Genomic DNA, 71090 nt, shown 5'->3' with positions numbered 1-71090 from the left:
CACCCTGCAGCAATACAAAGCAGCAGGAAGTCATTACTCTTGGATAGTAATTGAGATATAAGAAGGAAGGAGAAATTGTGACAAGTCTCCCGACTCCAAGACACAGCCAGGACCAGAAATAGTCTCCACAACAAGGGCAAAAACCATCTGTCTGTCGGGCATATCATAATCTACTTCACTCTCCAAAGCTACGGGATGAGATTTGGTTTCCAAACTACCATCTGGGCTGGCCAGTACCCATTTTCCCAGCTACATAGTACAGTTATGATTAGTGAGTTCAGTGCCAGGCACAGCTGTCATTCCCGGATGGGCTTCATGTCCAAACATACTTGGAATTCACTTCAGAGCTACCTTCACACATACAACTTTCAGATTCACTCTTTACAAATATTTCTGCCTGCTGATCTTAACCTGGATCTGACTCCTATAAGATGCTGAGCAAACAGAAGCTGAACTGCAGCAGTTTGAGCCAGCAGCGCTCAGTGACTGACAGCACTGTCATGGCTACAGCAACGATGATGGAAAACAAATTTGAAGCTAAACAAATCTGGTTGTAGCAAATTTATTCACAAATACCAGGGAAATCTGTGCAGAAAATGGAGCACTTCTGGTTTTATTGCAATGATGGGAGGTGGTGTGAAGTCTTTCAAAATTAAGGGGATACTGCTCATTATTTCTATTTGTTTGTGTTCTGCTCTACATGTATTTTGTACTTTTGGCCTTCCCAATTCATGCACCTGCATATTGTGCCATATAACAGTAGCTGATATAATTAGGAATATTATTAGCTATGCAGTTGGCTGTAACACTGGGCTCTCAGGTTGAGTTCTTCGAAGGCTACAGAGATCTTATCAGTCTAACTAGTAGCTGGATCATTAAAGGTCTCCCTTTTTCTCATGTGTTTGTTGAGCATTATGGGAAGCAGCTTGGACAGTGCTGCACAGCTCCTCCTGCTTCCAGTGCACACTGCTTCCACAAGCTGTGCTTTGCAGTAGCAGGTGGTGTTTGGGTACATCTCCAAGGACAGTTTTGTGCAGCTGCTTGCATAGAATGATAACAACCAACTTGGCAGTTAATATGGTGCTGCTGTCTGTTAGCTGTAATAATCCTTAGCACAGTGCTTCCCTTGGATTCATCTCTGAGGGTTTTTACCATGGGGAGAACTTTGTCAGCTGCATGTTACAAATTCGAAAAGCGAGGCCCAGAAAGGATTTTTTTCCCCTCTCTTTTTGAATGACACCAATGCCAGAACTTCAAAACACATTTTCAGGCCTCTCTGTCTCTGGCTGACTCCTGACTCCAGGGCAGTCAACACAAACTCCCACGAATATTCATGGCCTGGATTCCACCTTCTTGAATATTGTCTCTGCTCCCCTTAGTATGTAGTATTTGTTCCCTTCTTTCATGAGCTTCTGCTGTGGTGACACCTCATTATAATATATGACTCACTTTATATTCAAAGTTTTCCTCCTTCCTACAGAGGACGAAGTTTTCCTCGACAAAAAGCTGCTCCCCCCATCATTTGCAGGCTGAAAGTTGAATCATGAAATTTTACACCTCTTGAAGAAGTCAATCTCAGAGAGTTTTACAGGTCCATCTGTGTGTACGTGTTCGCAATGCTCTGCCGTAGGCACTGTGGTGTATTGCACCTTTTAAAAAGTGTTGCCACACGTCTGTGCTTTGGCAGGATGAGTGTGTGAAGCCCCCAGGCCACTCTTGCTGACACAAAACGGGTATTTATAGACCACCTCCTACAGCTTCTGGGTATGTTCGAAAGCAATAAAGCTCTCTCATTGCATTCACTGGTTCGTGTAGGAGTGAATATGTGTTTGTAGGATAGTCAGGCTCTTTTTATATACTATGCAGATAGGTATTAGGTACTGTACCAACCAGGAGAGTTTCCTGCTGCACAGGGCTTGCAAAAATAACAGCACAATCAGGCAAAGGGGGCTCAGTCTCCAGCAGGCAAGTGAAACCAGCCCTTGCTTAACAGGGAATTCAGAAGATACTGGCAGGGGAAATTACCAGCCAGATCGTCAGCACTGCCCAGCTAGGCTTAAACATAAGGGCAATGATTTTAGCTATTTAAAGCTCATGTTTTCCAGGTTCTTTTTCTCTGCCTCAAGTAGTATATGTGTACAAAGTCTTGGGTGCAAATGAAGCCTGGAGACTTCTGTAAACAAAACCTGAAATTCCCTAAACAAAGCCTCAGACTCTTGAAAAGCAACTTCAGAGAGCACCTCTCTGCCACACTGATTGGTTCTGCAGACCCAAGCCCTTGGAAAAAGGAAGCAGATGGGCGAAGGATGATCACATGTGGCATTTCTGTGAAAAGCTTGCTGGCAGCCACTTGCACTTCTTGGCTAGGAACCCAGGGGTTGTGGCAAGGACTTACCACAGAAAGCTTCTTGAAACTTGTGGGTCAGCTTCTCTATAACACTGTAGCTCTCCACGTAGTCCACGTGGTCATCCAGGGGCTCGCTAGCGATTTGCCGCAGGGTGTGCATGTCCACCCGGCCAACCCCGATGGCAAAGATCTCGATGCCAGCTGCTCTGGCCCTTGCTGACACATCCTGCACTCCATCCTGGGGACGTCCGTCGGTCACGACAATCGCCACCTGCACAGAGAGGGGCAGAGACCAGGTGTGTGTGTGAAATGGGCTCAGCATCACTACTGCTTGTGGAACAGCCTGGATTAGTAAAGAAGGGTTCACATTTCTGAAATTAAAGAAAAAAGGAAATAGCGCCTCCTCCCCCTCTTCCTGTTCTTCCTGAGATCACACAAGCCATTCTTTTCATGTGCAGTTTGTTTCTTCCTGAGCTGGAAAGGTTAAACTGCCGTGGACCTGACTATTTTAATTAAGGGACATCTGGCGCATCTTGGCCCTAAGGAAACCAAAGTAATGGTTACATTCTTCATAAGCAAACTAATGCTCAAGCCAAACTCTAACTATTTTCATGAACCCCCAGCTGACACTAAGGGCACCTCTGGGACTTTTGTAGCATCTTTGTCCATCTAGGAATCTCAGGAGTATGGTAAACTAAGGAGGTTAAGGCTTTTCCCCATTTTATGGTTGGAGAAACTGAAGCAGAAAGAGGGGAAGTGATCTGTGTAAGGTCACACCATGTGTCGGTGCCAGGCATGATTTCTGATTTCCCATTCCACCACAAAAAGCAGTGTTGAAATCCTACCCCTACTAACATCAGCATTAAAATGACAGCTGATATAAGTGGGAACTGGATGTCACCATGGATGGTGACACCCTAAACCAGTGGAAAGCCTCCAAGAGTCCTGCTCCTGTTGCTAGATTGCCTGTTCTCCTCTTTATTCTTCTTCTGATAAGCGACGTTGTCACAGAACCTTCATTTCCATTCTTTGGCAATTCATCTGCTCCTGCCACTTTTCCTTACAATTGTTTTATTGTGACACCGCTGTCAAGTCCCAAGCAACTAATTGGGATGTAATGCAGTATGGAGAAACATAATGAGCAATAAAAAAAAAAAAAAAGAGAGAGGGAGAGAGATAAACAGAGAGAAAAGTCTGTCTAGCAGCACCAATGGGTTTGAGCGAACTATCGTCAGGTCACCAAGGTGGTATTTGCTGTTGTCCTCTAGGCCATATATGCTCTCTGTCTTTCTGAAGATGAAATCAGGAGACCCATCAGCTGCTCAGCTGGGACAGCATGATGGCTGTTTTGCACCCTTGCGTGGGAGAAGAGTCATCTTTGTAAGGTCAGGAGGGGGGTTCCCTGCCCCCTGTTCCCACGGGGCCCTGGCCACGTTGCTGTGGTTCCTTGCCCTCTGCCCACTCGTCTGCAGAGGGATGGCTGAGCGCTGCACTCATCTGCCCCAGTGCATTTGCCATGCTAAAGTAACCTGCTGCCCATTCAGAGCTTTCCTTCTGTACAAAAGATGGGTGAACCTGGAAAAATGCAGAACTTTCAGTCTGGGGAAGGGCTGCAAGCTCAGGTGTTCATCCGCTCTTCCTAAGGGCTACAAGATAAAAAAAAATCATGGACAGCAGGATTCTGCAATTGAATGCTTCTAAGAGAATAAATAAATAAAACACATGGAAGTATTTCTCCTTTGCTCATGACCAAAATAAGAAAGGAGTCACCTGTGGCAGCTGTCAGTGCTCATACAGGGGAATGAACGTGGCAAACACAGACTGACCGAGAGGAACAATTTTTGCTATTTCAGGAGCAGCAGCCGTGCAGTCGTGCTTTCTGCCAGGAGAGAGAGCCCTTGGCTTAGCAGCGGGCTGAGCAGCTCTGAGATGGGGCTGCCAGCAAAAGCCTGTCAGAAACAAGATGTACCACCAAGTCGCAGCTGCGAGGAGCTCTGCCCTGTGAACAGGTCTCGGTCAGCAGCTGTGTATTTTTCTTGCAGTGTTTGGCACAGGACAGAGGTGTTCCGTGTCCTCCTGGCAATTCCCTGTCTAAGTAAAGTGATTCTCCGCGTTTAATCAGTTCCTTGGGTTCTTCACATCAGGGTGGAACCTCCACATAGGCCTGAGCCCCAGATACAACCCAGGAGATGTCCGGCAGCAGCATCCACATCTGGATCTGGTGGGAAAGATTTTCGTAACGGATCCGTGTGAAAATCTACAGTGCAATCAATATCCATGCTGCTTTCTGGCCTGCTGTTGGAATTTGGAAAGAACAGAATTTGGAGGCACAAAGAGTCTGGCACTGGGAATTTAGCAGCAAGCCTATGGCTAAAGTGACTGTAACAGGAGTCAGACCCAGCACCAGCCAGCCAGGGAGAGACTTTCTGGGAGCGTGGACAGGACCAGGTGCTTACAGAAAGAGTGTGAGAAATAGAAACAAATTTAAAGTGATTTTGCTATTGTATATATTTATATATATCTCTTGATAATCAGGAAATCCTGATTTTTCTCAGGATTCCCCCTCTAGACCTTTGCCCTCTCTGCCAGCTTCAGGCAGAGAGTTCAGGCAAGAAAAAAAATCACATCCTTTTGTTTTAAACCTACCTCCAAATGATTTTCAGTCACAGGATCTCTGTAATTCTCTGTGTTATGACCTTGTCTCATTTAAAAAAACTGGAAGTCCTGATATGTGCCTTGTTTGGAAAAGAGCACGGCGGGTCAGAAGCAAGGAGCAACCACCACGCCTGCAGCAGAGGTTGTGCTGGGCTCAGCTGGTGGCCGTGTGGGAAGAAATAAGAAAGGGTGAACTCTCTTTTCTGTCCCAAATAGCTCAACAGGATCTCCAGTTTTTCCCTAGGGAAACTCAGAAACTTTTGCTTTTTGAGGTCAAATTTTTATTCATTTTAACACCACCTTTCTTTTTTTTTTTCTTTCTGTGAATTCCTGACTTTCTGGATCCAGAATCTCTGTCTTGTGTTACTTCTCTCATATAGAAATCCCCCATGTTGTCATGACACAATTTATTCTCGGTTAACTAAGACACTGGAGTGTTCACGGGCATCCCTAGATATTCATATTTCAGGGCAGCCGTGTGTAGGCAATCCAGCAGCTAATGAGGGAGCTATGTCTCATTACGCAGTGTATTACATGAATGTTGTAACAGCAGTGAAAGGGGAATTGGGAAGAAAGCTGAATAAGCCCCTGATTTTCTCATCAATTTGACAACCTATTTGTTGTTCTTCCTAAAGAAAGATAAAAGTAATTGGGCACCCCTGTAGTTTTGATAGAGGTATAAAGAGAGTTTACTCTGAGCTCTTGCAGAAACAAATAGTGCTTTTCCCCATCCTGCAGTGACATTTGCTGCACAGAGCACAGCAAGACTAAATGATCTTGTGATGCGTTGGCCAGCCCCACGTGGCTGAAAATCCTAACGCCAATTTTCACAAGGTCTTGCTGGATTTCTGCCGTGTGAAGGAACAAGGATTGTGCCCAGCATTTCTGGAAGCTTCCCCTCCCTAAATTACTGCGTGCTCTATTCATCATCCTGGCAGATGATGGGGCCATCCTGAGAAGCAAGAAGGTCAAAGAAGGGAAAGAGTTTGCTGGACTTCCTTTGTCATGCTTTCCGACACCTTGGTCTGGAAGTACTGACCAAGAATTAATGGAGAAAAAAAATAAGCTTGAAGTAAATGGCCTTTTTGTCTGTCAATACTCAACAACTGAAATGTTTCAGTGGTCTGGCATTCAAACTGTTGGGATTTTTTTTTTTGTGGAAGGCGAAACATTTTCTCTGTTCTTGTTTAACTTTTTTTTTTTTTTTTTTTGCATTTCAATCATATTAAGAATTTCTGAAAAGCAGAAATAGATATTATCACCCAGATAGTTTTGTTGTTGTTGTGGTTCAGTTGCCTAGTTTTGTGCTAAACAATACCCAGAAAAGAAGAACATTTCCCATAACATTTTTCTTCTGGACAGAAAGTCACTGTTCGTATATGGCCATGGATGGTCCTTCTTAGAGGAGACCTGCAGCCCCCCTCTGCTCACATTTTCCCAGCACAGGGTGCTTTGGCCAAGCTGGGCTCTCGGCGAGGTGGCAAGAGGGCTCTGCTGGGGAGCTACCACCTTCCCTTCACCTCTCCTGGAATGGTTTCGCTGGAGGAAAACATCTCTTGCATGCAACATGAAACAGCTCTTCAGTTAAGTGGTCCATGGAGAAAGTGGGCAGCCCCGAGCTCACTGAGAAGTGAGTCTTTTCCAAAGCCTGCAAGCGGTGGGAGTGGGCAGCCTGTACCACTGCTGCCTTGCCGTGTGGCTGGTGGCACGCTTGCTGCCGCTGGGGAAGTGGGGAAATGCAAAACACACCTTGGCAGCTGCAGGAAGTTGTTTGTACCTCCAAAAAACAGCAGATTTGAGTGAAAGGCCGATTCCACACTTGATTTCTTTGAAGTAGTTGAATGAGAACAATTAGTCTTGCACCTACAGGATTTTAAAGCTCTTTACTAAAAATTAATGACAATAGAATATTAATAATGCCTTGCCATATTGCAATGATTTCTTTCAGTGAACCTCAAACCACTTGACAAGCAAAAAACATTACTCCTTTTGAATAAAAAGCCATCAGGCCCCTGAGCTGCCCTGTGAGAGCTGGGTTATTGGATTTTGCAGTCGGTGACTCCTAAGCTCAGGGAGTGATGTGATCGTGATGGCTGGTCAGATGAATTTTGCTGAGGCTGATTGCCAATGAAACTTAGGGAAAGCTTCTCAAAGTGTAATTTTCTCAGGTTATCGCTCTTGGTTTTCTTCCTGTTGTATGAAGCCAGATTTAGACTAAAATACAGATAATTTCCCCACTGTGTGCCCCATAATGAAAGACAATATGAGGATGGATTCATTCACATTTGCAAGTTGCCTGTGGTTCAACAGGGTGAAGGAGCACACAAGAAAATTAATTGGGTCATCTTTTGGGGTGATGGTCTCATTTTTCACGGGTGTCTTGTGAATTCCAGTCCAGTAAAGCTTTCAGGATGCTGCTTTTTGGAGTTGACAGATCATTATAGGTGCCTGCTTTACACTTTTCAGTACTATTTTTGACTTGCCATCCCTGGGCATCTTTCCATGTACTGCTCTGCCTTCCCTAGAGCATTACCAGCAGTAAGGGAAATGGAAAGCATCCGACGTTCCAAAAATGTTGTAATCAGGAGAAAAATCCCAAGCTTCCTCGCTCCAACAGCTGGGCTGCTGTCCAGCTGGTGGAAAGCTCTCTCTGCTTGCTAAAGCCTTTGCTTATTTTTCTGGTCTGGTCCTATAGCAGAGAGCCAGCGGAGCTGGCACAGGACAAAAAGGCCTAGGAGGTTCATTTACGATGTTTAGATAAAACATATATTGCAAATAATATGTATTTTCCACATGCTCAGAAGAGAGTTTTCCTGATGACTGTCACTGGGATGAGGTCTGGTTGCCTTCAGGGCCAAATCTGGAGGGGGTGAGTGAGCTATCTGTAGAGCATTTTTTTTAAAGGGTGAGCTTCCTGAGCAGGGAAACTGTGTCAGGAGCAGTGATGGAGCCAGGCGTGGAATTAATCTGATCTTATACCACAGCCTTAAACGCTAAATAGTCATTAAAGCCAGTGTACAAGAAGGAAACACCCAGAAAGGAAAACATAGCCATTAGCCAGCCTACGAAGAACTGTGAGAGCAGTGGAGGATACAGAAACAGCACCTTGCATTATATATGCAGCTGAAAGGGCCCATTTCAAAGGAAACTTTCAGAAGGTTGTCTCACTTTTCACCATGGTGGATTCTGAAGCATTTTTATTACAGTGCATTGGGGAAGATGACTGATAATCTTAGTACGTTCAGGCCTAGGAAACCTGGCTGAAATGAGCATTTCACGGCGGCATGTTTTGGAAGCCAGGAGCCATGTCCCACAGCACAGACACTCCAGTCAGGGAGGAGAGCTGGTGAAGCCGGATTAAATTTACTGCAGCAACTTCTGGCCAACTCTGCGCCCCACGCAATCAAAGCATTTAACATCTCAGGGGTGTCTCAGTGTCGTCCCACACAATCACCTTTCCTCCTCTCTGATTTTTCCAACCATTCCAGAGTGAGCCCCGTGAAAGAAGGAGCTTCCAAGCAAAGGATAATCTCCTTACCTTATTAATATTGGGAGACCTCAGCCTGGCCCCTTCTGAGTCACTAAAAGCCCGGCTGATGGCAAACTGGATGGCCAGGCCAGTCATAGTCCCAGTGGAGAGCGGCTCTATCCGCTGCACCGCCTGCAGGAGCCCGGCTTTGGTTTGGTGTGTCTTGAGGGAGAACTCGCTCTTGACGGCGCTGGCGTAATTGATCACACCCACCCGCGTGGAGTTGGGGCCCACGTCCAGTCCCTCGATCACCCGGGACACGAAGACTTTGACTTTCTCGAACTCCTGTGGGCGCACGCTTCGAGAGCTGTCGATGACGAACACCAAGTCGGTGGGTTTGGTTCGACACAGGGTGCCTGGAAAGGATGAGGAGGGAGGAGAAAAATAAAAGAAAAAGAAGAGAAAAATCTACCAAGAGGGGAAAAAAAAAAAAAAAAAGTCGTCTTACAGCTGAGGACCTGCAAGCTGCAATCTTTTCTTTCCTTTTCTTAGAGAGGCCCACTGAGACCTGTTTAACCTAATGTTTCTAAATGTTCTTTTCCCTTTCACAGAAAAATGTCTGGAAGAACAACACATTTACCGGTTGACAACATGTACTTCTACAGCAGTGAGCTGATGAGATACCAGCTCTGCGCTTGTGGGAACAGGTTGCCCACTTGTAACACCGGGCTGCCGCTAATGTCGACACGAAACTTAATTCACTCACAGCAGCACGGAGGGAGGAGGAAAGCTGTGAGCTGGAGCCCGTTATACGCGCTTCTGCATCAAAGAAAGTCTCAAAAGAAGTTACCGCGTTTCGGACATGTATAAGCAAGCCACATGGACGTTAATTAATGAGCTTGCGCCTTTGTCATGCTTGACCAGAAGCAGGCATTAAACTCGGCAGTTCGGTTTCAGTGGTGAAGCAAGAGTCCCAGATTAACTAACGAGCATTACACAATCCAGTCTCATGTTTTTCAGCTAGTGGCACTAATAAGGAAATTCTGTAACACAGCAAAGACCAGCACGGTTTTGTTTCTTTGAGCTGGTGAGGGAGAACACAGCAGAGATGTAGAACCACATCATTGATAGTTAATCTCTACAAGCCCATAGTAAGGCATGAGTGTCCACTGTAAAAAATAAATGGATAAACAGGAAACATTAGCAATGCAAACAGCTGACTAATATTTTTCTTTTTTAATTTCTCACTTTCATGCTTTTTTCCATCTTAATGTTCAGCTGTGGCAACGCATAAAAAGGACTGATATTTTTTATGAATTTCTGAATGAATTGCCCCATTTTCCCCACCAGACCTATAACATTCTGATATTATTATTTTTTTTCCTATCATTTAGCCTGTCTCTGCAGGGATATCAAGTGCTCTGCTAATATTTGATTTCCATAGAGAGGGATGATATAGGTTATACCATAAAGGAGGTTTCTGTGGGCAGATTTTTAAATGTGAGCTTTTGGGCCAACAAATCTGTTCCAAATTATGGCATAAATATTATAGCTGGTCCTCAGTGTGAAATCTAATGTGGCTTTCAGTCTTTAAGACACATGAAAATAAATACCCTGTGATATATCTATAAAGAATATAATCAGGTTAGTTTCCTGAGAGACACTAATGCTGAATCTGCTTCTGGCTCCCAGAAAAGGTCCCTCTAAATGATGCTGTCTGTAGTAGAGAAGCAGGCAGCGGTTACTTCGTCAGATGCTCTAGTCTTGACTAAAATGCAATAGAACTTTTTCCTATACGTGTGACTTTTGCTTTGCCATAATAATTCATTGCAGAGGAAGGAAAAACTCAGATGGCAGTCCATTTTCTACAGTACTGCAAATCCCTTTACCTGGGGTTGGTTATGCCCATTTTACAGGAGATAAATGAAGATACAGAGAAAGGCTCAAGGTCCTGCAATCAGCTCCTCCAGAAATAAACTACAGATTCCCCTTTGCCACTGTAGCTAATGCATCACATCCATTTTTAGGGACAAACCAAGGAACAAAATTAATTTTTCCCTTAGGAACAATTGGATCCTATAGAAGTTTTGAAGTATATTTTCTTTTAGCATAGGAGCTCTGTGATTTTGCTCTAAATAACATTTTAAACCTCTTTTTATGGGAGTGAAGTATATTTCAGGGAAATGAAGAGAAAAAAGAAGTTATAAGACATCAGGAGCTTTGGGATTTCAGCCTGTCTGGTCACAGCTGCTGTGCACATCTGGCTCTGCAGGACAGGCCTGCGTTATCTCCAGGAGGTGACAGTCAGGCACGCTTGTTCCGAGTGACATCTTGACTCAACATAGTTTATTTTAAAGCAGAATTAAACCAGAAGTAAAATCCTCCTCTAGTTTTAAAAATGTCCACACTTGAAGTTATTCAGGATTAGCTGAAGTTCATGCACTGATTTAGCAGAAAATCTCTCTTAGGGCACCTTTCCCCTATTGATTAAGAGAACACGACTCTCGCCTAGTAATTCAGAATGAAAAGATGTTTATTTTAGAAATAGTGATGGCTCACAGTAGGGCTGGGCTGAATGGCTGCTCTGTTCAGTTTTCTGACTTCAGTAGTGCTTAGTGGTTCCACAGCAAAGATAACTCTCCCTTTCCAAGTTAGTAAGAAAAATCTGGTCAGTATATCAGAAAACTCCCCTGCATAAGCCACAGCCTGCCCCTGGCAGAGATATTTCCTCGGTACCAGGCCTCCAGCCCTTCCCTTCTGAGTCCAGCACTTGCTGACACGAATCGTGAGCGAGGATTTAGAGACACTGGAGCTGCACCCTGCAACCTCAAAGAGCCGGCGGCTCCTCTCCCACCTGGCTGCTTTACACCCCACTTGAAATACAAACAGAGACGGGTTTTGCTCAAGGACGGCTGAAGTAAAACCTAGGGAAGGCCCGGCCTCAGGATCCTGGCCCAGACCTTCCTGCTCGGTGAGGTTAACCAGAGCTGGGGGGGTCTGGCCAAGTCCTCCGCGAGCTCCTGGCCAAGCCAGCCCTCTGCAGAGCTGCACCGAGGAGAAGATGTTTCGGGGGGCATGGGGGAGCCTCCTCCAGCCCGAAGCAGCGAGCCCCAAAGCTGCTGCAGTGCCGGGGCTAGGGCTGACCTGATGCCACCTCTGCACAGCATCCCACTTTTACTCTAAAGCAATGAAAGAGGCAGAAGGAAACGCATCTCCAGGTTTTACTGCCTTGGGAAAACACCTGAGAAAGCTCCTCTGCTTCCCGGACTGATGTTGGGTATTGCTTCATCCTTCTCCTTGCCAACAAACCCGTCCCAACCCTAGGCAGCTGGTGACCAGCAGCTGGGGACAGACCCCCCCGCTTCCCCAGGAGCTGCTCAGCTCCCACTTACCTCTGGGCTGCGGAGGTGCCCCCCAAACTCCATAGCTCTGGAGGAGAAGCAGCAAAGAGAGCAGCACGGCGGAGAAAATCCTGTCCATGGCTGCGGAGGAGCCGGAGGCTGGATGCGGAGTGGCAAGCAGGAGCCTTGGCCCGGAGGTATTAACCTGCCCTTCCTCGGGGAGGCATGGGGCCAGCCCCTGACACGTGTGAAGTGCCGGGGGGGCACCGAGGGGCAAGCGAGAAGGACTGGGAGAAAATATTGCACGAAGGTGGGGAGGAGGTGGACATCCAGCCCTGCCGGCCCCCAGCCCCTCCACAATGGCTCCATTGCTCGGCGAAGGGGATGGGAGGCTATAAAGGGACCCGCAAGGGCACGGTATGTGGGGAATCTGGGACCGTAACAGTGGGACCAGTGAAACCAGCCCTGGGGAACTGGGGTTAGCCTGTCAATCACCAGCTCCCGTCTGCATTTTCTGGGCTTTGCCACTGTAAGCAAACGCCCTGCGGTGTGTCAGGCTCGTGTCCTTCCTGCGGCAGAGCCTGGGGAGGGGGCGGCGGAGGGAAGGGGGATGCAGGGAAGGGGGATGCAGGGAAGGGGGATGCAGTCACACAAATCATCGCTCAGTCCCCATGCTGGCCAAGAGCAGGGCTGGAAACCAGCCTGCGGGACCGGGGGCTTTGCTTCCCTGCCTTAATTTGTGGGTTAAAGCCCTGTCGAGGGAAGGGGGAGAGGAAGAGGAGAGTGAGACTTGAGCAGGCACAGGCAAAATGCAGGATGGAGAACAAATTTCTTCCTGCGGGGAACAGTCAGTTCTCTATGAGGCTGTGCCCCTGTGCCGGAGAGCAGGGGGAGAGAGAGGGAGAAAGAAGTCAGTAGTCTAAACTAGATAAATAGACAAGGAACTCAGGATAGACAGGCAGATTATAAGTTTGATTTATTTTTAACAGCGGAGCGTTCAGGTCCGTACACACGAGGGAGATACAGCTCCTGCCACAAGAAGCCAATAATCTGAATCAACAAATAAGACCGATGATGCTGCAAGTGAGCAGAAATCCAATGTCTTCTTTATGGAAGAACAGCAGGGAGATTTTGTACTAGAGTAAGATGAATTTAATGATGGATCCATCACAAAGCAGTGCATCTATTTTCATTTTATTAACTGCAGTATTACACTGCTGTCAGCTGATTAAAGCCCTTCCACTGTGATGGATTAGTCTTTGCTCACCTTTCAGCTGCACCCTTGGAGCACTCATCCATTGCATCTGCATTGTGTTAGTGCAGTGCCATGGCAAACTACCTGTAATTCAAAGGATGGTTTCCCTTCCCTTATTCACAGTCTCTCTATACTCCAAAAGTGCTTCAGCAGAGACTGAGACTTCCCGGAGAGAAGGGCTCTTTGATTAGGAAAGAAAAGGACCTGCCCTTAGTGCAGTTGCCAGACTATTCTTAACTCTTCCAACATTAAAAGTGTTAATTAAAATATTAAAACATGGCTGTGTTTTCATGCAAAATCAGCACGGATTTGACCCACTGCTATCCCAGATACACACAAACACAGCCAGGGACATGCTTTCCAGCCTCTCTGGAGCTGGCTGGAAATTTTTAGCCTGGAGGAGCAAATGCTTCACCTGAACTTTTTCTTGCTCCCATTTCACATCTTTCTGTCACTGAGGTCCGGAGCCACCTTCCCTTTTCCAAGCTTGGTGGCATCTTGTTTCATTTGGTTCCTACTTCGGAGGAACCCCTGGGATTAAAAGGGCTACTGTGTAGGACGTGAAAATTGCAAAATATGAGCATGGATTAATATAGAAAACACATGCAGACCTTCACATATACATGTGCATGTACAAAGAGCCCTGCATAAAACCTTAACGTATGAATGCTTATATATCATATATGTATATATATGAAAATACATGCAATACATACATTATTGCATGTGTGTGCTTATTATATATATACACTTGTATGTGACATATATGCAGACGTAAGTCTCCTCCATTCATGCTTTTTGTGGATGTGTTTATACACACACGGGTGCAAGTAGGCATAAATCCTACGCACTGATATCACTTGTGTGATCATATGCACACAGCCACATTTGTCCCTCAAATATACAAAACAGATAGAGGTACACGCACACATTTACGATTAGTAGGGAACAAAGTGAAAAAAAAGCGTAAAATCCTGGAGATTTTGCCTCCAGCCGTCTGTGATGGGGTTTTGCCCGTTGCTCTGCCATGCATACAAGGCCCTATTGGTGCAGACAGTACTTGCTTGCAATGAATGGGGATCATTCAGAGCCCTCCATAAATGAAGTCTCTATGGCTGTTCTTGCTGAGGAAAATATAAAGTTTCTCTGTGTCATTTTGCTGCTAATTAGCAAAGAAAGATAAATACATTTCAGGTGAATATTTTCACTAGCAGAGGTTGGGGCACACAAGCAACATTAAAGCTTCGAAAACAAGGCGAGAGGCAAAGGTGTGCTGGATACTATAGGTCTGCATTTATACCTCTGCAAAAGCAGTGTTTATTTTTAAAATATGAAACATAATTTTTCCCCAGGCCTCTGAAAATGAAAACACTGGGTTCAATATTTCAACAGGAAAATATGCATTTAAAGCTCTTCCCGAGCCCGCTTGCAACGTAAACAGACGAGCCATTAACGGCTCACGCCGGCCCCAGCGTGGGCCTGCCCTTCTGCAGAGCTGCTGTTGGAGGCTCCTCGTGTCCCCGCGCGAGGAAACGCCGCTCTCCCCACACCTCCTGCATGTCCGAGTCCCTCGGCTGAAGGAGCACTTGTTGTACAGCCCAGCTCCCCGCTTCTCTTCCTCTGCTGGAGAATCCCGGGCCTGGCTCGCTCCTGCCAAAATCAAGTGCTTCAGCCTGGTGTCAAACCGTGTAGCCAGGAAGATTTTTTTCCCCCCCCCATGGTCCCGTTGTGTTATTATCTGAGCGCAGATGGAAGAGGAAGGGCACGTAGGTGCTTTGTGTCATGGCAAGGAAGGGGACAGGGAAAGGCAACGCCTGTACCCACGTGGATTTTCTGGCTTGGGTTCGCAGCATGTTCCCTTGCTCTTCTGTGCTCAGATTACGGCCCTGCTAGGACTATTCTCAGGCTGGAGGTGACGAATGTCATTTTTGGAGAAATCTCCAATACGTGACATCTCCCTACAGGACTGATCTGCTGTGCTCCACCAGCAGCGGCTGGGCGGAGGGGCTGGAGGTGCTGGGGCTGTCTCGTGGCCGCCGGAGTGAGGCTGTGCTCGCTGATGCCCGTCAGGACTCGGATGTGGTGAGCTGGCTGCAGAACCTGGGTGTCGTGGCACGGATGAGACACGCTTAGCGACACGACAGTGTGAAGCTCACTGTCAGTGCTTGAACCACGGGGAGACTTCAGCTGGAAAATAAAATTGGAAGTGCTTAGCCGGGTGGAGAGCTTTGCACTGCCGTAACAAGTGACACAGCCAAGCTATAGCCAAGGCTTCTGCTTGCACAGATGAGACTGATTTAAAATCAATGCCTTTCCAGAGGCAGTCAGGGACAGCAGGAAAAAATTAGGAGGTACAGCTTGTCTTCCCCAGTGTGACAGATCAGGAAAGGCAGCATCATCCTCTGCACCCAAGCAGGAGATAGGTTTTCCTTCAGCGCCTGGAAACTCTGCATGATGCTCCAGCACACTGCAAACTCATTTGTGGTTTGCTCCTTGTGCTGTGCTCTCCTCCCCATCTTCCCTTGTTTTTCTAACTTCTTTTCCTGTTTCCTAAAATTCCAGTCCTATGCTACCCTGCTTCTTGGTGCCTTCATTCTTTCTCTATCAATATGCGCATAACATTTCACAGGAGTGTAGATCGGATGGAAAAAGCCAAGAAAAATGACATTTTAGTTCTGATAATGCAGAAACACTTTGTTTTGATTTGGCATTTTACTTTTCCAATTTCTTTTGTTCAAGTTCTCTTGTAAAATGGTATTTTAGTTTTATATTTACATGTTTCCAATAAATACACCATTAACACATTTAGTATGGTAGTATAAATGTCACGCTGCAATGAATGGAAATGACAAAATCAAAATGAATCAGTCCCTAAGTCACTTCCATGTAAATGACCCAGCAGAAGGGGGTGGTTTTCTGTGCGAAAAAGGAAATCAGACCTCTGGGATGTCAGGACATTTCCAAACTTCCGCTAGGGTTCAGACAGAAGGCATTTAAAATGTTGGATTTTCCTTAAAAAGAAAGCACGGTGTTTGTAGCCCTGGGCTGTAAATACTTCCTAGAGGGAATCTGGCGATGTGGCTAAGTCACGCCAGTTGGCCATGGAGGCAGCGGAGCAAGGAGAGCACTTGGGAAGAGACAAGCAGCCAAATCCTGAGTAGTTTACTGTTGAGTTTTATTTCACTCTAAACAAACGTGGTGGTTGTAGTAAACACAGCTTTCTTGCCCGCCAGCCACCAGAAAACTCCTACGTTTAGCAAAATACTCAGTAATTTTTCTGTCTTTTTCAGGTTTCCTTTGATGTTCCCATGTGAGTGTTTCTGAGATGGATTCACAGCCTCCATTTTTCAAATGCTCAGAGAAACAGTGACAAAAGCTGCCATTTAGTTAAAGCTCCGGTTCCCATGTTTTATCCCCACAGTGTTTCTGTATGAGTTACGGGGGGTGGAGGAGTCCCTCCCAGTCTGCTTCATTATCAGAAAAGTTATTTACTGCACCACCCCTGTACTGCAGAAGTGATATTTACAGCAGTGGGATCAGTATAAAGTATAAAACAAATGATGTAAAGGGTGAAAGACTTTGGAGAAACGAATGGCTTTAAATACAGCCCTTTTGACAACTCAGGATCAAAAGAACCACTGTTTATCCTTTAAGCTGCAAATGGCTGGCAAACATCCTTGTGCTCCGATGCTGTAAATAGTAAATGCTGTTTATGGCTAGTCAATGTTTATGTTTTATGGGTCACATTTATTTCAGAGGGATTGTTTTCATTTGCCATGTTAACCTTGCCCACATCCCCCTGAGGCCAACATTACCTCCTGGGCGCTATTCCTGGCTCTCTTGCTGACCACCACCTGCAGAGCTTTGGGCAGATCCCTTCGCGCCGTGACTTTTCCACCTGGGCAGTGCCACCAATCCTAGCCTGGCCCAGAAGGCTCTATCTGCCCCTCTAAACTGCTTGAATGAAGCAGCAGGATGAAGATGAAGGTCACTCTGTGGGCAGCTTTTCTTCTCCAAGGTGAATGAGCCAACGTAGCAGCTGGATCAAACCAAACCTTACAATTGGACCAGGATAGGGATGTGTAGTAATAAAGACTGTGGGATCAGATGAGAAGAGCTTTATAAAATAAGTTTTACCAGCAGAAATGTTGTGAAAGATCCTGAGGGCAGGCAGAGGGATGAGGGAAGTCCTCAGCTGGACTCCATGGGGGCGTCTGGCCTGATGGATGGATGGGCACACAGGCAGAGCCAGAGACAGCACAAGGATTTGGGCTGATGCATGACCACGCTTGTCAGCGTCTGTCATTCTGGGCCACCACCGGGGACTTCAGTTGCAGTGACTTCGTTCGACTGATGCGATTAATTACTTTAATGAACTGTCTGCAGGAAAGTTAAGAAAAAAACACAGACTTTTAATGATGCTTGATTAACGCAATTATAATGGCACCTGTCCCAGGCTCTAGGGTCTGATCCTGGCAGGTTTGTAGGTGCCACTCAAAGCAGCAGGAATGAAGGCAGGGAGAAAACCCAGCCGGGCAGCCCCGTCCCCCCGCGGTGCAGGGCGGTCTGTAGTGGCAGGGTGCTGGAGGAGCGCCACGCATCCATCACCAGGAGTCCCTCGGCTGCTGCGGAGCCGGTCAGCACACGGGCTTACATCAGCCTGAGGAGGTGCCAGGGAATGCCGCCAAGTTGCTGTCTTTGCCCTCTTCAAGGTCTGTTTATACCCTCTGATGGACATCAGGGTACCCTTGGGCTAGGAGAGCCCTTTCCATCGTAGTGGGCGCTATGACTAGCTCTGCCTGGTTTTGAGCGCTGTAGCTCCCATCGCATTATGCACTGTTTTTGCCAAGTTGCTAGCAGTTACACCACGTTTCCAGATGCCATTTCAAAGTCTGATAGCAGCCGGCACCAGAAAAATGCTTCCAATCCTCCCCGGGCTCCACAGCCCCTGTACCGCCTGCCAGCTTGGTGCTATTTACCCTCCAATGCGATTTGTAGAATCAGAACTTTTACTGAATTTCTGTGCCAAATCTCTGACAAAATTACGTGGCCTGGATGGCTGGGGCAGCTCATGCTGGTTTCCCTCACCAGAAAACGATACCGATCACTGGACAGGTTTATCAAACATTTCACTACGAGGCTGTGAATGGTGGATGGGAGGACTTGCAGCACTTGTCTTGGGTTTGCAGCATCGTCTCAGCGGTACCTGCGCAAGCCTGAGGAAAGGAGCCTAAAGAAGAACTACCTTTTGTCAATAAAACAAATACTTCAAATGGCCCTGTCTCTTCCAGCCATGAGGACTGCCTGCAGGCAGCCTTTAGGGGTTTGCTTGCACCTTTAGAGGCCTTTCTTGCAGTCTCAGGTACTGAGCCTGGTTTTGAGTAGCCCAGGACCACCCTCACCCGTTTTGCAGTTTCCTTTCCTCCTCTGAGTGGGCCCATTATATTGCAGGGGTTGTTTCCTTTTCCTTCATGCTTCAGTTTCCCTTTCTGTGGCACAGGGAGAGCAGTGAGGTGTGTTTGGTTTAGCTTCTTTACTTCAAGCAGAGTGAGAGGCCTTCACTGACCGAAGGCAATAGCACAGGATGCCAGGAGAAGAACAGTAAATTAAACCCAACAGAAGTGCTCAAAGCAATGTGCAAGACAACACACAAAACAAAGCCCTTTTCCCACTCATGTCAAACACATTTCCAGCTGCCAAGTTCCCTAATTTTCACTCTGCAAAAGGAGAAATGGGAGAGGGGAAACCAAAACCAAAAGCTTTTGCTTTAGGTCGGATGGGGGAAAACCACAGTCAGACAGGGAACCCAATGGACATCTCTGGAGTCCTGGAGCATCTCTGCCTCCATGAGATGCCGCTGCTTCTAGAGGTGGTCCTGTCGCTCCCACTTATCTGGCCTGCCAGTGCTGACATTATCAGCTCAATCCTCTATCTGTAGCAAAGTATTGCTGCTCATTTCTCTTCTGCTTTGGAAAAAAAAAAAAAAAAAAGAAAAAAAAAAAGGAAGTGCAGAGCAGCATTAAGCATATCTGTGTGAATTGGTTCGCAACCTATTTTAGAGAGACTCACATCCATAAATCAGTTTAGAGGTGAAAAAACAGTGCAACAGTAGCATACTAAAAAGAGTCTTTTATCAGTCTCAAAAACAGCATTGATAGTGCCATCATCTGACTTCTTAGCAAACTGGTGACAGCTTGTGTTTGGTTTGTATTGGCCAAATCATCTAACATTTCAGAAAACCAAAACCATTTCCTGTCTAGAACTCAGCCCTGACCTGGCTGGAAACTCACAATAAATCTATACATTTTATCAGATTGTAGGTTTTTCTGAGCCAGGCTTTCACAGGGAGCTATTCTGAGCCCCACGGAGAACACACTGCACGAAGCAGAGATCGTCTGGCTTGGTAAGAGCCACAAAACATCAGGTTCATTTAGAAGATCAGGTGTGTACCTGAAGGCTTGACTACTAATGCACTTTGAAACAAACCCCACCTCGGTGAGACGCTGAGTGTATTTTAGTTACTTCAGCTCTGTTATCAAAGTCAATTAACCCAAGAGGCTTGGGGCATTCCCATTAATGGGAATTTAATTAGGAGTAGAATCTGAGCCACTTAGAGAGATGAGAAAGGATTTTTAACACCGTTCAGTTGGATCACATTGAGAAACTCTCTTCTGGTTTAGAAAACAAATAAAGTTACCTGCATTTCTTCTAATGAGGCCTTGGGCAGACCCAGTCAGCAGGCTCTTGGTTGGGCCTGGTCAGTGGCAGGCAGTGGGGTAAAGATGTCCTGGTGCCGTGGTGGCTGTCACACCCCACCTCGGCACCTACAAAGGGAGGGACTGTGCTTTCAAATACCTCCCTAAACTAACGAGGAGGGAAGCTCCACACAGGTTTGTGCCTTGGAGGTCACCCAGCCCATGGCCCCCTCCAGACCTGGCCTCGAGGACTGCAGCCACAGGGGCTGGTAGCTGATGGGATGGGAATTGGCCAGTTTCAGCACCCAGCCTGGTTTTCAGGACTGTAACCGAGAAGACGGACAGGTGATGGCTGGAAGGTGTTGCAGACTAATGATTATTCCTATTTTCAAAACCAATCTTTTCTCTCTCCACCTAATTCAGCAAGAAATGGGGTTGGACCTTGATGCAAGAAGCTGGTTCTTCACCTACTCCTACAAGCTAGATTCTCAGATGAATATGCTGGACTGGCTGGTGGAAATACCATATTTCTGTTTGCAAACAGCATACACGTGAGCTGATACCAATGAGATGACATCAACCTAAACCCAAAATACCGTTTTTTGCTAACTAATTTTTCAAAAAATGAATTATTGCTCCCTTGTGACATGCTCCACACAGTAAGGACAGCACCCCTTCAGAAATCAGACAGCAAAGGATTGAAGCTGTTAACAGTTTTTCATTATTTTATTGAAACTTATCTTTCAATTCACACTAAAAGCAAAAAAATAAAAAATAAAAAAATTGCAAACACTCAGATATAAAATGGCAGAGCAATACTGTCACAATTCCAGCATGTTCTATATTCTGAAGTACACACTATTAATCATTATCGTAAGCAGACAGAATGAAAGCTGCATCGTTGTTCATTTGAGAACTTCATTTTTTTGCTGATCACTTTCCCTTAGGTCCTCATTAAAAGATGCTGGTTAGCATAGCATACTTCAGGGTTGGGCTATCTCAGAGAAAAGGTTCTTGCTTGTTTTTCCCCCCCATTCCACTTCCTAAATGCCTCATCTGCTGGGTTAGAGATGTAAGACAGATGAGAAGCAGCATCCTGCCTGACAAGGGATCCAGGCCAATGCCTCCATTTCCACATTAGGCAGATGTCAGAGGCCAGTGATGGGAACCTCTGATGCCTGGTACCAAATTTATTACAATTAGCACTGCAACTCAGTAATACCAGCTCAAAACTGCCAGTGTAGACTGAGGCACCAGCACCAGCGGTTCACCATCACTCTTCATAGGCTCATAAAGTGAGCTGGAGTGTAATAAGCACGATATGTTATAAAGTAAGGACTTCTCAGTGAGGCCGAGTATCTGACAGAAGGGGTAAGAGGCACCAACAGCAGTACAGACGTCTTCTCTCCAGGAGTGGAGCTTAGATTGCTACGTAGGGCGGTGGGCATTCCTTGGAGGGCAGCTCTAAGGCTTCCTCATATGATGGCAGCACAGCCTGAAAGAGAAGAATATTATAGTCATGCTCTGGGTATCACACGAAGGGTTCCAAGTGAATTTATCTTGGACATGTTTCTCTTCCCAGTTCAACGTAGGGGAGAAGAACTGGGTGGGTTGTAGGAGATGGAGGGCAGAAATCCGGAAGAGTTGGAAGTGAGCAGCACTTTACAACCACTTTGCTGCCAGTCCCACCTCTGTGTCCCAAAGCATTGCCACAAGTGGACCAAAACTCTTTAATGCCCAGAATATAAGGCTCATCGCCTAAACAAAGAAGCTAAGATCAGATCACTGCCGAGGGCCTTGATGCGTGCACAGCAGGTGCACACACTGCTGGCAAGACAAGGCTTATATTTGCCAAATTTCAACGAGACAAATGCCTAAGCTTAGCATTCCATATTCTTCCTCTTTGCTTCTCATCCCTCTTTACAGTATCTCTCATTTTTGGAAAGTCTTCAATATTTTTCCATTGTGTTAGGGCAGCTGGATGCTACTAGTAAAGAGATCACTGGTAATCTAGGTATGGACATTGATGAATATATATATATATATACACACACACTGCACACGTATTTTAGCATACTTAAAACGAAGGGCAATGCACCAAATCTCTCAGACATTGATCCAGAAAAAGGTGAAGACAAACTTAATTTTAAACAGGAGTAGCACTGTTAGGCACAGAAACCAAAGTTGACCTGAAATTAAAAACACATCTGCAGATCAGAGATTAAAAGTGATATATTCCCATTTATCTACTTTGCCTGAAGTCTGCGTATCAGCTTCCTTGCGAATACCATTTGTAAAAAAAACATTTTATAAAGCCTTCCAAAGAAAAAATTGAATGAAATATTACATAATTGTAAACTGGTTATTAGTACCTGTCAATGAACATTTGGAAGGTTGAACCATCTTTCAGACCACCAAAGGAGCAAAAGTAAGGATCATCATACATCTCTCCATTTAAACCATGCCTGGTTTAAATGATTTTCATGATTTAAATGATTTTCCTGGTTTTCATGATAAACTTAAAGCAGTCTTCACTCACCTTTTCAACTGCTTGTTGGTCAACTTTCACACTGTCTCTCTTGCTGGCTTTAATATACTTAAAGCAGCTCAGGACACATTTGAACATATAGGCCTGAAAAGGAAAGGGAAGTCCACCATTTTACTGCATGCCAACAAGAACATTTCCACTCTTGCCATCAGCCTGCCACTGTCCTTCTCTCCTTGAGAGATTTCTGGGACCGTACATCCCAAGGCCTTACATCAGTCTGTCTTGATCCTTCACTAGAAAGGTGAAAACTCCATCTATTCAGAGCAGCCCACTTGTGTGGGAAGTCAATAGGACTATTAGTGTAATTAAACATAAAGCACATGCTCAAGACTGCTGAGTGCTCAATGTCATCAGGTGGGAAAGGAAAGCATGTCCTAATTTTTGTGTTATTTTTCTTAGCAGGCTACAAAGTCTGGATGTCTCAGAAACATGTGGATGGGCACGAAATCCACCTCTCAGAGGTCCAAGGCCCCCTGGTCAATTAAGACTGACCTGAATGGTCAGCTCATTCGAGAAAATCCTGTATTTTCATTAGCTACACTTTTCTGAGAAGACTGCCTTGCACCTCGCAGAGTTACAACATGCAGTAAATACAGAGCTTTTCTAAGAAAAATGGATCGATTGACAGATTATGGCACAAGAAAATAAGCAAGGCTTGTAAAACATACCATATTAAATAAATATTTTCCCTACATTGCGCAGTGAGGCGAAGTCGTGTGCCTCTTATTTTTGTTGGCGTAAGACCGTACTTTAAAAACAGTTGGCATTTTCAAAGGAACATAGGGAGTTATATGTCCCAAGAACAAGCCATGTAGCTTAGGATTTCCTAGAACAATGAGGACTGTTTGTCTTGACACAAAGCCAATACAAAGAATGAGAACAAGGAATGAAGTATCTGAGTTAAAGGAATCTGCCTCTCAAACAGACTCACAGAGATGAGGAGGTAAATCCAAACTTTAAGCACCTTCAGGGAATACTGCAAAAACCTTCTCCTTCTGAAAGCCTCTTCATGCAGAGAGCAAATATGCAATGCACTGAAGCCATCATACAAACTGTACCAAAAAAAAAGCACTCAACCCCTAATGAAACTCCAATAAACTAAAAAAAAAAATTAATAATAACAAAAAAATCCTTTTTTTTTTTTTAACTTTGATTTTTCAGAAGAGTTTGCTGCAGTGCCTATCCAGAATCTGCACTGAATTCTGTAAGAGTTGGCTTACATTAAGGCTGCTGCAAGCAATAGCAGGTTTGAGCAGAATGCTGTAGTACACACAGCTTATGCAAAGGGATCCAGTGACCTTGGGATCATCCCATTACTGGCTAACTTAGAAAACACTTGAGTTGGTGTAGGATATCCTTTTCCACACTGAATTGAAAACGGAAAACATCACTGGCAGCCATTGGCATTACAAGTGGATGGGAAGCTTGTCCTAAACATCAGGAGGGAACAGCAGTGAGCTACTTCAGAAGTAATTATATTAAATAGTTTCTTTCATCTTCCATCAGAAATATTTTATTTCCTCTTGGTTTCTGCATTCTTATCAGGATGGTGGTAGAGGGGATGATTTAGATGTTATCTTGGTGGGGGCAGTCAGTGAATTGGAGCTGATGGGCCCTAAATTGGTCAGATGGCTGTTTTAGCTATAAAATATTTCCTGTTCTAGCCTTGTTCCTCATCAGATCTGAATCACTGGGAAGGAACTCCCACGACAATGGTTTTGCTAGACATAGAAGATGGAAGGGATTGTCACTAAGTTTGAAGGATGGGTTCCTAATGATTTGTTTTGGGGACTTTTGAGGACCTCAGTAGACCAAGGAGTACACGTACCTGTCCACTTCATCTTTCAGATTGATCTTCCCCAATCCCTCCATCTGCAAACTCCAGCACAAAATCTCATTGTAACTAACTCGGTAGAAAATTCAAACCAACTGATTTGCCAGGTCAGGGAGATTTCTGCTGAAAACCCACACAGCCAGCTGGGTTTCAGGGTTATCTCCACTCCTATTGCTCAGTTTATGCAAATACTAAAATATATGCTCAAATGCAACCATACAAGAAGCTCCATTCCACACTGGCTTTTCTGGCCACCTAGGAAGAGTCTAAATAAAAAATGCTTTCCAATCAACAATTGGCAATTTTCTCTGTGACAGAATCTGCTCAAGTACCTGGAGAGAGATGAGATTTTCTTAGCTGGTCTGAAACCCCTCGGTGAAAAATCTGTTCTCTGATCCAGTGAAGCAGGAAGAACAGAAACCCTCTCACAGTGAAGTTTTCTAAGATGTAAGCAGAATCTAGCAGCTCATTGCTTTTAATTAAATTTCAGAATATCAGCGTGCATTGCTCTGTTTACATCAGTACACATACAGAACTTACCCAAGTGGAAGATCTAACTTGCTGTTTAATTATCTAATTTATTTTGTCACACAATAGCAGAATAGTTTACAATAAGTTGTTTTCAAACATCTTATCCTTTTACAGATGAATGGGCAGTAAGAGTTTTTAAATATGAGAGAGAGCTTGCTTTATAACTCACACTTGCAGAAGCATAAAAACAGAGATCTGAGGATCAGACCTACACTGAGGCATATGTCCTATTGCACCCAAGGAGAGACTGAGAAAGCTTTCCAAGGCCTTGGAAGATTTGAGAGAGAAGTAGAACCAGTTCCTCCTGTCCCTCAGGCAAGGGAGCTTTATTTCAGCCTTCACTGCTCACCACCCCCTGCAGATATTTACCTTCAAGAAGAGGACAGCAATGAATGCAATGGTGAAGGTGACCATCACTTTGGCATATTCCTCTGTTGGCAACTTCTCCAGGGTTGGCAAAAAGCCCTGTGGAAAGAGGTAGAGGGTCTCAGTCAAGCACTTGTTCCCTTTCCCAGGGTCACATAATGTGGTGCATATCCCAGCAGGTTTGTCAGCCTGCCTCTCAGAACGAGCACATCTCCAGTTACTTCTGGGTATATCATTATTATTGTTATTATTGCTGCTAACACTCCTTTGGCAAAGATCTTCAGAAGACTATTTAAATGAGAAATCAAAGTGTGACTGTTAAATAAAGATGAAAAGTTGATGCATTTTCAATGTATGCAGGCAGGCTCTATCCAAATTATTTTGCTCTGCAATTTGCATCCATAAGATTCTTACAAGAAAAACAGAGTGTACTTTTAAGAAACACATGCATAAGCAAGCTGTCAGTCAAGAACACTGTGTTGGTGAGAACATATGGAAAATCTTCTTTTATCATCAAACAGAGCAGTTCTGGATATGCCATAGAGATCAGAGAAAGTTTACTTTGTCATAACAGCCACTGAAAGAAACTTCTTAGCAGTTCACAGCATGACAAATCTGCTGGGCTTGCTCACCACCTACCCCATTGTCTGAAGACTTGAAGCTGAGATAGGTGGGGACCTCCATGTAGGAGCTGCAGAGGGTGAGAATACTCAGGCAGAAATCCAGGAGCTGCAGAGCCAGGAATGGGATCTTCGAGCGTCCCTGCTGCAAGGGCAAGAAGGGCAGGGAACAGGGTTTTGGTTATGATTACAAGATTGTGTCACGTCTATAGATCTCCCCCATTTACACAGGCCTCTGCTTTCATCTCATTTACAACCTAAGCTATTTAATTCACTTATACAAGCCAAAATGATTATCAAACCATCTTGTTGGGTTCGTTTATACTAGCTCCTCTGAAGAAGCCTCTAGCTGGTGCAGTGATATTCCTAGCTTATCTTCAGCACACTCACAACAACCTCCCCAGAGCCCTGAGACAGAAAATAAAATCAACAGGAAGACTCCCAGACATGGGAAATTAAACACTGTCCCAGCTGTCACTTGTTTTCCCTGTGGATTCTCTAACCCCTAAGGATTGCATCCTGCCTGCAGCCAGTGTAGGATCCACCTCCATGAAAAGCTGCGGTCCAGGGCAGTGACCCTGTACCCCTACATTTTGTGTGGGCATCCATCCCATAGAGGACACCAAACACCATCCCGACAGCGAGCTGTGACCTACCATGTGGCTAAGGGATGACACAGAAATGATGGCTGGGACTTGTATGTAGGAACTGAACATCGTTAGGAGGCTGAGTAGAAAGTCCATGATTTGTAGAGCAAGGAAGGGGATCAGGAGACGTTCCCTATTCTGAGAAAGAAAAGCAATGCCAGTTATTTCTGTTCTGAGTGAGAGAAAGAGACCAGCTATCGACACCAGAAAGGACATGTATTAAGGTACTTTGAGAACAAATCCTCTCCTAGAATTTGTACTTCTAATTCCAGATATTGTGGTAACAATTGCTTCAGAAACAGCGAAGAGTATCAACATGGATTTTTTTTCAAGCCCCTCAGAAATTTTCCATCAACTTTCACATTGTGACCTTGACACTCAATCCCATCAGAGCTGTTGTTCAGCTACCCCAAGTTTTGTGCTACAAAGAAAGCCGAGTTCCCAGACTGATGCAGTCATCTCTTCTCCCGAAATAGAAAATGAATCCTCACGTAATAGGGGAATTACGGCTCCCCTCCAAGACCTGACTTGCAGAAGAGCAAGGAAATGAGGCAATACAGCAACTTTTCCAAATCAGAATATTTCCACCCCGTAACATAATAAATGGCTTTGATTTAAATGTCACTCAGTTTTGGTGAATCTGGCAGTTAGCAGCCTTGCAAATGAGCCTGAAACTGCAAAACCAGTTGCTCTCCCCCTGTTTTAAAAGAGCAGAGATATGTACCTATCATTTTGGTCTTACTTCAGCATTTTCAATGAGCATCCTCCAGCCCTTCCCCCAGCACCTCCCCTAACACAGAGAGGCCCCGGCAAGCGGCTGAATGTTATCTGTGGAGAACATACCTTCACCACACCAAGGAGCAGGTTGAAGCTGATGATAAAAAGCATGATGATCAACAGGAAACTGGTGATGACATCAGCTAAAAGTAAGAAGAGTAATTTCCACATTACTAAAAGCTGGAGTCTAACATACCTATTCAACTGTACCTCTAGGGAAGAGTTAAACTGTGATAACCTGGCAGAAACAACTGCAGATGTGACAGAGTGAATGCTATGCAGCCAAAGTGCTGGAGATTGCCCTCTTTTCACTTCCTGCACTCACTTTTTCAACCGTCTTTGAAGTTTCTGTTACTTTAGCCCTCTCCTTGTGCAGGCTCTAAGCTCAGGCACATGGAAGCCAAAAGTCTTTATTGCTTGGACTGAAATTTTAAATACCCTGGGCTACAATATTAAGGTAAAACAATAATACTACTAATAAAAGGCAGAGTAGTTTTAGGCATGCTAGATTAATAAGTCTGAGCAGGAAATTATTTGAGACTCACACAGATAAACAAACCAACAGCAAAAGCCGTGGGACAATCTGCAAGATACTTCGGCAGGCAAGAAGCACAAATTTCAACCACCCACCACTAGCATGGACCACAGAGTTTCAGAGTGAAATACCTCGCCTCCATCCAGCCTCTGTCGTTGCCAAACGCAACATCCTCCTTAAAAAACTGAACATGCAAGGGGAACAACATGAGGTAGTTCTGCCTACAGGGCCAGGTAATCGCTGTCAGCTGCTGTGGGCCCAGGAAGGCGATCTCTGCCGTGTGCGTAGCTCCCTACTGAACAGTTCCCAGGAAGCAATTTTCCCTCTTGGTATTGCAGCCTGTCCTGATAAGGACTACCAAAGTCTTGCTCGCACCGAACGCTATACATATTTGATCTCTGTAGCAGTCTACACAGTGTCAATTTTTTTTCTTAAAAAAAGAAGAAAAAAAGCAGCTCTCTTCAAAGGCAAAGCGCTTCTACTTTCTTTATCCACCTCTGCATGATGCACAGTCTTTTGTAGTGCCTCCTCCAGCTCAAGCCTGATTTCTTTCTCATTGCTTTACCTGGACTTAAAATAGCAACACATTATTTGGGTCTCCAATTCCAAAATGCTTGAATAAAGGGTTTAGATTTATTAGAAGAGAGCCAAACTTTTTTTTTTTTCTGGCTTTTTTAAAGCAACTGATGCTTTCCAGAGGTACAACATCCCTCAGACAGGTTTGATTACTGGTTTATTTTCCCCGCAGACAGCTGCCCAATTTATTCCATGACTATTGAATAAATCCAGTCCTTAACTATATTTTTCCATTACCTCTTTAAGCCCTTCCACTTGCTTTCATAAAGAAATATAGAAATTATGTTGTCATATATTGGATTCCTTATCTATTCCAGCTGCAATGAAATCCTTTCACTGCTCCATATTATACAACTCCACCCCAAACCCTCTCTCAAAGACACCATGCCACCTTGGCCAGCTTCGAGGATTTTTGCCTACAGCTTTGGTACCACGTTACATTTCCAGGGGATGGGAGTGTACATTAGTGTTTGGGCGTACACTAAATTATCCTTAACTCAATTCTTATCTTTGCTAACAACAGTCTTTGTTTGTTTGTTTGTTTATATATATATACACACATGTATAACTGTTGAGGCAGAGCAGTCCCTCTTTTTCTGGCAGGTAATCCCAACACTGCTGTTTGCAGCAACAAAATATTTGCCCCAGAGCAGTTGCAGCTAAGCCATAATTTGGCCAGTTACTCCGAGGGACTGAAATTCACTCAGCTGTCCCCAGTCAAAGCAAGGGCTGTGCTGGAGAAGGACAGACCTTCCACCCAGCCATGCCCGTGACATCTGGCAGGAGAGGAGCATCCACGAGCTGCAGGAACTGCAACGTACTCAAACTGTCAGGCGTGCGTCTAGCTCTAAGCAGCGCGGGTATGGACAAATGCCAGCTAAAGAAAGGGCCGAAAACGATAGCGAGAAGCTCTGGAGCCCTTCCAGGGTTGTAGAAGACCTGCCTGGCAGCTGGGCTGAGCCACAGCTGGCAGCCAGACAGGGCAAGTGGCACCAACGCTCCTCTCTGCGCGGCCTTTGCTAGCAGAGGGCACCCACTTTCGTTTAAACGCATTGATACAGCAGTCAGGTATTCTAACTTCCCTTACTTTCTTCTCAAGTAGTTAGCAGCATGCTTGAGCCTCCCCTAGAGATAGCATTTGCTGACAGAAACCTTTAGCCTGAGAAGAAGCTCTGACCAGCACTTCCTTCCCCGAGCATGAGAAACTCCTTCCCTTCGGGAGCTCGAAGGGAAAAACCCTCTGCGGAGCCCACATCTCCCGGAGGAGCACAAGTGGCTTATCTGGAACAAGAGAGGCAGCAGCACTACAAGAGCAGCTGCTGTCAGCCAGGAAAGACCTAAGGGAGTGATAGAAAATGTCCAACAAACACTTAAGGTGTATCAGGAAAAAAGAGAGCTTGACAGCACAAAATAAAGGAGCAGCTTTTACAGCTTTCACTTCTATTCTGTAAAATAAATCCTGGTTTTTTTTTCTTTTTTTTTTCTCCCCACCTTTTTTTTTTTTAAATAAAAAACACTATAAAGTAATGAGAATTGAAACACATAAGAAGAGGAAGAAGTCTTAGGCAACAGCAGAGAAAGGAAACCCAAACCGAACAAGCCCCAAACAAGAACAGAGAGGGGAATGGAGACGGAGCTGTACTGCAGAAGAGGCTGCTTGCAGCTTTGCAGCTCGCGAGGGTCACGGAAAGAGCCCGAGCTTCAAGGCAGAAAACCAACCCCACCTCTCAGAAGCAGGAGAGTGGAGACAAGGTTGAGATTTGGTGCACAGAGAACCAAAGGTTAGCACACGGACAGCATAAACTCCAAATAAAGAAGAGCTTGACAAAGACAACAGGCTCAGTGTTTGCAGAGAGGGATGAAAAAGCAAACAGCCCTAGCCCCACTAAACCCCATTTTCCCTTGTTCTCCTCCCAGAACCAGCAATCAGCTGCCTCCCCCAGAGGGGATTTCTCTCTTTAGCATGGCGTTTCCTCGGATTCAAGGCAGCTGTGTTTTTCTGCCTCTTTCTGCCTGGTCTCATGCTTCAGCTCTCTCGGCAGGCTCGCTAATTAATGGGATAACCGGCCATTGGTTCTGCAGGCTAATTGTCCAGCTGAACTTCCCAAGCAGAACCTAGATTAAAGGAAAAACACAACACAAACAAAACCCAAAGAAACAAAAAGTCTGCAACCTGACAGGCACAGAGGGATGGAAAGGAAAAGGAAAAGCACGAAAAAACAACCTTCCACCCGCTGCCTGCCTCCTGCTTCTTCACAGCAGATACACTCGCCCTTTCTGCTGGCAGCACATCTCTCCATTCCAGGGATGTTTTAGCATCAACAGACATGGCCTCAGTAATCAAAGATTTTGCTTTGACAAAATGACTTCCTCCTTTGTGAGAGCACATCCATTTTTTTTCTCATTTTTTAGCAGAATGCGCTAAAGGAGTGAACCCTTGGAGAGTGGTAGCTGCTGGCTCTTACCCTGCCTATGCAAATCCTCCGTGGGATGGGAACACAAGAGCATGTTAGAGAGGCCAAAAGACACCTGAAATACTCCACAAGGGCTGGCGGTGTGGCAGCTTGCCTTCCAGGACCAGCAGAACAGAAACAGGGTCCCTGGGGTTGGAGGCACTCGCCCACAGCAGACCCCGCAGCCTGGCCCAGCATCACTAACAGGCTCCTTCCATGCCGAGTATCTGTGGTTCAAAAATGTTAAAAAAGTAATTTTTATGTCCCTTCAGTCTCTCCCTTCATGCTCAGTTGGCCTTTGTAGGATGAATGTTTGTCTCCTTTGTATTTAAAGGGCCTCAGAAAATGGCCAAATTTAGGACTCGTATAGCAAGGCTGTGCACCTGTATAATCTCAAGCACAGGGGCTTCACTCCACAGTTTTCTCCTCTGCTCTTCTCACACGTTCATCTGCTGCCTATCTCAGGAATATGCTGTTCTCTTCTGTACCACCTTAAAAAATACTGAAGTATTCAGAGAATACCAAAGTTTGCCCCTGTAGGAGGTACATGGGCTCTTCGAGGGCTGTTATTGCAAGCGAAGACTCAATTGTCACAGTAATGGAAATTCCATAGAAAAAGAAAAAAAATATCTTACAATAAGTGATGCATCCTTGAGCAGGGATGCAGAGAGGTTATGGAATCCTCATTTTTTGGAAATCTGCAAACAGCAACTGGCCAAAGGCCTGGGCAAGCTGCCCCAGCTTTGGAGTCAGCCCTGTCGTGAGCTGGAAGTTGGGCTGGAGACCTCCAGGGACCCACCTTACTTCTGTTCTGATTTTATGATTACAAAATCAGGCAGGGAAGAAATCTCACTCCTCACAAAACCTGCTGCACTTGTTCAGCCCTAGAAGACTGTACTCTTATTTCAGTTCCACAGCCACCTCCATGCTAGCAATGGCACTTCATTGCTGGCAGAGCATGGTGAGAGCTTGTCCATTTTGAGGTGCCTCTTCTTCCAAAAGCATAGAGCAATAAAAAACAGCAAGTAAATAAACACATTCCGCCTTATACTTTTTCTTACACCCAACATACGGAAAGGGAGAGAATTTATTTGCCAAATGTCTATTTTTGATTAACTTCACATCAGGCTTTATGTTCTGAATATAACCAGGAGGGACTTTGAGTGACTCCTCATATTTGCCATGGAGGCAGAGAAACTCCTTTCTATTTTACGGCCAATAAACTGGCTCGGGAAATACAAGCAAGGCTCATAAAGCTGTGGTTTAACAGTTGTATTCACAGATTGTCGAGGATGGTTGTGTGCTGCTGATAAGCTGCAGGGAAATGTTTCTGGACAGCCACATTCGAAGGATGGGCAGCGCTAGCAAGGGAAAGAAGCCTCCCAGTCCCTTCAGCTTGATCCGCTTCCGATCAGAGCAGGAGGGACTATTTTCTGCATGGGATATGGGATATACATGCACACAGGTCCAGGCATACCATGGTATTTTTCTTGGCTGACAGGGCAGAAATTGAAACAACTTTTTGAGTTGTACTTTGCCCACAGTGATGATTTTTATATAGTCATTAATGAAAAATAAAAGTGATTAAAATTCAGGCATACGAAAAGACATGAACTGAAGACATACTAAAGATCTGAACTATGGCAAGCAGCGGGGCGTAACATCTCCAAGACAGAAAACCAATCATGTAAGTGGCTTAGAACTCGTAAGGAGGTTTTAATTGAAATGTTTTGGGGGGATTAGTTTTTCGTTTTATTTTTTTCCAGCAAGAAAAGCTAGTCTGCCAAAGCTCGTATTTTTTTTTAAAGACTGAAGCACTGCCAAGGAGACTTTTGCTAGAAACACTTCTCAGCTCCAAGAGGAGGTTTCTAATAGCCTGGAAATGGAGGAGCTGCATGGGAAATGCACACCTAGCTTTCTGCTGTGTGTGAGACAGAGCCTAAAGATGTGAACCTGATTCTTCCAAATTGCACGCGAATGCCCCAGATCACCACACAGCAGAGTTTATTTCCTGTTCCCTCTGTCTGGACAAATCAATCTTGTGTTATAGCTTAAATATTACGTAGGTAGTAAAGTTCAACCTGCTTTAGACTAGCTAATATCCTGGCGTTAACCCCACCACGGGTGGGAAGGTCATCCTGAAGGGTTCCCAAAGGACAGAGAAGAAACTGGGTTCTTCTTCCCATTTTAATATAACATTTTTAGTAGGTCTCCTATTAATCTCTTGGTCAACTTTAATTGAAAAGCATATTTCAGAAGAGTGCTCTAGGTCCCAGCCTGCCTGTGGCACCTTGTAAACCTGCATGGAGTGGCAGGCTGCTAGGGACAGAGCATCCTGCTTCTGAAACATACTGCTGAGAAATCCTGAGCGAGCTGTCATTATTTGTAACGAGCTATCTGTATTTTTTTTTTGTACCGTATCATTTATTGGTGGAAAGAATTTTCCCATAAACCTTGCCTTGTTTATATTCTTGGGCCGTGACTACAGTGTTAGCATTATATATTCTGAGACGTGCTTTAATCTGGCCGAATCTACAAATAGAGCAGCAGATGCTGAGGGCATCTACAGAACCTCTCCCCAAATTGTTCTCCAACTCTTCCATCTGGGTTTTGATGTCGTATTGAACTTTGTGTACCGCTTAGCTCTCTTACTTCCCTGCTACTTTCTGGAAATAGAAGGGTTGCACTGTGTTTATTCCAACTATATTCAGAAAGCACTCTCAATCTCCCAGGCAGAGCCCTTTGAAAATGCTTGGGAAGAGAAGCCAAGTGGAAGTGCTGGGGATTTCATTATGAAATGTTCCTTTTCGTGTAGGAGGCAGTGTAAGAGGGGGAGGGGGAAGACCTGTCATTTTGATTGTGTGGGAAGAGGGGGGGGCTGTTAAAAACAGGGCCAGTTCCACTCGGAATGGTTCTGTTCTTAAAGAAAACACTCCAGATTTGCAAAAGTGCACATATTGCTTAGAGAGCATATAGAGGTTTAGTATGGAAATTATCTGGAAAATGTGTCTTAACAATTCGATTCTTTTTCTTTTAAAAATATTTTACTCAGATACTGGAAGAAAAGTGAAAATTATTGGCCTCAGATGATCATTCTGCAGAAAAAAAATCACGAAAAACACTTGTCATTTTATGTAACTGTATCTGTGGGAAAGTATTCTGATCTGAAAATACCATGTTCAGTTTTCAGCACTTCAGATTACTGAATTAGTCAGAATGCATGTGCATATTGTACCATCAGGAAAAAATATTTCCCACTGTGCCCATGTCCATGCCAGGTGTATCAAAACAACAAGAACAAACATACAAAAAAACCCCACCAACAACCAACCAACAACAAGAAAAAAGGAAGACTTTAAGGTCACACTTGCATCATGTGATTTTTATCTATAAAATTAAAATGGGAAACCTATATTATAGAAATGGACAACTGGGTACTCCTACCTATGTTGTGCTGATCCCACAAAGGAAAGCAGCAGGGCTTTAGAGCCTGTTTGGTGCATTGCATGTTGCCTTAAGGAAGCCTCTGGAAACCTCTGCAGAAAGCATTTTGCAAAGCAGTCATCATGCACGTCTGCCCTGGGTATTGAGATGAGCCACAGCTGCAGAGGGGCCCGTGTGGACCACAGCCAAGCAAAGTAGCCTCCAACCCACCCAGCTTGGACTTGGTTGGAAATAAAGCCCCATGTGGAATACGTGAACCACGAGAGCAGACCTTTGCTCCGCGCCCTAGTAGCAGGACTCACCCAAATTTCCATTCTCCACTTAATGTTGATGCCTGTCAAAATAGCTGTGGCGGATCACAGTAGTGCCTCCTAAAACACAGATGGATTTTTTGACAAATGCAAACCCATCTGTCAGCAGTAACTTCGCCCAGACCAGCAGCTATGCCTGGTGCTTTCCACAGCCTGACCCCTACCACGGGGCAAGTGAGGTTGGGATGTGCAGGAGGCTGCTGGGCTTGGTCTCCTTTTCCTCCCCTCTCAGGGGTCTCTCTCCACATTTCTGCAGCCTGGGGAAGGACACGCTGGAAAAGCAGGGAACGGGCAAGTCCTTGCTGCTGTGGGTTGTATTTTTTATGGGGCTGCTTACGACTTCTCCACAGGGAGAGGCAACGCAGGCTGGGGGAGTCTGGTTTCCGTCTTTCTGAGCACAGTGGGGAAGGGTTATCTCAACTTGTGGTTTTACACCGAAAAGTGACTAAGAAAAGGAAAAAGTACCCAGGCGTTTGTTGTCTCCAAACAGCTTCACGCCAAATTAGCCTGGCTAAGTAATTTTTGAGGCTTGGGGAGTTGTTTTCTTCTAAATGGCACCCTACATGAGAAATCTGCCTGTCTCCGAAAGCTAAGCTAGATCCTCCCTAGCTCAAGCAGTAGGAATTCAATCAGCTGTGATGAATGTGATGCTTGTGACTATTTGTGAGATATGAAACAGACTAGCTGCTTCTTGCAGACAACTCATTTTCTGAAAAAAGAAACAGGAGGGATTGGGGGCAAAGGGATGGGAGTGGGAAAGTGTATTGCAGAGAGAAGGAAAGCTGGAGCAGTACAAAGGCACTGGTGAGTTTTTGCTGAGGGCCTGATCCACGCCCCTCTGAAATAAAGAAATAACAACTTCACTGAGCACACATTTGGTCTCCAAACACCAAACACAGCCATGGACTAAACCAAAATCCAAATCTGTAGAGGCTAAATTTTCTCTCCAATTCCGAGCTTTTGGTCCATCTGCTCTGAATACCAATTTCCATTTCCCTTTGATGAAAAAGAAAACTGACCCCATGCAGAATTTTGGGCTCCCTCTCAAACCCACTGTCCCCTGCTGCTTTCCAGCACCCCTGCAACCTACCAACTCTGTAGTAATCCTTGTCCAGGTCTTTGCAAAAGCCTTTCCCGCTTGCCACCTCCAGGGAATACTCGATCAGCAGCAAAATGCTCATAACCTAGAAGAACAAAGGCAAAAGACACAATTCAGTGGGCCACAGGCCAACTTCCCATCAGCAGATTTGTTTCCAGAGAGCACGCAGCGGCCACAGTCCTGAGTGCGGGGTGGCTCTCCAAGTGAGACAGTCATGAAGGATTTAAAATCCTTTACAGGCAAACACTGAGGGAAAAGTTATCAGTTTATTAATGGTTTGGGTTTAACTGCCTTTTTCTGCCAGCTTCTGAAATAGGATGGAGGAATTATAAAGTTATTAAGTTTTGCTTCAGTATTTTTTATCACGGAAGTCCTGGCTTTACATTTCAAAATTGCATTTTGCTTTGGAATTGAACTAAATGTGACAAGAGCATTTCAAATTGCAAAAAGAAACACAAAAAGAATAAAGATCTCTCTGTAATTTTGGATATACTACTTCATTGACAAAAATATCATTTTCCTTCTTTTATTTATTTGAGAAAAACCTGGAAATGTGCTTTTTTACATTGAACCAAAATTATTTTCTCTTCTCCACCAAGTTTCCGAGCTGTACTACCAAGCTTCCAGGGCTGAGCTCAGCTGGCTGTGAGATGGCGTGAGGACAGGAGCTGTGGTCTCAGTCCTAACCCTGTACTTCTGCAGGGAAAAAATAATTTCTAACCCCCAGGTTAGAGAGAGCTCCCGGCTCACACGTAAGGTGCTGGGAAGTCAGGCTGCAGGTCTCTAAGGCTAGAAGCCTCACCACGGAGCACCTCAGACAGCAGGTCCAGGGAATTTCCATGCACATAAACCCAGAAAACAAAGAGCCACAATGCCAGACAGCCTCACCACAGCTCCTCCTGGGGACAATCCCACCCCGCCAGCCTGTACACCACCGACAGCACGTCCCAGGGCATCACACCTGCTGTGGATGCAAGAACAAGAAGTCCAAGGCCACAAGAGAGCAACAGTCAGTGCCCACATAGCGTTGTCAGAGCAAATACCTCCTCCTGGGGAGTACTGCCCTGATGCCATTTATTGCTCCTTCATCACCTTTCTGATACTTTCAGCACCGTGTAATTTGAAGGCACATTTCGGCACCACCATGCCTCCCACACTGTTCATCACTTTTCTTCCTCATCCTCCGTTCTCCGCTGTCCTCCCTCATGCTCACTACGTCCTTCATTTCTTCTGCGTTTTTTAGGCAGGAGCAAGCAAGAGCACAGTACGGTCTGCCAGTCCTATACACGCAGCTGCACCTTCCAAAAAGCAGCACAGGCTGTGCTGGGTTATTTTCAAATTGGCTTCACAGCACGAGGAGCTGGGGAGGAAGGCTGCTGCCACGTTCCCTGGGGAAGCAGGAAACATGGGCTTGTCATCCTGCAGCTCCATCTCTCACTGTCTGGACAAGCTCTGTGACCTCTCGGCAGCTTGCAAAGAGCTGCCACGTCTTCTCTGCCTGAGCTGTACCTCTGTCCAGGAGGACCTCTTGCCACAGCAACAGCCTGAGAGCAGAGCAGGAGTCAGACCAGCAGAAACGCAGGGACCACGGTGCCCCGTGTGATTTCCTGCAGAGGCATGAGAACTGAGTCTGCAGGAGAGGAAATCCTGTGCTGTGCAAAAACGTGGGAACCCGTGCAAACGTGGCTCCGTCTTCACCCCACCGACGCCGGGTCCAGCTTTGGGAGCACCCATTCTGCACGCTACACGGGACAGGAGGCAATAAGAGGACCGTCAGCAAAAAAAAAGGAGGTCACTGTGCAGAGGTGAGAGAAGCCATTTTACGTGAACCGCACAGCCTCTGTCTGGGAGTTACCTGACCCCCGCAGTGATGCAGGAAGCCAGTATATCTGCCACCAAGATCAACACAAGCTCGCGTACCGTGTAGCCGAAACAACTTCTCCGCAATAGCTGTAGCAGCCTTTCGTTTCAACACTTGCTTGAAGAAGTGATGCAGGCAGGGAGGAACCGGAACAGCTGTGGTTGTGCTATGTTTGCAAACGCCGCGTGTGGGAAACAGCCCAAAACAAGCAACTGCAGGGAGATGAGACAAGCCTAGCTGCTAAGCAAGCAGAAGTGAGAACACATTTTGTCTTTTGAAGAGCGGTGGCTTGAGGTGCAATGCAAGATCTAGGCAAAGTTCTGGCTGGAGTAATGCAGTCAGATGCCTCCTGCGCTATCCTTGACATCGAAGGCAAGCAAACGAAAGAAGCTGGAATGAAAGGCTTTGCACTGGCCCAGAAATGGGGAAGCAAGGCTGGGAGGGCAGCAGCGATAATGGCCTGTAGCAGAGACAGGAACTGAATGCAGACTCTCCCACTGTCTGCATTAGCTGAAGAAGACTAGGAACTATCCTCCAAACCAAATTAATCAATTTTCTTTGCCATAAGCTGCAAGCACAGTTTCCAAAAGAACTGGAGCACGTCCACGGGGTACCTGGGAGCCCTTCACTTCTTGAAGGAGCATCCACCAAGCCATGCTTGCTGCAGTGGGGACTGCAGCCCGGTGTCCCACCCAGGGCATTAGCCTTCCCTTTGAATGCAAATACTGTCTAGAGTCAGAGTTGGATGTGTCACATTTTCTCATTTTCTTCTGGATTGTCCAATATCCCACAGGTTTTTTTGTTTGTTGTTTTCTTTTCTTTTCACTGTACAGCAAACAAGCATTGCAATTTGCTTGGGGGGCTGACAGAACTCCTTACAGGGGCACAAGAAAATTTAACATGAACTCAGTTTAATGTAATAGTGTTTAAACTCCCAAGGAAGCGCTGAGCCTTGCCTAGGATGAAATTGCAGTGATCCCAAGTTTCTTTACACCTGGTCTCTCCTGAGATGTAAAACACCTCTTAACTAACTACACGTGGAGATCCCGTGCTGACTTTGCCTGCCCTAACTTTTCTTAGGATTCGTGCACATGCTCCCCAAGAGACTTTGCTTTCCTTATTGCTGCTGTTGGTCAAACTCCTCGACTGTCAGCATGGGAAATACAGGAAGAAATTGCTTTTTCGGGTTTCTGTTAAACAGAGGCCTACATATCAGACAGGAAACCCAAGCGCAAGCAGAAAGATTGCTGAGAAGATTTTTTAAGCGAAAGTTGGTTTAAACTTTCCGTTTAAAAGGGTTTTTGCATAGAGAGAATGAGCCACTGAACACACTGAGATAAGAGATGAGGCTCCCTGGGCCGTTCCCTTGGCTTTCCATCACAAGTGCTGAGCCTGGACCAGGAGATGTCTCCATCACCCAGCCCTGGGTCTGCTGCCTGGCGTGAGACGATCAGATCCATTCCTGCAGAGAATATACTCCCCGGGGCTACGTGAATGCTCTCACTCGAGATACACCCTCCATCTCCAGAAGAAACCAAAAGGTTCCCATTTCAGACAGACACGAGAGCTCTGAGCAACATCCTGTTCCCTTTTATTGCTATGTCATGATAGCAGAGAGAGTGGTTTAAAATAGGAAATTTCACCTCCCGGCACTCAATTCACAGCCTGCTCAGTGCGATGCCTCGCCCAGCCCCTCCACCAGCCTCCACTTCTTATTTTCTCTCCTATGGCCACATCCTCCGGAGGACACCCCGCTTCCTTCTCAAATGAGAGCTGCAAACTGGCTGGTAAAAGTCCGACCCCTGCTGCGGGGCTGTTAGATCTCTAACACCGGGGAGTGATGCAGGACTAAGGTAGAGCCAGTCGTTAACCCAAGGCAGCTAATTTAAGCAAGCAAGGGGGTGTCTTGCAAGGCAGAAACTTAACTGCACGATGCATGCAGCCCCTGTTCCCTGGGGAATAATTCTTCTGCAGCTGCAGTGGGGTTAAGCTGCTGTCAGAGGCTGCGTCATGTGCCTTCTTTTTTTTTCTGAAATCTGTGCCACTTGACTAATCTCCAAATTATTTATATTTACGCACGTGGCCTTGGTGTGACGGCTGCTCCTTATTTTCACACCCAGCCTTTTCGGAGGAAAGAGCTTGAAGCTGTAATGAGCAGGGGTCAGTGGGGATAGTGACGTGCTGCTCTGGCAGTGCACTGGGTGCTGCGAAGGCTCCTGGCAGTGGTGCGTGCAAGCTGGTGACACGTGGCACTTTGAAGGCAAATAATACCACGTATAAATGCTGTACTTTCAGTGCTTCACCTTTTCTTACTTTAATATAAAAGTGGTTATTGTGGCGGGGTAGTTGAGGAGTGTTTGTAGCTCCCATTTGGTTTCCTTTCAGAGCACTTCATCTTCTTCCTTTCTGCTGCCTCCTTTCCCCCTCTTGTTTGTGTGCTGGAGATGTTCCAGAAGGGCGAGGTAGCAGCACAGGGGCTGTGGAATACCCTGGGTCAGCCACAGCCTGGTGAAAGCACAGCGAGTTGCAGCTCTGTGCCATCATGAGCCACATCCACAGGTGAGGACTGGACCTGGGGAAGGTCCCAGAGACGGACTCTGCTCCCCGAGATACCAAAGAGAAGAGCACAGCTGTGGCAGAGGCCAGACCAAGCTACTGAGACGCTACTTTCCAAGACCTTTGTCTCTAATCAAGAACTAGGTGCAAATGAATTGCACCTTTTCTGCCCATGCTGTATGCACAGAAGCACCTGCCAGGCCTTGCTCTTGAAGCCGATGTCAAATAACCTGAAATCTCTGCAGAAGCCAAAAAGCAGAAGGACAAATTCCTGCACATGCTTCCTTTGAAAGTCACCTGAAAGTCACCTCACAACACCTCGTGAAGCTTTGCTAACCACACGACTGTCCCCTCCTCATTCCCCTCCTTCTTCTTCCCCACTTGTTTGAGCACACCCATGATTTATTTCAACTGCCTATGAAGAGATCAGCAGTAAGACAAATCTAATTTATAGGAGGACAAGACATCGCCACAAAGCCTGGGAGCTCGTGTTTGATGGCATTGCTATCACCCAGCATCACTATGATTCATCACTGGGACTCCCAGCAATAATTTACACCGATACAAACCAACAGTATTGATGTAGCAAATCATCCATGTCGCTGCTGAGTTATAAATTCCCTTTCTCTTCCCCTTCCTCTGTCCACCTGCAGCAACATCATCGAAAAGGTGGAGACGAGGTAGGAAATGAAAAAGTTTGCTATTCCTCTGTGTTAGCTCATAAAGCAGGAAGACAAGACAATCTACTCTAAAAATCAAACTGGTTTTCTTGGGGATCTGTGTAAAAGAAAGTGACCGAGATGACACAGTAGGTACAGACACACGGGGACCAGCAGGGACTCGGGGTATTACAGGCAGCGATGGTCACTGTCAGGTCACTGTCAAGAGCCAGCAGCAGCGGGGTCGGAGGTTTGGACTGACCCTGCACATTCCCCATATGCTTTCGTGGGTCAGCCCACATCTTCAAGAGCATCTCTGGCTCCTTAATCTACGCCCCAGCTGCATATTAGCTGCTAATGCTCCCTGGCACCACATGCCCTGCGTTGATCTTCCAGAAACCAATCTTCTGCTTTTGTAATGCTGTGCCACGGAGTTTCCGAGGCTGACCCTAACCCCTCCTGCCGCCAGCCACATCCAGCCAGACACCGTGGCAGCAGCTGAGCTGCACATGAGTTGTTATTTTCAAACGGTAGCTTCCTACCCAGGATACCAGCAGCTACGGGTGGGCAGAGGGAGAAGGACCCAGCTGTGGCCCTGCAGGATCTGCTCCCAAAGCGTGGTGAGATCCCACGGTGTGTTCGCGTTGCTCGTGATATGTCTGGTGCAGGGGGGAGCCAAATTATGTCCCAGCAGAGCAGAAAGAGGGCACATGCAGATGGCTTTGGCTGAAAAATGAGAGAGTTCAGGCCTCATTACAACATGGGTTATCCCGACTAAGTCCATGCCTGTGAATGGGCTTAAGACACAGGGTGAGTCTGTTTCATAAATATGCTCAGAGTCACATTCAGCTGCTCAGTGCAGGCTTGTCCTACATAAAGGAGGGTCAATGGGTAGTTCCAGCAATAGATCTCGATTGCCCAGACTACTTAAAACTTACTTAGCTTGTTCCCTGGTTCTGGTTTGAACCACTGCAACTAGTTTCCTTCAAGACCAACCTGCCCTGAAAGGGACAGACCCCAAGCCAGACAGCTTCTCTTGGCTTCAGGACCCAGGATCCTCCTTTACACCCTTTTAGCAAGTAGTGCAGAGAATCTAGGTGTCTTCTCACATAAACCTATCCTTTTATTTATACAGGAGAAGCTATAAACTACAACTAAGCGTACCACACAGTTTCTGGTTGGAATCATGTCTCCGTTGCTAACAGTCGGCTGAGGGACAAAATTCACAGCAATATAAAAGAAGTTGTAGGAAACAACCTCTGCCCATGGAGAGCCCTGTTATGCTAAGATTTGTCAGACTTGGAAAAGAAATGATTGAAAGGGAAATATGTGCACAGCAGTGCTGGAGATTTTTTAATGCAACAGCTAGAAACTATGAGAGTTTTGATGTAACCCCAAGCAGTCTCTCTTGTACTTACTCTGGAGGATGCATAGGGCAGGGATCACTTGTCCTGCTGCCAAGACCTTCTCCAGGCAGCAGTGGTTGGCTGCTGTTGGAGACCAGTTGGGAGGCTGCTGGACTTCGGGGCTGGCTCGGGATGTCTGTCTTATGACTTCTGCCTTTGCCATCTCGCAAAGAAAAGCAGCTTTTCCTGCCCACACTGAGTGGCCTTTGTACCTCTTCTGTAAAGTCCTTCCTGAGAGCACTGCAAAGCCTCACGCCAAGACTCTGCCTTTTGCTGTTTAAAACTCATCCTGTGTCTTCAACAGATGTACAACACTTTATTTAAATAACACATCTTTCATATAATGTCACTGGAGCTAAAGGTTTCTCTGTTGGCCACCAGCACCATGAGCTGCTGTCTCGTTCTCTGCCATCTCACACTGGTGAAAATCAGAAATCTCTTCTGTTAGGGGCATCACAGCGAAACAGTTATGAGAAAAAATGTGCCTCATTTCAACATGTTTGCAGACTTTGGAGAGAGACAAAGGACATTTCTTTATGATTCCCCCTCCCAGCTAGGAAAAACTAGCTCCCATTCTGTGCCTGTTTCTCCACTGACACCAGGCAGCTCACATCACAAGGCATGCTTGTAGCTCTCTGAAGAAATCGTGTAGTAGCCCCCTGTCATGCATTTCCTGCCTTTGCACAGATCTTTCATTTAGCCAGTTCCTCTTCAAATCTTGGGTAGGCTTCCTAGGAGCTGCCATTTCTAAACAGTTCGTGACCGTCCCTCTGCAAAGGCTACATGTTTAATTGGTTGTCAGAAATTGTTAGTGCTCTGCTGCAAACCCTCTGCTTTCATACGGCTCAATTTTTGTGTCTTGGGGTCATGAGACTGCACAAGAAATTCAGCAATTTCCTTTTCTTTAAAACAGAGAGATTATAAGTTTTGAGCTTGTGGTGAGAAGATGAGAAGCCTGCCTGGGGGGTAATCTAGATGCTCAAAAAGCAGAAGGCAAAAGAGGCTATAAAATTGCATGATTCTTTAAACCAATCTCATAATATTTTGAGGTCCCCAAATGATTAAAATTTGGCATTAGAAATGCCATTACAGCACCTGGCTTTTGAGTAATGCCAGGGGGAAGATACTGCAGACCCAAATGTCTCTGCCCTCCTGCTCTGGGGTGGCACAGGGCCACCTCCTGCCCCACATCACAGAGCTGCCAAGACTCTGCTCACCCAAGCACAGCCACTGCCTTGCTCCGAGCACAGCCACCCCCTCGCTTGCAGCCTCCAGCAACCCCTGGTGCTGCTGCTCCTGGCGTGTTGATAACCCCTTATCCTTCACTGAAAGCTTTCCCTTTCCCTTACCTTACCAAAAGCAGCTAAACTGACCTTCAGATTCTGTTACCCTTCATTTTATGAATCAAATCCTCTCTCAATGTATGCAGGGTTGGCATTATGGAAGTCAAAACTGTTACACCAACACATGCTGGACCCCAGCCTTGGCTTTGTGTGATTGAGGAGGGGACTATGGCACAGTGAGGGCACGCCTGGTTTGCTCCGGCTGCCCCAGGAAAGCCGGCCAGCTCTGTGGCAGGACCATGGCACATCCTTTTGTGCATGGCACAGCTGCCACGGATGCCAAGCTGCGAGTCCCCGCTAGCTGTTATCACCCTGTGGGCTCCCAACCTGTGACTGTGCGCACTGAGTGCAGCAGAAGGGATTATTTAAAGTGCCTCTGCTGCACAAGAAACCACATCCTCAGCATGACTCAAAGCCACCTGAAAGCACTTCTCTGCCACCGGGCTGGGGGGGAAGAAGCGTCCCCCCCAGGCTCTGTTGCCTCTTCTCACTGCCATCTGCAACCACCCCGAGCAGCTCACCAGCTGCTGGCAGCCGAGCACAGCTGCATGTCAAAACGGAAACCAAAAGGGTGTGTATTGGCTCCAAGTGGCCGTACAGAGGGGAACGAGGTCGCTTTGCCCACCCAGACATTGCTTGCCCCAACATTCGCATTGCCCTGCGCTGCCCAGTTCCTAACCGATAGCTCCAGGCGGCCGTGCCGAGCCCTGCACGAGCAAGAGCTCCTGCATTAATGCTCCTGCATTAAGCTGCAAGGGAAATAACAGGAAGCAGAGGTAGTTTCCACGATCTCCAATGGGTATAGCTGGGGAAAAATAGTTAAAAACTCCTCCCAGGACAATAAATTTCTTCCTTTCCCCCACCTCTCTCCCACCGTTCCCCTGAACTTGTGCATACCTTTAAAATCATTTGTCTTTCACTTTTGGGAGCACAGAAATATGAACGGTCAGGAAGCCTGGTGATCTGCAATAATTACACCTTCTGCAAGGATTGCACCTCTGCCTCTCCCTTCTCGTCTCCCCCTCCCCGTCCCCCCTTCTGTAACTTACCATGTGGAAGATCCCTAGAGCGACTGTTGCCGTCTTGATGTTGAAGAAGCAACATTTTGGGGGCTCGGTGGTCGTTTCGGCAGTCATGTTCGGATTCCTCTGCACAGCTGGGAGTTAGAGGAGTTGAATTTGCAGCAGCTGCCCCACTGCAAAGCGAAGCAAGCAGTGCAGTTCAACTTCCTTCCTGGTCTATAAATGTGTTAAGTCATCTACACAGTCACATGAGGTCTTTGATTTCTCAATAATAAAGAAAGCAAAATTGTGTTGCTTTTCTGACAGATCTTTAACTGCTTGCACATCCCAGATGGCAAATGCAAGCAGGAAAGCTGCTTCGGGCAGGTAGTGGCCAGCAAGCGGGGTGTATGGGGAGAGGCAGGCACTGAACCTGGACGCAGCTTTGTCCTACAAAAATCATCGGAAACAAAAGCAGGGGGCCGAGAATTTCACCTTAAACTTGACCCACTGTTTTTGCAGTGCAGCATCCAAATTCCTCCATCTGAAGCAGCTGCTTCCTTGCCAGCAAAGTCACCGTTCCCTGGAAGTGCTTCTGGGAGCTGGTGCCTGAGCAGCCCCTGCCTCCAGGCCCTCCAGGGCCGCGGGACGGCGAGGGACAGGGTCCTTGGCCACGAGATCCACAGGTTCAGGATGGATGTGATTTGCATCAGTCAGCCCCTGGTTTAGAAAGGTGAAGCTGCAACGAGACCTGAGCCCAGGTGACTTCGCCCCCATGCAGTACGTCTGTGTCTGCTTGAACTCATTAAAACATGCTCTTTGCTGTACATTTACCATCGTTCTCATGAAAAACATTTTTTTTCATTCTCCTTTCCCCCCTTCTTTCCTTTCCTTCTCTTTTCTGTCCCTGTCGGACAGGGCTTTAGGTCTTGCTTTAGCCCTCCTGTGGAGCAGACTGGCTTGAGTTTCTGGCTTCCTGAGCAAGGCCTGGCGTGGCCTGGTGTGGGGAGGGGACACTCACACAAGATCTCCATGAACTTGGGCACCTTCTTGCAGCATAGTAAACGTACTCACCAAGCTCCTTGCTTCACTCTCCCAGGTACTTTGCCTAGCCAGCATAGCCAGCCTTACCTGCTTTGGAAGAGGCTTCTCTTGATTGTTCTTCATGAACCTACGAGTACAAATTCCACCTCAGTGCCAGGGAGTAGCTGGCCTGTAGCCCTCCAAGGCCGTAGGGAGTACTGCAGGTCCATGGACGGTATGGATGTGCACTGGAAACCTTCAGCCGGGCTGAGTGGATGCTCCCAAATGCCACGGAGGTCCCACGGTGACGCGTTTTTAGAGAAACTCAGGAGTTCTGGGCAGCGTGAGTACGAAACACAAGAAGCCGAACGCCCCTGGAGACGCTGCTGCTGAGACAAGCTAAACTTATAACTTAAATCATCCGAGCCATAAAAACTTTTATGTCCAGCTCCCCCTCCAGAGCCAGGGATCTCTGCAGCACAATGACACGCCAGGGCAGGGCAGGGGCAGTGCAGCTGGGCCCCGTTGCATATTCCCATGGTTTTCTTTGGACTTTTACCAAACTTGACAGTTTATTACTGAAGTCCCAGGTTTTGGAGTCACATGCCTTTGTTTTTTTTTTTTTTTTTTTTTTTCTCTGTGTTTCTCAGACTTGCATTTTTGGAAAACAGCTTGCAAATGACAGCTAAGTGCAGCTGGGGGAAGAAAATGGAAAGGACTATTTTTTTCTGTTTGGTGATTATAATAATGAGGTGGGGAAGAAGATGGACACATATTCTTCAAAAGACCGATGACAGTAGCACAAATCCTGCCCCGTGGCCATCAGGAAACCAAAGGCAGCCTTGAGGTCTCCCTGGGACCAGCTGAGAGCCAGAGCCTCACCCAGCCATGGATAACTTGTGCTCTCTGCTATCTCACTGCTTCGACAGAAATGCTCAAAGCCTCCAAGTCTCCCCATTGCCCTTTCACCATGGGGCAGCAGCACAGCCCTGCCCGATGGGAGGCTGGTGGGTCAGGGGCCCTTGGGAGGGCTGCAGACAGCCATGGAAACCTGTCACAAAGGTAGGATGGAGCCTATTGCAATTACACTCCCACATATGCTGCATTTCTGGCTCCCCAGCAGGTGAACTGCCCGCACGTGGGCCATAGCCTTGCTTTTTTGAGTCAGGAGAGCACAGATTGAGCAGGGCCTCGTGCAGGGATCTTCCCTTGTAGGTGTGCCTACAGCCACGGGTTCTCCATGCCATGCTGGAGACCCTGGCAAGGGAAACAACATCCAACACTTGGCTCATTCACTTCTCATCCCTGTTCACCTCCATAAATGTCACTGTGGCTCCCATACACACCATAGCACCTGCAAAGGGTACTGTAAGATCCCTCTTGTCTGGAAGACTTGTCTGGTCTCAGCAGACTCTGCAGAGGTGGGCAGGCATCACTACCCCTTATCTACAGGTGGGGAAGTGAGAGTGCAGAAACGCCCCAGTTTGTGGCCACGCCGCTGGCCAGAAGGGAGCTGGGAAGGTAACCAGTGCTTGCAGATTCCCAGGCTGCTCAATTTACAAGGAGAGAACTCTTTGCAAGGAAAACATGAAATTTATAGACTGAAATTACAGTGTTGGCAAAAGATGCCATCGCTGTAAGCTATATTTCTGCAATCCACTCCAAACCTGCCTACCTCCGAATTTCAAAGATACATTTTTTTACACACAGTAAATTTGAAATATGTTTGGTCTCATTACTTCCTGGTATGAGCTTTTACAGATTCTGCCTCTTTTTCTTCCAGGATGGGAAATAAGTAACTTCTACAGAGTATAGCTATGGGTGTCTCGCTACAAGAGACCTCCTGTGTCTTCCTGCCTTCATATGCAAACGCAAACCCATGGCAGCAGCTGGGAAACGCTCCTTCAAGATAGCTTTTGCTTATTGACAGAAGTAAAGATTTTATCATGCATTATCATTGCGCTGAAGGGTTTGGGCTGAAGCCCCCAAGATGGGATCTTTAATCACTGAAGGGGTTTGTCTGCATTTGCTTCAAGTGCAGTTGCTGTAGGTTTTTGTTTGTTTGTTTTAATAAACAAAACAGAAGAGCAGCCACATCTCCTGGAAACGTCCTGTGATCTCAGTGCTGTTGGTGAATGTTTACTAGCCCTGAGAAATCAAACGTGCCTGCAGTCTTGCCTGCTGTTTTAATTTCCATGCTTTGAAGTGAGAGGAGGGCTTGTCCAGGGGTCAGGGCCCTTGCTCTCCAGTCCAGCTCTGCACTGAACATCGCCAAGGACAGGAGACATTTCTGACACCTCCCCCTGTCCTATCCTGGGGTTACAGCTCCGAGCAGGACGTCGCCTCACTGTCTGCCCCTGCCCCTGAGCCCTCACCCTGACCAAAACCTCTGTGATATTTATGGCTCCGCAAAAACTTTGCCTTCCTGAGGTCACTACTGCAGCGGAAGGAGTGCAAAAGCCTAATATTAGTCCCCAAGCCTAAAAATTGTCTCCGTCCATGAGAGACAGCTCTGTCCCAGATGTGTCTCCATGGGCAGAGCTTGCACTGAGCACAACGCCAAGCGACCGCCATCCCTCCAGGCCTCCGGAGACGTTCAGCGCTGAGGCAGCAGACACCTACAACACTACTTGAAACACAGCAAGAAAGCTCCCTACTAGGGATGCAGTTTATATTAGCAAAATGAGCCCTTAATGGAGCACAACATCCGCATTCCTCATCAACATCACCTGGCAGAGCAAAGCAGCTCTGTGAGGGTAGAAACTTCAGCTCTGGAGGTGGGGAGAGACAGGTTGCTGGAACATTATCTCTGCCAGGAGCTTTTTTTTTCCCCTCCAGACACACTGGAGCAATGTTACAAAGACATACAGTTTTCTTGTTGCTTTAATTCCAAGCAGCGTTATGAATATAGACTCCAGTGTTTCAGAGCTCCTGCTTCCTAGCCTCCAGGAAACTGTCAGGTGAAAAGAGGAAGGAATGGGAGATATACAGTGAACAGTGACTGCATGTTTAGTGTGCCTCAGACCAGATTTTGGCTAAATCCTGCCACTTTGGGGTCCCTGTTGAACTAAGCCACTTGTGACAAATAACTGGTAATATTCTGACACCATTCTGTTTGTCTCCGTTCTGGTGGGTGATCTTTGGGCTAAAAATGAGGCTGTTTTAGTGCATTTCAGAATAGATGCTATAATTTGTCTAACTACTGGACAAAAAAAGAAAAATCCAGCTGCCAGCATTCACTGGAGGACCAACTGTAGAGCATGAAAATGAAATCTTTTCACGCTCAGGGAAAGCACAAAGTCTTAGAAGAGGACTGAAGGCACCACAAGCTTCAAGCCCGGCATCTATCAGAACCCCTGGGGTACCTAGCGCTATGTCAAACCACAATAATGTCTGGGGCATCTCTGGGGGGATACAGTTAAAAATAATATTTGGCTTTAAAAATTGGCCTGTTTAAACATCTTTCATTTACAAATCAGTTGCAAAAACAGGCTTTGCTTTTCCTTCTCCACATGAAGTGTATTTTCTTTGGGGGTTGCCTCCCCTCAAAGCCAGCTTGTGGGCCCAGCTGAATGAAGGTGCAGGAGGATCAAGTATTTCCTGCTAATATGAAAAGCCAGTTCATAATTTGAACCTGACTTTCCTTGAAAAGTGTACTTTCCCTTTGCAATTCCCCCATCCTTTTAGAGGCAGACAGAGGCTTGCTTGTGCGTTTGAGCGTACCATACCCAAACTTAGCGCACAACATGTAAAAACAAATAGAAAGTGTGGCCCAGGCTGGACTATTGGCTTCAAATAGTCCTGCACTGCCTAAATGCCACTGCATACTTGGCCTCCAGCATTATCCTGAGTGGCCCCTTTCAGTGGTCTGCATACCAGGTCCTTCAGACACCCAGACTGCTGCTGAAAGATCAGCGTTGTAGGAAGTCAGTCTGCTCTGAGGAACACAGCCCTAGTTTTTCCATAGAGTTACGGACATGTGTTATGTGCTTCTTGGAGCCTTGGCCCTGGCTCCTTCCTGGAAGCAATCCCAGGCAAGATCTCTCATTTGAGGGGTCTCAGTGCTTCAGCACAGGGTCTCCAGCTTGATTCACAGCCTGCTGCAAACAGAAAGCATCTTCCATCAAGACATCTCCTTCAGACAGAGCACAGGGAGAAGCTGAACCCAAGCCATGTGCTGGGCTATTTTGCTCCCGCAGTGGTGAAGACCTAACCAGGTTGGGCTGTGGTGCTTCTCACTGAGAGCAGAATCATTTAGGTTGCAAAAGACCTCTAAAACTATCAAATCCAACTATTAACCTAGCAGTGCCAAACAGGACCGTAGGACAGCCACTGTGAATAAACTGGAGCCGCCAAATTGCCCACGTTACTCAGAAGGGTATCAGCACGGCTGCACTTTCCCTGTCTAAATCTTTATGCCCCATTCGCACCCAGGTTCAGGCATGCACCGCTCTGTGTAAGGACAATTACTGAAGACGTGACAACCCTGCAAGGGGAAGGTCAGGTTAGAAAGATAAAGCTTTCAGTCTAGATGAGGAAACAAAGTACAAAGATATTAAGAAACTTTTCCCTGCGAAACAACAAGCCTACAACAGAGCTGGCTTGCACATCAGCTTCCGATGTGCAAAACCCCTAACACCCTCCTGTAAGAGTCTCCCAACTTCCATGCAGCCCTGATCCTGGTTAGTCCTGGGCCTGGCCCCAGCCAATGCGAAATGTTGCTTCTGTCCTTCCTAACTGACTTGCTCCAAAGCATCGCTTAATGTATTTGCACTTTAGAAGCAGCCAAACAACAATGTGAGAGCCTTAATGAGAGAGGTGCTGCATGCCAGCAGAGCAATAAATCTCCGGCAGAGGCTGGCATTAGGTCTGCTACCGCAAATTCCTGTTGCAAACCAGTTGGGCTGAGGCTGCTGCTGCTGCCAGGAAAAAGGGAGAGTTTGGTTAAGAGGCTGACAAATGGCTTCTGCTTGTTGAGTCTCCTAATTAAAGTAAATGCACTTTCCTTTCAGGTCTGTTTGCAAAAGAAGGTTTGTGAAAATGCAGCTTGCAAAGGATGCAAGAGAAGCGAGAAGCTGTGCAGTCACTGAGAGGCTGCTGTCGGCTGTCACATTGCAGGTAAATGCTCTGGGGGGCCAGGGAAGCATGTCAGGCTTTCTCCACAGGTCAGGTTTGCAGCTGCTTGTGAGCTACAAGCAGAGCTCTGTGTCATGGGATCCTACCTTGGATCAAGGTGGAGGGTGCTCACAGCTTAAAATGTTCCCCTTTCAGTGAGCTTTGCCAGCCTGGGCTTTAGTGACATCTCTGCCTGAGACCATCCAGCAGAACCCCACTGCAGCTATGCTCCCACAGGGGCAGGCGGTTGGGTTCCTCCATTCCCTCTGCAAAGCCTCCTGTCCCCCAGCAGTGCTTTAGTGGGAAAAAAGGTGAAACCTTGTGTTCAGAGAGAGTCACAATACAACATGTGAAATACATCAGCATGATTTAAAAAATGCTTTCAAATATGCTTTGAACAAAGGTGAAAAGCAGTGAGAACGGCAGTCCATCTGTGCTTTTCTGCCTACGTCTTACTGAGCAGACTGTGTTTCATCAGGGATATTTGGGGAACAGATCTTTGTGCAAGCACTGAGGATGCGGCCATGGATGGGCTCATCGCAGCAGCAGCATTGCTGGGTTTCGGCACGCTGCAGCCTGGCTCAGTGTGTCATGCTGACCTGCCTCCCCTTACTCCCCCAGCTCCCCTTACTAAGCCCAGCAGCGAAGGTTTTCATCCTGACAGATTTCTAGACCTGATGATAATATCCAGCGAAAGGTATTTGCAAGTGTCAGGTATTATTAATTTCTGAATATGAAAACTGGAACCCCCTCCCAATAGTCCTGTGTAGCCAAAAGCTCTCTGAGGGCTCGGAAGACAAAATGATCACTTTGCTTATTCAGGGTGACAAGAGTGATCTATCCATTAAAGTGACTTTCATCCATCAGTTCATTATGCTTTATGTCTATGCTGATGCGTGTTTTGCCATTTGCTACTTTTTATCGCCATTATGTGACATGCTTTATTCATTGCACCAGGATTTATATCTGCCCTGTTACCTGCTTTATTCTTTCATTATATTTTATATCAGTTTTGCTATGCTAGATGTCTGTACAGCCTCCCTCTAGATATACCTTACCATATTTTATACATTACTTTACATGCCTTCTGCTTTATTCAGACATAAAAAATAATCATCTTGGAGTATATTTAAGTGCTCACAGAGGTAAAAGACTATTGTTTTGATTCAGCTGGATAGGGGAAGCTGCTGTGTTAGCTTTTACTTACAAAGCCTCACAAGAAAAATGCCATCCTTTGGTTTTAAATAAGGCAGCAGTTTCATCTAAATCAGTCAATGAGGATAAATTGATGTGCCAATATTTTTGTTCAATTGTTCTTCATGTGCAATCATAGAATCATAAAGGTTGGAAAAGCCCTCCAAGATATCTGGTCCAACCATCTCCCTACCACCACTATCACCCACTAAACCATGTCCGTAAGTACCACATCCAACCTTCCCTTAAACACCCCCAGGGTGTTTATATGATTGATTAAAGGAGAGCTCCCTCCCACCTTGACCTAGCCTTATAAAATTAAATATGGGATTCAGTTCCAGATTATGACACTTAAGCTTAGATGTTTCCATGTGTGCCAGATGTCTAAATTCCCAACACATTTGGTGAAGATCTGGCCTGACAGTGGGAGCTATTTAGGTCACCTTAGAGCAGACACCCACCTAGCACGCAGAGGTATCTCCAGTTAACAACCAAAATGCTGTTCCTTAATCTGGAGCTAAACCCCACCTTGGCTGTCCAATATAAGATATAAGATATAACGGGCTTGTTAGCAGAGAGGAATTCCTTCTGCAATGGCAGCTGGAGCTTTCTCCACGACATGGTGGAAACGATGACTGAGGAAGACTCCAAAATGGAAAGGCTAGCAGGGGTACAGGAGGACTTTGAGATGTGTCAAAGTTCTGGAACAAAATGTCCCAGACTCGTGCGGCATCGGCACATGGATGTGTGAGCATCCATCGGACTCCAGAGGACTGCGAGTGCTGCTGAGTGCTTGTCCTCTTCCAGCACAGAGACCAATCCAGGATTGGGTCTGGCCATGAGACAGGCACACTCCACAAGAGCAGTTCACATCCAGAGCCAAACTCACCTTATTTGAGGGCAAAGGAGAATCCTGTTCCACAGTTCAGTCCTGGACCCTGCCCATTGCAAACTGCAGGAGGTTTGCCCAAGTAGTGGCTTGCTCCTTGCCACAACAGAAAAACAACATATTTCAAGAACTTAAGTCACCATATAAAAATCTCATCCTTTTTGCATTTTCCATCCCCAGGTTTGTTCATAACCTGCCCTTGCTGCTCACCGTAAGCATCTGCAATTACCTCCTATGAATGATATTTTTGTCCCTGGGCCTGATTTGTTCAGGAAACAAACAAAAAAGCAAACAATGGATTATTTAGCTGCAAAAGGGAACAAATCTGCCTGCTGCGACATTTGCAAACCCCAAAAGATTTATTAGGAGACACCAAAAAAGGTGAGTGTTTTCTGCACAAAGCTGGCAGAACATACTGTATGAATAACTGAATGACCTTTCAAATATTTACACATACCTAGGATCCTGCATGGAGGCTGCTTCTGCTCCTTCACCCACTCTCAAGCTTTTCACCCAAATTCCCTTGCAGCAGATAGAGAAACACTGATATATGTTTTTAACAAAACAGCCATGGCCAAGAACAATAGCTGAGAAATGTAGGAAAACAGTCAATTTGCACTGTAGAGTTAAGCCTTTTCAGAGCTGTGAATGTCAAGTGAAGTCCCAACTGAGCCCAGGAAAAGAGAGAGCTTTTAGCAGCTGGTCACACTGAGCAAGGAGTTGTAGAGAAGAAGGGAAATGGGGACCATAAAGGCTGCCGTTGGCCTGGTTAGAAAGAAACCCTTGCTGCGTTAAAGACTAGCATCTCAATAAAATTTACCTGGTTGCACTTCCAGCACAAAGGATGGTTGCATATATCTGACTAATTCCCACTGAAAGTCAGCAGAAAGGCTGTGGAGGGAACTGTGCCTGCTGGTAGCAGAGGAGGTTACCAAGGCTGTCAGCAGGAGAGAGGGGACAGCCCTGACCAGGAGTGGTGTGCTGCTGGGACTCAGGTGCTGAGCTGCTGTTGTCCTCCAGATAGATGGCCTGTCCCCAAAACTGCCCTGCAAAAAGCAGGGTGGGCAGCAGGTGCATGCAGCTGTTGCCAGTGTGTTGCAGATCCCAGATCTGTTTGGGAACGTCATCTCTTCAAGAGACTAACCAATTCTGACTCCTTAGATCATATTTTTGGATAAACATGATGATTAAAATTAAATTACCTCTTGAATAAGAAATCTCACAGGGAATAACTGTGGCATCCTCAGCCTTTGGCATTGTTTCTGTTGTTTAGCCATAAGACCAAGCATGTGCTTGGCAGGAAAACAGCAATTTTTCCTCCCCACAAGCACATGGAGAGTTCAGGCACGGGATTATCTCTGACACCTACATACCAAGAATTCAACCCAATCTGGTCCCCCTGGAGCACCTTTCTGTGAGCAGAAGGAAGCTGTCCTGCCAAAATGCTCAGCTGTCCTGTGGCGGAGGAGCCACATGGACTTGGTTGGTACGAGGCAGGGGCCAGCAGGACCCTCTCCCACATCCCAGGGCAGAGGCCACCGTGCTTCACAGGGGGTACGTATGGAGTAGCGCAGCCATGCTCAGCCCTGCATACCCCCAAAACCCGGGTGCATGAAGCCAGTCTCCTGGGAGCACGATCACACCACTGGTTCAACAACAAGGGGATGAACAGGTCTCATTTCGCTTCGGCTTTTAATTGATTAATTTCTAAGCACTTTAGACTGCTACATATGGAAAGTAATTGTCCTAATTATAATACTAATTATATTGTTCAAGTTATGCTGTAGTGCTAAGAGATTTAGCAGCGCTACAACTAAAGAGGGTGTCTGCATAGTGCGTGCAGCGTCCTCTGTGCGAAGAGCTGCAGGAGATGGGAAGATGGGGAGCGAGGTGTGGGGTGGGTTAGGCAGGGAGCCGGGCAGAGAAGGGCCTGGCAGGTCGGTGTCAGTGCTATCAACACTCATCTTCAAGGAAATAAAAAGAAGGATTTGGTGGCTACTGTGTGGTTCCCTGCAGCAACACCTTCCTGTTTTTCTCAGGAAACCCTGTGTGAAGGTGTTTCGGAGGCCCGGCTCATCCCAGGCCGCAGCGGGCCTGGCAGGCTGCCCTCAGGCAGCATTAGGCCTTGAACCGCCCTGCCTGGGGAGGGGGGCATTACATTAAAGCTTCTGTATGACTTTAATAATTATTTAGCTCTGCAGGTTTTTAGCCCTGAAAGCCTGCCTCAGTTGCAGCATGTGCTGGAAAGCTCAAGACGGGGAGCCAGGCTTTGGGAAATGGCTGGGCCCTGGCACCAGAGAGGGCCCTGAGCAAGCCCCTGGTCTCCCCTGGAGCCCCCCTGTGAGCTCTGCAGAGCAGCTGTGTCCCCTGCGGTGGCCTCTTGATGTCACTGTGGTAACACCGATCAGATCCATGGCTCAGGTGCCTTTGGATCAGGCCGGGAGCATTTTTTCCTGTGGCAGAGAGAAACCTTGCGTTTTGCACCCACTCCTGAAAGGAAGCATCAATCTTGCAGGGTTGCAAATAGTCTTTTCTTGTGACTGTCCCCAGTACCATTGATCTTAAGATATTGCTGCAGTTTGTGTGCATAGATTTCAAAACAGTCATCCTTTCTGCCAAAATGAGAACAATCCATTTCCCCTTACATGGCCACTATACCAGCCCCCATACAGACAGCCCCTCTTGTGCAAGCGCTTCACCGCCAGCAGTAGCATAGGAAAAGGGGCACGGAAAGCCCAAGCCAAACTTTTCTAGCCCAAAACTCAGATGAGGATCAGCTTGTACCCTACACAAATGTATTGCAACTTAGCAGAACTTTTTCCAAAAAACCTCCACCCCCAAATTATAATATAAAAAAATGGGAACATTTTGTTTTTGCCATTTTCAAAATAAAAAATTTCACCTTCTCAGGTTGAAAAAACATTTGACCTCAAAATATGTTTCAGTGTTATTTATGGAAAAAAATATGTTGCAACCAAACCAAAATGTTTCACTTGATCAGATTTTGAGAGTCTTATTATGCAAGCCACCACACTTTTGGATACTTTCATTTCTGTTTGAGTCTTCTTCCCCTTTTTCTCCAAAATTCAGAACTGCCTAAGGACCAAAAATGCAGTTATTCACAGATGTACTCTAATTAGCTAGAGCTTCTCAGTGTCTCTTAAGAATCCAATCAATGATTACTCAAGTGAACTACAGAGGCCTTGCAGGAATTTAAGTAGGGTAGAATCCTTAAGCTGATTTTCTGCATAGAGATTAATTTCATCCTGGTTAGAAACAAATGGAATATATCCTGCTGTCTCTGTCCCCTTGTGACTGTCCTTATTAAGGACCTAAGCTTAAAATTCTCGGTTGGACCAGGCTCCCACTGAGTTAATGAGGTCTTTGAATGGGATTTTGAATTAGTTTTGAATAGAGCGGTTGGAGCTCTGCAGTTAGCACAAAGAGCCCTCCTTGCAATGGAGGCAGATCCTCACCACCCATCTGTCATCATGCAACTCTTGGTAAAGTCCTTCTGCAAAATCCTGCAAGAAAACACAGTTTTAGTGAAATGGTACCACTCTCCCTGGTGCAGAGGGTGCTGACTCTGCTGATGGGTTTCAAGTCAACAGGAAGACCCTCCTGGCACTCATTTCAGAGGACAAAGATGCTTTGCTGCCTGCAAAACTATTAATTCTGGTGAAGTTATCTAACCCAGCAGCTGAGCAATTTTTGATCTGGTTTATTAAAAAATAATTACTCTGATATGCAAGGTTTTCAGCAGTCAATAATTCTGTGGGACTGCTCTTGAGGATTCAGTCACCATGTCATTAGCTTTATGCATGACATTTTACTGTGTTCACCTAAAATAGAAAACTGAAGATGGAAGAAAATATAGTTTGGTGAAGAACCTTGGGACAGGTCCTGCATAGACTTCATTTCGAGGCAGGAAAAGTAGGCAGTTCAGCTTAGATTCACATCTCAGTTGGACAAGAGATACAGAAACAAAAATAAAATACTTCATTGAATCAAATCTTGGGTTAAAATAAAAAAAGCACACCACAATTATCACATGGAGTTTTATCACTGTAAGTGGAATGTATAATAATTAACAAGTTTTGATAAAGAGATCTTTAAAATGTACAAGGGAAATTCCTGTCATAGTTTCTCAATGTGGCTGTTGCACTATAGAGCTGATTGAAATCTTAAAAAAAAAAAAAATCCAATCAAGAAAAAGAAGAAAAATAGCTGAAAACATTCAGCAATTACCAAACCATTCTTCTCAAGAAGCACAGACTAAGAACAGGAAAAAAACACACAGCAACCACTTTCCTCTCCTTTCCACACTCCAAGAAAAATGATCTAAGCAGGGTTTTATATAGCCCAGTAGGAGAAAAGAGCAGAGATTCCATTAAATTCACTGACGACTTCATCTGTTTTATATGGATACAGTTTGGAGGGCTGATTGATAGCTCTCAATGGGAAACTTCTATGAAACACAAAGATAAAATTTTTACATATTAATTTGCTGTTCTCATGGATTTTAAAAGTACTACGTGGGCAGCAGCTACATGTTTAATAGTAGCTATAGAGGAACCTTATCAGCTGGGAGTTTCTTTGATCCTGGTAACCATCCAAAACGTTATGTTTTTCCTTTAGGTCTTCAAAATCCAGGCCAGGAGTCTCAGAAGAATTGATTGTGGCAGAATGGCCTCTTTCATGTCCCAGAACCTGAGGAGGGGCCTGTATTTAACCAACACTTGGCATCACAATCCAGCCTTTATGTCTGTTCCTTTCCCTGCTGGATATGTCAAATGACGTGAAAATAAAAATTTGGAGAACTTATCTTTAAATTTTGGATAACAATTATTTTGAAAGAAAAAAAAATAAGTTTTTTTCCCCTCTAAAGCAGATGTGCAATATCTAGATGGGATTTACACCACTGCCTCCCCCCCTCCCCTCCCCACTTTGGGCTACTGGACTTCAGAACAGAGAGAGCTCAGAACTCACTGAAATGTCTCTCCTGCCACTGTGTACATGTTCACATCTATTTTGCGGATAATGCCTCAGGATCCCTGGGCAAAAGCCTTTCTTGTCTGCACAAGATCAATGCCCTGAGACGTGAGCCCACAAGACTGTTTTCTCTGCTGGCCCTGGTTACTTCGCGCAATGTTTTGGATGCTTATTCATCCAACTGGCGTAGGGAACATCTGCTGAAAACATATATCATCCTTACAAGTCTGTTACTGTACGTGAATTATGGAGAGGTGAAGGGAATGGACTGTGTGGTCCAGTGGTCGGGGTCACAGAGCCAAATTTCCCCAGTATGAATCAGCAGTGACTCCACCAGCTCCAGCAGAGCGGATAGGTGTAACGTGCAGCTTTCCTTGGAGGAAATCTCTATTTACACCTGCATGAGTCAGAGGAGCATCTGCTCAGAGAGCTCCACCTCTGCCAAGTCAAAGAGCGAGTGTGGGAATCCTCAACCTCGCCGCGCTCAGGGGGCCACCACCCAGGAGCAGCTCTCCAAAACGCCAGAAGAGGACACTCCTGGAAAGCCCCACTGACACATCAGAGCAAGGATTAGAAAACCACATTACATGTATCCGAAGAGGAGGTCTGGCCTTGTCCAGGGCAGTGGTTTCCCACCATCACAGGCCCCCAAGCAACAGTTGCTAGCAAGGAGGACGCTGCTGCCTGTGCTCTCCTTGCTTGCTGCACGTAACCATGACTTAGGGCTTCAACTCATCAGAGGGGTATATCTGAGGGGTCAGATTCTGCTTTTTTTTTTTTTATTTGTATCTTTTCAGTGCTTTTGTTAGCACCATTTGGGTCCCATTGAATTCAGGGTTGTGAACACAAAGCAACTCCACTTAATTCAATAGTGTAAAACCTTTGCTAAGAGGGGTTTTACTCTAGTTTTATGGCAGCATAACTGCAAGCTCACTATGAATGAAAGGAAAAGTAATTTATATTCCTGGCCAGCTTTTCTTTCCCTGCCCCTGCCCAGCACAATTTCATATCTATAATGCTCTTTTGCAGCAATGGGAAATAACAGAGAAATCTACTCCAAGGTAACAATGGCATTAGCTGCACAGTGCTAGACTTTAAAATGAGGAGATTAAAGACTGGCACTCTTTTATAGAATAATATAAAGAAACAACCTGAACTTTCTCCAAAAATAAATTAGCCTGTAAAATGTTGAGAAATAAACATAACTCTTCTGCCCACAAAAGGAATAACGAAACAGGCTTTGTTTCCAGTCAGATTTCTTGATTGCAGGGAAAATTCTAAAAAGAAAACCCAAAATAAGGCAACAAAGCAAAATTTTACCATGTAAAGTCCTTGATATTTTTCAGGAGTGCGGTTATTTTCCTCTCCTTACCTTGCTACTTGTGTTGGGGAAAAAGGTACAGATAAAATAAAACATTGTTTTGTAGAGAAGTTGTGATGCTCTAGAATGTCAGAAAACTCTTAATTAGAGGTAGAATTAATTATACCTGCATATATAACCTATTAAGTATAGGTTTCACCTGTCCTAACTTGCACTTAAAAAGACCCTGCATTTATTCCTAATAGTCACGTAAGCTCTGGGAAAAGGCACAGAAGAGACAAAGATGTTTTCAGGCATCTGTCCCAGTGGTGCAGGACTCATCCCTTACCAATGATGTGAGAAGTGCCCGAGATGAGACCTCCCACCAGATGAAAAAAGTCCATTTCACATCAAAATGAAAGCTTTCTTAGCTTCTTTAATCTCTCATTTTCACCTTTGTCTTGCCTTTTTGTTATTAGATTCTAACCATAGCTAGAAACTGAAACAATCAAAAGCAAAACTAAATTATTTAGGAGGAGGTCCTAAATAGGTTCCCTGCCCTGGGAATGGTGCCTTAAGCTGCTCTTCATAGGCAGGTATGTCAGATTTCTTTTCCACAGGAAAAGACTGACTAGTTTGTCCACCTCCACTTGTTAGCACCTATGGGTAGCCTTGAAAAGATTCAGGCTTTGTAACTGACAGCCTGCAAATGAGATTTGGGCTTTTTGATTGCGCAAAGCTTGAAATCTCATCACCACAGCTGGTTTGCACATCCGTTTGTGGACAACGCATTGTGCAGCTGAACAAAGGAGATGCGATAAGCTGGGTTCCTTGCTTAGGAGGAAGGGTGGGGTTTTGTTGTTATTATTACAACATTAATTTTTTTTTTTGACTAAAGAAATGAGAATTCATGAAAATCCCTAAATATAGGTGTATGGTTCAATTTACCTATTCCATTGTTGGCTGGTAGAAAACATGCTCCAGTTAAATACCAATTTCTCTCAATAGTCTTGTGAAAATTATTAGGTCCATTGAAATAAAAGCAATAAAGAAGGGGAAGACAGGATCTTGGTTCAGTACCCGCTGTACTCTGAAGCAAGAAAGTATTCTAACAGAGCAAAATCTCTGGTAATTCCTGTTACAGGTTGATTTGAAAGGAAGAGGACCGTGACAGTTGTCGGTGACCTTATCTTGAGAGAACAGCTCTCAGATCACACCCCTCAAATATGCCCTTCTATCTCCTAAAAGTACCCCAATTTACATATTAATTTATTACCTGTGCAGTGTGTCATCCCATAAGATGCACTTAGCGAGACCTCATTCTACTGGATAAGATTGCATTCATATTGCTTTGACCTTGACAGCAGCATTAAGACCACCTAATGCATCATTTTCAGAATTCACAAATATATTAAGAATGCTTGGTTCATTGCAGCCTCACTTCACTAATGTCTCATAAGGACACTTGATGCTAAAACAGGGTATTATCTCCTCTCTGCACACTCTAGATTTACTAGCCAGTATAATACAAGATTAATTGCTTTCATTACTCCACCATACTCATTTTATTATGTTACAGTAAACATTATACACTTATTTCTATTATACATACAATGCTACTTCTGCTAAAGAATTTTAGCAAATGGTTTGGTTAGGCCAATTAAGATTTTCCTTGTTTAATGCATATCCCTTTGTCACCATTATTTTTAAACGACTTAATCTACAGAAATACATTACTACAGGCAAAGCCAAAATTGCATGATCCATGCTGGGGTCTAGGGAGGTTTTTATAGTGAGACCGAGCAGTGGGAGCTGGGAGGGCAGCTGGAGGCAGGCGCAGCACAGGCTCCTTTCTGTGTTTTACAGCGGAGCAGAAACCTGGCTGCTTTCGAGGCACCGGATTTTTGCTGTTAGGCGCCAGATGATAATTTAGCTCTCCAGCTCCAGCTGTGCCAGACATACTTCATTTTCATAAGCAGTTACATCAGGGCATCGGGAAGTTTGGACAGACTGAATATAGAGTTCATATGTCTATGGTAGAAAGCATCTGGGACCAAACTGTGCTTATGTTCACATTAGATATAGCCGTATCGACGGCAGTCCAGCCTCTTGTTGGTGAGTGTACAAAGCCGTCCTGCTTTCTTTAAAGGAGCTGTATTGCGTTTACAGCAGTGACGACAGGCAGAGCCTGCCTCGCAAAATCCAGGCTGCAGGGGAGAGGTGCAGAGCTTCACCTCAAAGGCTGCAGTGCTTGAGAGGTTACAAGCCAGCCAGCGGCATGACAGCTCCTTCCTCACCTCCTGTTCCCTGTCATCTCTCAATCTGTCTCCATCTCTCCTACTCTTGCACTCATTTTCACATCCCCAACAAGCAAACAGTGAGAATCTCTGTCGTTCCTGTGTGCTGGTGCCAATTTTCAGCTCAGAGCTTGGGTCTGCAGCACAAGGGACCACGGTGCTGCTTGCACTGGACGCCGTGAGCCTGGCAGCACGAGCCAAAACAAACCATCCCTCCGCTCCATGCAGGTGAAACAGCCCATATTGTCCCATTCAGTAAATACGTCTGAGCCAACTGCACTAGCCTGAAGGCTCAGGCGGATTCAGGAATTGGGAACTGCAGCAGCAGGAGCGTTGCACCTGGATATGGGCCAGCAGAGCGCAATGGTAAGTGCTGCAAAGAAACTGCCTGCACCAAACCGCTGGCTGTACCAGTACTCGGTCCCAAACACCCAGCAATCAGGGAAGGAGAGGCCCCAAACAGTAAGTGTTGTGCATGTATTCCCTTGGAGAGATTCCCTGGGATGCTGAGAACAGGCTTTGTGGTGTAAATGAAAATCAGCATATTTGGGGTGCTGATTTTAACTCTGAGCACACTTCCCGCCCACAGGCACCACCAAGAGACAGTCCATGTCACACGCGCCCTGCACACCAGACACTGAGCAAGCTGCCCTGTGTGCATGAGAAGAGATGTTCTTTTAAGATTGAGGAAATCAAGGATTTAACGTTCCTGACAAAATCAGTTCACGCTCTTGCTTTCCTATTTTCTCCTCTCTTATCTCTAACCATGCTCAAAAATCAGTTTAGTTCAGTGAGGCTTTCAGCCGTCCTGCCGGGGCTTGTCCTGTAACCTCTGGTCCGCAGAGCCTCCCTCCACCCCCCCTGCGTTTGCAGAGCATGGGGGAGATCTCCAGAAGTCACCAGGGAGAAAAGCAGAGAACGGCTGGGAGCTGTTGGCTCCCAGCACTGGGTGCCACTGAGAATTAAAAACCTAGACGAAAGCAGAAGGAATTCCTCTTAAATTTCTCAGGTATACCTGAATAATGGGGGTTTAGGATGTAAGCGAAGCTGGGGACTAAAGGGGGCTGCACATTTCTGTCCAAGCCAAAATTATAATTATCTGAGCAAGAAAGTGATCCGCTGTGGTACAGAGCTGTTGGAAGCTTGGCCTGGATGTCCCCAGAGAATTGGTCAGGATTTATGTATTTATTTGTCCCAGTTGGAATATTTAGAAGGAAACAGGGCAAAATCCTTGGAAATATATTATTTGCAGGAAGAAATGAGCCCTGATTTTTTTGGGGGGGACAAGATCTGAACGTCGGGCTTTGAACATACCAGCATTACTCTATGGCCTACCTCACACTTTCGTTCTCCTGGACTGAAATTCCCTCAATGTCTCACAATCCTTTCCTCAAAGACACAAGGCCATATATCTTGGGATTTGCATTTGGGCCACTGAAGGAAGACATTCAGCTGGAGAATCCAGGTACCTTTTATTTGAATGAAAAAAAAAAAAAAAAACAAAGCTTTGAGAAAGGGTAATGCAAAGGGTAATGTTTCTTTTGTTTTTCTTGGTATTTAATATCCCTTTTCTCCCAGAGTAGTCCTCTTTCTCCTCTTCCTACTCTTCAATAGACTAATTCCCACCATTACTTTTAATCCTATTAAATGTGCACAGGCATTGTGGCATAACTGATAGTTAAATGTTGTTGCAGCACCTGAACAGATAGCAGTGGGTTGGAGCAAGGTCCTCAGGAACGCTGTCTGCACTTGTGCATCCCAGTAAGGCAGACCAGCTTTTGGTACCCAGTTGTTAAATTCGACAATTGGTGTGTTTTTTCTACAAATAAAAGTCTCTTGCAACAATCCTTATGAATGCAGAGTGTCTGTCACTCTCAGCCTACAGCCCTCCTCTTTGACTGTAACTGTAGAAAAACAGGATCTGTTTCATACCAGACTAGATGCTGGAAGGTCATAAATCCCACCGCACACCTTTTTAAAACTGGTGATTTTTTTTTTGAGGCGCTCCTGCGGGCTGGGTAATATAGACCCCGGCGTTGTGCTGGGGACCATCGTGAGACTCCACGGCAGCCTCCCCAGTGAATTCTTCCTCCTAAAAAGTGATTCCAACTCGGTTACCCAGACTGCTTAAATAAAGACACCCTTACAAGGCGTGTTTGTGTGCTGGCTTTCAAGGCTTTTCATTCATTTTTTTTCCTTGCCTGCAAGAGGAATGACTGGATGTTTCTTCTCTAGCAGGGGAAGGGGAGAGAAATGTTTTGAGGATGCAGCGATTCAGAAAATCTTACTGATCTGAGGTTGGGATGTATTCCAATTCTCCATCGCAGAAGTCACCCTTATCCAGAAAACTTCTGCCCTGACTGGCTCCCGATGGTGTTCCTCAAAACCTGATGGATTCCTCATATCTTTGGGTGGCTGAGGAGTGTTTAGTTCCCTCTACATCTCTGCTTCCCAAGTTCAAGCCTTTTGCAGAAGTCTTTGCCAGGCACGAAACTTGCATGAGGTGATGAAGGGATCTGGGCAATGTGTGCTAAACAGATTTTTTTTTTTCCTTCCACTCTATCCCAGCCTCTATTACTGCTGGTGCCAATGGTCAGGAAAGCAGCCCTTTGCCGTGGATGTCTGAGAAGACATCTCCAGCCATGCCCTGGCTCGTGTGGGCAGTGGATGCCGTGCGGTGGAGCTAGAAGGAGAGGTCAAACCATGGAAGAAATGATTTGCTCTCCACACCACTTCAAGGGCAGAAAAAACTGCCAAAGGGAACATCCCAGTAAAGCTGTCCCTGGGACACCTTTTCCCTGGGAGGTGCCTGGTCCTGGGCACCTGTCACCATGCCCAGGCAGGGCACAGAGGGAGGCTGCGGGTCTGCGAGGCTGCCAGGACACTCACATACACAAGTCCTGATCCATTTTTACTTGCAGTGTCAGAGTGGGGAAGTCATAATCACTAGAATTAGGCAAGAACTATTTGTTATTTCTTTGTGACGGAAACTTTGTCAAGGAATTTGAATACTTCTGATCCTGGACCAGGGCAGAATGTATTTTTTCTTTTTCTTTTTTATTTTCTTAAAAAAGGAAACTTGCCTAAACTAAACTTTCGAGAAATTTTTGGGCAAAGCTTTATATATAGACACATACATATATACACAAACACATCTGTGAGTCAGAATGCTCCATTTAACTAATTTTCATTTTCAGAAACATCTTCCAAACATCAGGTAAAGCTTTATTATTTCAAAGTGTTCAAACTAGCTGGTTCAGGATTTTTGTTTTATTTTCTTTTTTACTTTTATACCTCAACTAAAGGTGACAACATTGATTAAAACACAGCCATTCTGTCAAAAACCTCAAATTCCAGCTAACAGGCGTTTTCCCAAAGAAGACAACCCTGGGAAAACCCAGCTCCATTTTTCTCCCACCCTGATCGCCCCATATAGAACAGGTCGTCTCTGCATGTTTGCACCAGACATCCATATATCCTTGGCTATGTGTCCAGAGACCAGAGAATTTATGTGTGCTCCTTCTCTTTGCTGTGTCCCCTTACTTAAGACTGTATTATACTCCTATTCAAGATGTTCTTTAAAGATACTAACTTAAATATGCATAAATATATAAAGATACATATGAGTGTGTGCGTATGTATGTATATTCCCACCACAGCCCACAGCAACCACGGCAATTTCCCCATTGGAAAAAATAATACCCATTAAACATTTTTCAAATTACTGTGGCAAGAAGGTGGGTTGGTCCGCGCTCCCATTTCCCCCCTCAGGGACCAGATTTCGTACCCCGCTGAAGCTCACGCTGGAAGATGCATTTGGTGGTTTCGGCACGATCCCAGGCAGCTGTTTGTGCATCCCATAATGCCATCACACAGAGTTATCTATGCGCGGGGTGACGGCAGGTCAGGAGGGAGACTCGCCGCCTGGGGACACATCACACCCACCCTGTCCCTGCCTCTAAATCGCCCCCTTGCAGGAAAAGTGCTATTTTGGTGCTATTTTCACCCACAGCATGGAACAAAACAGGGCTCTTCAGCGAGCCATCACTTGCACCATCAGAGCCAGCAAGTGCCTCCTAATTCCCAAAGGGGGCCACATCCTGAGTTTTCGTTTATAAAATAACCAAAGATATGTTGTTTTTTTCTGAGTCAGATGACAGAAGATTTTTTTTATTTTTAAATAAGTTAATTGAAAGGGTAAACAAGTCAGGCTTTTTAGATTACTATCACATCCAAAATTACCCATCTCAGATTTGATCAGAATGAAGCATACTATTCATCTTGAAACAAATGATTTTGTCTATTTCTAGCTATTTTATGCTTTTGTTTGCTTGGAAATTGGTACAGAATTTAAGTGACAAAAACAAGTTTTCATTTTAAAATGTTGCCCAACTTCTCCTAGAAGCAGAGCGCTCCGATTGCTTTCATTGTGAACTGTGGGCACTGAGCAGTTTTTAAACATCTGGTTCTTAAACTCTAGGATACTGACACTTTTTTCACACAAAATAAAACAAAACACAACCTTTTATTCTCATGCATCCTTTTATCCTTTGCAGCAGAATCCAGGTGAGTCACAACCTCAAGGTCTGCCTTTGACATTTTTTAAAATTAACTATTTTGATTTATAGCAGCATAAAAGAGAATAGATTTTTCACCTTAAGCCTCCAATTCTCTTTTTGTGTGAAACGAGCGCAAAGAAGCAGCATTAGAGACTAATGCTTTTAAATAAGTCACTTCATATATATTCATGCAATTTGCGCTCTGAGAAGCTGCTATGTCTGGATATAGATTTCATGACTATTCAGTAGATTCTAATCACTTAAACGTTCACATCCCTCCATGTGGATATGTGTTTGTTTTAAAAGTAAATGAACCAGTATTAAAAATATCCAAGGAAGCTATCACTCTCTGGATTAGGGACTCTGTGCCATCATCAGGGGCAGTACATAGCACAAAAGGGCTTTTGTCTACTCAGAAATCCAAACTGCATCGGCTCTATAAATAGCGCCTCGATAATGCTGCCTGTGTCCAGGCCTCTGTGCTGTGTTTATTGCCGCAATGGCTGACTACAGAGTTCAAAAAACCTTTTCTTGAACAAAGGCTTTGAGGGTTGGTTTCAAAAATATCCCCACCTACAAATCCTACACTCCCAAATCTGTCCATTGCTAGAAGGAAAACAAGGCTAAACATCTCTGTGAGCTGTGAAATGGGTCCTGAAGAGCTGAAAACCTAAGATCTTGATTTTCAGGTAGCTGAAGTGAGAGCCCAAGCTATCGCTTGGCACTAGCCCAAGCACGTGTGCTCCATCTTCTCTTTCTCACAGCCGTCCAGAGGATACTACCAGCCACAGATCCCCACTGCCCTGAGCACACTGCAGTGCCCAGCGCGTTTCAGTGCAGGATCCTGTGTTCATGAGAGAGGATGCACCAGAGGCGTAAAGGCCAGCTGGCCATGTGGAAACCCACCCTCTGGAAGCAGCACAGACACAGCCATTGACAGTGCCACTGGTCCCAGCTCACAGTGCCAGTCTGAGATCCTTGGAGACAGTCACGAACACAGTCCCTGCGTTTGGGTTCAAGTATCAAACCATGCACATTCGGTCCTCCAGGCTCCAAGGGCTGTATCTGTGCTGGGGTTGGCTGAGATGCTCACGTACAGCTTGCCAGTGGCAAAGCCTCCATGTCTTATGAGGGAATCGCAGTTGGCTTCTGACTGCTGCTCCAGAAAGGCTCTATCTCCTACGGGTCCTGAATTGTATCAGTCAGTCCCTTGTAGGCATGCTGGATGTTCTAGAGCACCTGAATTTATAGTAGACTTGACAGCAACAGAATCAAGTCCTGGACCTTCACCAATTATAAAAGGACCTTAGATTCCTAGATAATGTGTAGATGCCTCTATTCAAGTGTCTTAATCCAGAGTTGAATCTTGATATGGCTGTGTTAGATGCAGAAATCTGAGCTGGTCATTGTCATCTCAATGGAGAGGAATAGATACCTCCTGGCAATTGACTGCATCTATGACAATGTCTGATTTAGGAAGAGACAAATCAAGTTTCAAGGGCTGTCTGCCTGCTTCTCAGCATCCAGAGGATGGATTTCTCCCAGTTTCCTTTGGTAACTACTATTCATTCACTAACTCTGAATCTGACGTGTAGCGATGAAAACTATCTCTCATCCTACATCTGCAAACCAACTATGTCCTCTGTTTGACTACCAAACCACAGACTGCAGAGCACAGTGCTTGGAAACAAGACTTTTCCAGGATAAATGCCTTTTAATGATGCATGCCTTCTGGAGTACAGATTATTTAACAAAGCAGGGAACATTAAAACAAGGAGCAGGTGGGTGCTCTGATAACGATGGCCATCATTATCATGTGGAGGTTTTCTGGGCCATGGTTGTACCTTCAAAGCTCTGTTGTCAGCAGCTGGGTGGAAAGAGTAGGATTCAGGTCTGTACCTCACAGTCATTAAACTTTTGGCTTGGCAAGAAGGTTTTGGTGTACGAGGTCATCTTTCTTACCACGTATCACAGTTCTATATTCCCCAAACATCTTTTTGTATGTGTCAATATTTATTTAATGATGTTTTCCTGTGGTTGAGGAAGGTGGAGGGAAGAGAGTGGAAAAGCATCACACCCAAAACCCACTAGAGTAGAGATCCTGCTCGAGGGAGAACTGGGAGGAACTGGAAGGCTCTAGGCAATACTGGGGGGCACTGGGAGGTTACTAGGGGACTCTAGGCAGCACTGGGGGGCAGTGGGAGGGAACTAGGGTAGTCTAGGAAGTACTGGGGGCACTGGGATGGTGCTTGGGGGGGCTCTGTACAGTGCTGTGGGCCACTTGAAAAGCACTGGGGAGCTCTAGGCCTTACCCGAGGGCACTGGGAGGGTACTGGGGTTCTCCAGGCACTTCTGGAGAGCTTTAGGCCATGCCCCATGGATGCCCCCAGTGCTGTCTAGATCCTTACAAAACACGCACAGCGGCCCCCAGTGCTCTCTGAATAGCCCCAGTTCCTCGGTGACTCCCAGTGCTATCAGAGCCATTCAAAAACACTCTCTGTGCCCCCCACGGTTGTCTAGAGCCATTTAAAGGACTCCCAGCACCCTCCGGTGCTATTCCAGCCATTTAAAACAGTGCCAGGGTGCCCCAGAGCTGTCCAGGGCCATTTAAACCACTGTCAGCCCCCCCCCAAGAGCTGTCCAGAGCAATTTAAAAGACTTGCAGTAACCCCCACTGCTGTCCAGAGCCCTGTAAAACACAGCCAGTGCCCCCAGTGCTATCCAGAGATATTTAAAACACTCCCAGGGCACCCATCCTTGTCCAGAGCCATTTAAGACTCCCAGGCCCCCCCAACGCTGTTCAGAGCTATTTAAAAGACTCTGAAAGGCCTCCAAAAGCTGTCTAGAGCCACTTAAAACGCTCCCAGTAGCCCCCACCGCTGTCCAGAGCCATTTAAAACACTCCCAGTCTCGTCTCCCAGCGCTGTCTAGAGCCATTACTGGGGGGCAGTGCCCCCCACTGCTGGCCAGAGCCATTTAAAAGACTCCCAGGGCCAGCCACTGCTGTCCAGAGCCGTTGCAGATCCCCTCGAGGCATTCCTGATCCGCTTAAAACACTGCCAGTGCCTCCAGCGTGCTCCAGAGCCACCTGAAACACTCCCAGTGCTCCCCAGTTCCGCCCAGAGCTGCTGCAAGCACTTCAAAGCACCCCCCCAGTGCTTTCTGGAGCCGTTTAAAAGGCTCCCAGCGCCCTCTAGTGCTGTCCAGAGCCATTTAAAAGACTGCCAACCCCCCCTCCCTCCCCCCCCCACTGCTGTCCGGAGACATTGAAAAAAATGCCAGTAACCCTCACTGCTGTCCAGAGCAATTTAAATAAAGCCAGAGCCCCCCCCCCCCCCCAGCGCTGTTCAGAGCCATTGAAACACTCCCAGCACCACCCCCACGCTGTCCAGAGCCATTTAAAGGACTCCCAGTGCTCGCCCGTGCTGGCTAAAGGCACTTCAGGCACTGCCAGTGCTCCCCAGAGCTGTCCAGAGCCATTTGTAAGACCCCAAAAGCCCCCCTCAGTGCTTTCTGGAGCATTTAAAACACTCTCGGAGCCCTCCCCCAGCGCTTTCTAGAATCATTAAAAACACTCCCACTGCCCTCCCCGCCCCATTGCTCTCTAGAGGTCCCCAGTACTCTCCCAGTGCCCCCAGTGCTGTTTGGAGCCTGCTGGTATAATCCCAGTATCCAATCTAGAGCCCCTCATCAACCTCCCAGTGCACCCCAGGGATGCCTAGAGCCCCTCAATAACCTGCCATTGATCCCCAGTGATGCGTAGAGCCCTGAAATACCCACCCAGTGACCCCAGTACAGACTAGAGCCTCTCCAGTTCCTTCCTAATTCCTCCCAGTACTCTCTGGAGCACCTAGGAGCCACCCAGTGTCCCACAGTACAGCCTAGAGTCCCCCCTCTTTGTTCAATGTGAGGCAGTTGGCCCTCAAACTGGGGTTTTGTCTTAAAATGGAGGCTGTTAACACTGAAAACAGGTTCTGGGTCCTTTAAATGGGGCTTTTGAGCCCTCAAAATGGGGGAGGTTGGACTGAAACAGGAGGTTTTGCTCCTTGAAATTCACCTTTGGGCTGTCAAAATCAGGCATTGAGCACGCAAAATAGGGTTTGGACTGAAAAGGTAGCTTTGGACCCTCAAAATGAGAATTTGGACTCAAAAAGGAGACTTTGGGTCCTGAAATGAGTCTTCACACCCAGAAATAAGCCTTAAATAGTGAGGGTTTAGACCATAACAATGAAGCTCTGGACCCACAAATAACATTTGAGACCCTAAAAACAAGGCTTTGGCCCCCAGAAGTACATTTTGGACCCATAAAAAGGGGGTCTGGACCCTGAGAAGAGAGCTTGTGTCCTAAAAATGAGGGTTTGGACCTTAAAAGTAAGGATTTGGACCTTCAAAATGGTTGTTTGAACACTTTAAGGAAGGTTTAGACCATAAAAAGGAGAATTTAGGCCCCCAAATTAGTCTGTGAACACTGAAAAGGAGGAGTTGGTCATCAAAAAGGAGGCTCTTGTAACTCTCAGTTCACTCTGTGTACCCTAAAATGATTTTTTGGACTTTAAACTGAGGCTATGGGCCCTAGAACTGAGAGTGTGGGCCCTAAAAGGAAGCTTTGCACACTGAAGGCAAGGCCTGGATGCCTCAAATCGACCCTTTGGGCCCTAGAAATAGGCTTTGACTGGGAGCTGCTGCACGTTGAGGAGGCACTGACACTATTTCTTCATCACAGAATGAAATAACAACTTCATTGCCAGCAGTGTTCAGAAATGTGCTAGTCAAGAGGGTCTAGTGCCAAAAATTGTAGGTGTTGACCCTAAAGTGAAGCCTTGAACCCTTAAAATGAAGGCTGTTACCCTTCAAATGAGACTTTGAAACCTCAAAATGGAGCTTTGAACCCTGAAACGAGGCTTTGGGCCCTCTAAATATGAGTTTAAGCCTTCTAACCAGGAATTTGGAATAACAAGGAGACTTTGGAACCACAAAGGAGGCTTTGGGCACACTAAATGGGAGTTTTAGCGCTCCAAATCGGGGGGTTGCACTGAAAAAGGAGGCTTTGGACCCTGAAATGAGGCTTTCAACCCTGAAACTGAGCTGTTCAAGAGAGGAGAGTGTTCAGAATTTAGGATTAAAAAACTAACAGATGGTCAAATCTCCAGACTCTAAGCAAAGTGTCAAAGGAGCTAAGGGAGCTGCTAGAACTAGAAAGACAGTATGTCAGAAACTTCCTTGGATAATGGAAAATTAACAGTGGACAGAAGTGATGTGTACATACCACCTGCCAAAGGAAAATGCTGTAGGGAACAGCAGAGCAAAACTACAGGCCTGTAAAGCTTGACATTGCCAAAGGGGAAGCTTCTAGGGAACACAGATGAGGGACAGATGAGAAAAAAATGGTAAG

General features: G+C 46.0%; 2 protein-coding genes and 1 long non-coding RNA gene across 3 annotated transcripts in view; 1 reads left to right on the top strand and 2 right to left on the bottom strand.

Moving 5' to 3' along the window:
* The window catches only part of MATN1 (matrilin 1), an 18647-nt gene extending 6530 nt beyond the window's left edge, over nucleotides 1–12117 (bottom strand). Inside the window, exons 1-3 of the mRNA XM_013195450.3 lie at nucleotides 11864–12117; nucleotides 8541–8887; nucleotides 2396–2618 (exon numbers count right to left, since the gene is read on the bottom strand). Coding sequence (XP_013050904.2) covers nucleotides 2396–2618; nucleotides 8541–8887; nucleotides 11864–11951 — 658 coding nt within the window. The 5' untranslated portion in view covers nucleotides 11952–12117. The remainder of the gene's footprint in view (nucleotides 1–2395; nucleotides 2619–8540; nucleotides 8888–11863) is intronic.
* An 8343-nt stretch (nucleotides 12118–20460) lies between these two features.
* On the bottom strand, nucleotides 20461–44713 carry LAPTM5 (lysosomal protein transmembrane 5). The gene is made up of 8 exons (XM_013195500.3): nucleotides 44378–44713; nucleotides 35495–35588; nucleotides 27152–27228; nucleotides 26318–26446; nucleotides 25681–25806; nucleotides 25045–25140; nucleotides 22302–22394; nucleotides 20461–21257 (listed from the first exon to the last, which is right to left on the bottom strand). Exons 1-8 carry the CDS (start codon nucleotides 44462–44464, stop codon nucleotides 21183–21185), a joined length of 777 nt encoding a protein of 258 aa, XP_013050954.1. The 5' UTR covers nucleotides 44465–44713; the 3' UTR covers nucleotides 20461–21182.
* A 5490-nt stretch (nucleotides 44714–50203) lies between these two features.
* On the top strand, nucleotides 50204–58222 carry LOC125183913 (uncharacterized). Its single transcript, XR_007166714.2, has 3 exons — nucleotides 50204–50470; nucleotides 52731–54222; nucleotides 57189–58222. It is a non-coding gene; the product is annotated as an uncharacterized lncRNA (long non-coding RNA).
* The last annotated feature ends 12868 nt before the right edge of the window (nucleotides 58223–71090 follow it).

This window comes from Anser cygnoides, chromosome 24, assembly GCF_040182565.1.
Source record: "Anser cygnoides isolate HZ-2024a breed goose chromosome 24, Taihu_goose_T2T_genome, whole genome shotgun sequence".
NCBI lineage: Eukaryota > Metazoa > Chordata > Aves > Anseriformes > Anatidae > Anser > Anser cygnoides.
The sequence above is the reverse complement of the archived record's forward strand: the minus strand, read 5'-3'. Positions and strand labels throughout refer to the sequence as shown.

Excerpts from the sequence above, each read along its gene's own strand:
- LAPTM5 (XM_013195500.3), bottom strand. The coding sequence starts at position 44,464 with ATGACTGCCGAAACGACCACCGAGCCCCCAAAATGTTGCTTCTTCAAC. Across the intron at positions 35,589-44,377 it reads CTCTAGGGATCTTCCACATG|GTTATGAGCATTTTGCTGCT; the intron begins GTAAGTTACAGA and ends TTGTTCTTCTAG. Across the intron at positions 25,141-25,680 it reads TCAAGTCTTCAGACAATGGG|GGCTTTTTGCCAACCCTGGA; the intron begins GTAGGTGGTGAG and ends CTCTTTCCACAG.